At 39.0% G+C, this 72,089-nt stretch overlaps 5 protein-coding genes across 5 annotated transcripts; all 5 read right to left on the bottom strand.

Moving 5' to 3' along the window:
- Positions 1–11,194: 11,194 nt before the first annotated feature.
- Positions 11,195–12,407, bottom strand: LOC114649243 (olfactory receptor class A-like protein 1). The gene has a single exon (XM_028798747.2). The coding sequence runs from the start codon at positions 12,387–12,389 to the stop codon at positions 11,424–11,426; it is 966 nt and encodes a 321-aa protein (XP_028654580.1). The 5' UTR covers positions 12,390–12,407; the 3' UTR covers positions 11,195–11,423.
- A 13,473-nt stretch (positions 12,408–25,880) lies between these two features.
- LOC114649242 (olfactory receptor class A-like protein 1) lies at positions 25,881–37,088 on the bottom strand. The gene is made up of 2 exons (XM_028798746.2): positions 37,059–37,088; positions 25,881–26,896 (listed from the first exon to the last, which is right to left on the bottom strand). The coding sequence occupies exon 2, from the start codon at positions 26,882–26,884 to the stop codon at positions 25,931–25,933; it is 954 nt and encodes a 317-aa protein (XP_028654579.1). The 5' UTR covers positions 26,885–26,896; positions 37,059–37,088; the 3' UTR covers positions 25,881–25,930.
- Positions 37,089–47,670: 10,582 nt separating this feature from the next.
- Positions 47,671–48,989, bottom strand: LOC114649241 (olfactory receptor class A-like protein 1). Its single transcript, XM_028798745.2, has one exon. The coding sequence runs from the start codon at positions 48,984–48,986 to the stop codon at positions 48,030–48,032; it is 957 nt and encodes a 318-aa protein (XP_028654578.1). The 5' UTR covers positions 48,987–48,989; the 3' UTR covers positions 47,671–48,029.
- Positions 48,990–57,060: 8,071 nt separating this feature from the next.
- Positions 57,061–65,789, bottom strand: LOC114649240 (olfactory receptor class A-like protein 1). Its single transcript, XM_028798744.2, has 2 exons — positions 65,750–65,789; positions 57,061–58,024 (listed from the first exon to the last, which is right to left on the bottom strand). Exon 2 carries the CDS (start codon positions 58,015–58,017, stop codon positions 57,061–57,063), a length of 957 nt encoding a protein of 318 aa, XP_028654577.2. The 5' UTR covers positions 58,018–58,024; positions 65,750–65,789.
- Positions 65,790–70,591: 4,802 nt separating this feature from the next.
- Positions 70,592–71,868, bottom strand: LOC114649239 (olfactory receptor class A-like protein 1). The gene has a single exon (XM_028798743.2). It carries the CDS (start codon positions 71,854–71,856, stop codon positions 70,900–70,902), a length of 957 nt encoding a protein of 318 aa, XP_028654576.2. The 5' UTR covers positions 71,857–71,868; the 3' UTR covers positions 70,592–70,899.
- Between the last annotated feature and the right edge of the window lie 221 nt (positions 71,869–72,089).

Here is a 72,089-nt window from a genome sequence, read left to right as displayed (position 1 = left end):
CAATATAGGGGGTTGCGATGTGGCCCCAAACCTTTATCTTCTGTTTTTCCATTTTTACACCCCCAAAGCAGTGTTCACAATGTGGAAACTGTCAATGTTCATGTCATATCTGGCAGGCAGTGTGGCACAGAAGTTAAGGTTTTGGACTTCAGAGGTTGTGGGTTCAAATCCCACCAATGACACTGTGTATCCCTGAGCAAGTCACTTCACCTGCCTGTGCTCTAATTGGAAAAAGAAAAGAGATGTAACCAATTGTATCTCAAATGTTGTCAGCCAAATAAATAAATGTAAATGTCAAGGGAAATATAAAAGTCACTAAGCCTTGTGCTGTGGCAGCCTGCAATAATACAAGTGGACATTAATCATGTGGAAAAGGGAATGTCATTCTACCCTCATGAGTGCAAGAAACAGAAAAAAAAACTTAAGAAAAGTGTGAAAAGAAACACATTTCCACTGTCAGAAAGGCAACATCAGGCTCTCCAGTGGCGACTGTCTCAAAAACCCATCCCACAAACGATGTGTACTCAATCTGCAGCAATACAGCAGTGGACACATTGAGATACGTTTTTCTACTGTGTTTATGTTGACATTTTTATATTTACAGGTTTCTGTTACACATAATGACACTTTTTTCTTGTTGAAAACAATTCTAAATGTTTAACTTATTTTCCCGCCCTTAAAGACCCTTAAAGATCATTGGAAACACTCAAAAGCTCCTACATGCGCACAGTACAGTCTGCCATCGGCAGCATCAGCACCAGTGGCCCCTGCATACCATGAGGTTGGAGCACCGAAGTCAGCTCAGAAATACTGGAATACAAAAAATACAAGAAAAGCTACAAGATATATAAAAAATACAAGAAATACTAGAATACATAACTCAATAAATAACAAACACTATCTTATAATTAAAGAAAACAGCCATCCTGCACAGTCACTGCTCTTCATCATCCGTGAAGGACCATTAGCTCTTGCACCGCTAGTTCTATGGCCAGTTTTTAGCCTCAGTTCATAAGTGTACTCAACCGCCACACATACTGACAACCACATGAGCGGATCTGGTGTGTGTTCTTATATCTCCTAGTGTTGAGTGAAGCAGGAGAGTTTTGATTTGCATACGGTATTGAAAAACTGACACTAAAATTCAACTTCCACTCAATTTTGCAATTATAAACTCCAAACTCACTAAAAATGAGTTTTTTAGGATGGAAGTCAGACTTCTTCTCTAAAGCCTTGTACACACTTCAGTGTTTACCTGGGGTCTTTACTGCAGTGACATAATTGGTCACAGAGCGCTCAAATCAGTTCTGTTTATGCCTCTTATTTACATCACCAGGTGTAGAGCATTCTTTACAAATGTGACATGCTGCATATTTTTCACACACACACACACACGCATGCACGCACACACACGCACACACATACACACACACACACACACACACATCAAAACACACCAGAGTGCACAACAAAAAATCTCACAACATGGGAAGCCACTTAACCTCCAAATCTATTACACAGCAGCCATCCATTCTTGATGCATACCCCAAGCGCCATGAAGCTTTGAATTCCTTTTCTGCCTTAGATGCATTTTTAGAGTTGTGAATAACAAGACTGGCAAAGTGAGAATTATAGAGATATTTTTTTCACTACAGACATTTCTTTAAAAACTAAATGACAAGCAGGCACATGTTGAATTAATGAATGTGAATGTTTCCAGACAGAATGTCTTCCTTCTTGTGTCAATGGCATGAATTTTCCTGAAGATGAAACACCATTTGTTTTGTGAATTTTTTTGCAGAGCAAAAACTAACATCTGTATGTATATTACAATACATTAAATAGACAACAAAGCTTAACAAAAGGTGCCAGTTGTTTATGCTTATGTTGTACTTCTGTTTCCATGCTGCATTTGTAATTATTGTATAATGTGCTCACCTTATCAGTTCAAGTGCACATTGAATGGAATTGTATGGTGAAGCTGCTCAGGTCTTTAAAATAACAGATGGTGGGACGTTTTCTAATGGAAGTGTCAGGTGGCAAGCACTTCTGCTGAAGTCTTGGTGTCGATTTTCTAGAGTGAAAAAGATAGATAGATAGATAGATAGATAGATAGATAGATAGATAGATAGATAGATAGATAGATAGATAGATAGATAGATAGATAGATAGATAGATAGATAGATAGATAGATAGATAGATAGATAGATAGATAGATAGATAGATAGATAGACTGTGTTTATATAAAAACTAGTTTGGAAGTCTAATTCAGTTTTTTTGATACTACTGTCTGTCAGTTATTGTCCAACCCGCTATATCCTAACACAGGGTCAAGGGGGTCTACTGGAGCCAGTTTCAGCCAACACAGGGCACAAGGCAGGAACAAATCCCCAGGCAGGGTGCCAGCCCACCGCAGGACACACACACCCACACACCAAGCACAATTTAGGATCGCCAATGCACCTAACTTGCATGTCTTTGGACTGTGGGAGGAAACCCACACAGACACAGGGAGAACATGCAAACTCCACACAGGGAGGACCTGGGAAGCGAACCCGTGTCTCCTTACTGTGAGGCAGCAGCGCTACCACTGCGCCACCGTGCCGCCCTGATATTACTGTGTGTTGTTTATTTGTCCACTTTTAACTATAAGTGGTGGTAATTTTTATGGAAATGTTTTGTAAAATTGGTATAAGTAGACTATTGGTGTAATATTGGTGTAAAATTGGTGTAATAGTATCAGGGACCCTGGGTTCGCTTCCCGGGTCCTCCCTGCGTGGAGTTTGCATGTTCTCCCCGTGTCTGCGTGGGTTTCCTCCGGGTGCTCCGGTTTCCTCCCACAGTCCAAAGACATGCAGGTTAGGTGGATTGGCGATTCTACATTGGCCCTGGTGTGTGCTTGGTGTGTGGGTGTGTTTGTGTGTGTCCTGCGGTGGATTGGCACCCTGCCTGGGATTGGTTCCTGCCTTGTGCCCTGTGTTGGCTGGGATTGGCTCCAGCAGACCCCCGTGACCCTGTGTTCGGATTCAGCGGGTTGGAAAATGGATGGATGGATGGATGGAATAATTTCTTATATTTAATTTTCTAACATGCTTTGCAAATTACTTGATTTGATTATATTTTTTGGATTTTTTGGTCTAACTGATTCATAATGTTCTTTGAAGGTGGCTGAATGAACAGGATTTAGGTTAACTTTAAGTAGTACTAGGGTACTAGGGTTAACTTTAAGAAAATTTATTAAGCAATTTATTAAACAAACTGGTTTTCACAATAGATCCATCTTGTAGCCCTGAGGACCAGAAACATCCATCTTCATTGGAAAGGTAAATTAATCACAAACAAATCTGAGAAAACTTTGATGTTTAGCATTTATCTGTCAGAAACATCCATCTTACTTGTACTCTACACCAAATGCGCAATAGCACAGCTGGTAGTATGCTGAGGACATGTATTACACACTTTTACTTTTAAGGGTAAATAGTATTGTGAAAGACCTCCTCCATCCTGCACAATCGTTTTTCTTTTTCTTTTTTACCTTTTGGGAAATAGTACAGGGCCATTGACATTCAAACTAGTAGATTTATGAACTGTGTCTAAGCACAGGTCATATAGTTGCTGAACAGCCAATCTTAACAACAAATATTGTAACATAACAAACATATACTGTATATCCACTGTAGTTTACGTGTTCTCCCCGTGTCTGCGTGGGATTCCTCCCACAGTCCAAAGACATGCAGGTTAAGTGCATTGGCGATCCTAAATTGTCCCTAGCGTGTGCAAGGTGTGTGTGTGTGTGCCCTGTGGTGGGCTGGTGCCCTGCCTGGGATTGGTTCCTGCCTTGTGCCCTGTGTTGGCTGGGATTGGCTCCAGCAGACCCCTGTGACCCTGTTTTAGGATATAGTGGGTTAGACAATGACTGACTGACATGACTGACCTTAATAAAAGAATAAGTGCCTGTGTGTCTGTGTATCTGTGTGTCCACCCAGTTACTATGTCTCTGTCATTCTAACAAATGGCATATCACCAACATTTGTAGAAATAAAATGCATTGTATTTGTCATTCCAACCAGATGGTGCTTTAAAACCATTAGCATTGCTTTTACAAATCCTATACTAAATGGCATATAACAGAGACATATGTCAACATATGTCATCCCAACAGATGGCACATCACAGATATTTGTAGTAATGTATTTTATTATTGCAATTAATTTTGTGATATGCCATCTGTTCGATCGATAAGTGCAATGCATTGTATTACTGCATGCATTACAAAATCCCATACTAAATGGCATATAACAGCGACATATGTATTGCATTTGTCATCCCAACAGATGGCGCATCACAGACATCTGAAGTAATGCATTTTATTGCTATAATTATTTTTGTGATGTGCCATCTGTTGGACCGATAAGTGCAATGCATTGTATTACTGCATGCATTACAAAACACAATAGTAGTTTTACTAGTTCATAACATGTATAGCATTATGGGGCCAATCCTAGAATTCTAATATGTACTGTTTTGGTTATGTTAACAGAGACAAGTGTTCAGTGCTGAGATGCTTCTGACTTGGGATTGAAGAATCTAATGTCTGAAACATTAACATTTTCTCAGATAAGCAGTAGTGGTGACGTTTTTGTTTGTACATTTAATTTATAAATGTCACTACTTGCTATCCACAGTTGCTCCTGAATTTAATCGTACTTATTATCTGGAGAAGTTTTCACTGTCATCACTATAGATGGGCTGGGATGAAAATTTAACATCTTATTTATAGTGAACAAAACTATCTTGATTTTAGGTGTTTTCTTGGTTTTATTAAAATGTGCTGAAGATCTTTAAAAAGTACTAATAAACACTGACAATATTTACCACATGTTTTAAATTGAAACCGACATTTTCATTAAATCACAGAATATGTAAACAAATGTCACTCAAAAAATGTTTTAGCAGATTCCTTTATCATACTATAATGTGTAAAGCTGAATGTGAGTGTGTGTGTCGGTATGCAAGTCCCCACTATACTACACAGATGGCACAGGTTCCCCATTTGTACATGTAAAGTCTGTAGACTAGATTTTGTTCTGAATTTAGTCAGTGCCTCCAACTGAGGCTGTACCAGGGACCTCTCTTCATAAACAATAAAAAAGCCACAAACAGAAATATTTCAGCACTATATACTGTCTGCAATTTCAACTCTCTTTCCATTAACACTAAAATAACATAACATTATCTAGGCCTATAAAACACAGCGGATGTTAACTGTGACCGAACATCTCCACTACATGTTAACATTAAAAGGACACAAAATACACAAACAATGGATGTGAGCTGCAATATGTCCATTCTCTTGCTCATAAAGAAGTAAGGTACTGCTGGCCTAACATTTCATATGTCTGCCTCTTCCTTTACCTGAGTTTGAGATGTAGAAATGTCAGCGTCTTTGTCCAGATTCATTCGTGGCATCAGATGCTCTGTACCATATTCTGTACTACTGAACAGACTGCCTGCTGTTGGCTAAGAAAACCGCTGTGCCAGACCGTTGCAGGATTCATTCACATACTCAAACCCAAAAATTAATTTAATGTACACATCTTTGTGGATGTGGGTGGAAAATCCAAAGAAACATGGGAGAAGATGGACATAGACAAAGACTGGGTTTGAGATTTGAACGAAAAATGCTGTACTGTATCCACATGAAAGCAGTGCTAGCCATGGTGTCACCCAAAGAGAAGTCACGGTAACCAAAAATCCAAATAACAGAAGATTTGGTCACTTGATAACGGAGAATAGGACAATAAAAACTCTCATAAATTCATAGGGTCAATATTGTCACGTGTACAGAGAACTGTGAAATTCTTTTTTGCATGTGCTAATTAACATGCAACACATCACCCCTCTCCAGCGCCGTGATCAGTGCGTATTGCTACTTTACCTCAAAATGTCTGTCTTCCTCAACCTTGAAACATCTATCTTCCTTATCTGAAGTAACCACTTTACCTCAAAATTAGAATTATAACAGAACACGAAATACATGAATATGTAACAGCACTTCAGGAGCATTGGGAAAAAAGGCAAAGTAAGAGTTTGGGGGACCCAGACCAGCCCAAGACTATCTGAAATATCATAAGGGCATTCAAGCTGCACTGGATGGCAGCCATCACACCAATGTTCCACCCTTATTGTTTAGGATTTTGGTTGTTGGGGTGCATTTGTGCTTGTGTCCTTCCCTCCATAATTTATCTCCCTTTTTCTATTACGAGCCCAGAGTGAGCCAGAGCCTATCCCAGCAGCCAATAGCACAAGGTTGGAACGGATTTTGGACAGACGACTTCTCAGTGTGCCACACACCCACACTGGACCTGTTTAGACTTTACCAGAGAACTTGTCGGGTATGACTTGGACTGTAAGAGGAAGTTGGTCAAATTAGAGAAAATCCATGCCACAGTGTTTTCAAGACTGGGGCTACTCGGCAGCAATACTACGCATTAAGCCGTCCCTTGTATTACGATTTGTGCACAAAATAGAGTGGTGCCAGTCTCTTGTTTCTGCTGTTTCGTGCTCCACACCTAATTTGAATAATTACCTTCAAAATGTGGACTTTGTTAAGAAAAATGAACAGCAACTTGTTATGTCAATCTCAATCTCCATGATCTTATCTCCACAAGATGCCTACTGTTAATATTGCGCACCACACATTATACACATAAAGCTGCGCACTATAAGTCGCTCCTACGCTCCATAATTATCTTGGCCTCTTGATCGCCTGCCTGGTTTATTATCTTGCCATAATGTAGTTCCCTGCATTTACTGTATCCCTGATGTTCCTCTCCCACAAAGTACCCTTTACGCTCATAAAATAATTCCCTCCTAGGGTGAATCATTATCTTCATCCTCAATTACTAGTGTTTGGTTTGTAGCTGTGGATATAACCTCATATGCATGTGTCTTTTGTGATGAAAAACGTTTGGGGTAGTGGAATATGTTGTGATAAGAAGTCCCAGTTACTCATTTAAGCACAGCTCACCATGCAGCTTCATGACTCTGCTGGGTAAGTTAGATCAGTCCATGTGTCTGAGTGGAACACTTGACACCTAATCTATGGTCTTCAGGAAAAGGAGGAAGAAAGGAATGAAAGAAACTACTGCTGTGGTGCAGGCTTCATTGGAAAAAGTTGTGATGGATGTAGGGTGTCAGATTTTTGAGCTCTTTTGAGGCCCTCCCCAACACTGCTGCATGCCGAAACGCTATTCACGCGTTTGTCGAGGTTGCTTGTCTGTTATCGAGGTAACCACAGGTTTGCATCTCCACTGAGGCAACTGCAAGTTCACAGCCTCCCCACGTAACACATTTGTCACCCAGTGGGTGGTGCGGGAAATATTATAACCCGACCACAGACCTGGCCCCGTCCCTGCTCGTTTGCTGTGTCTGTGTGTATTGAAGTGGTAGCTCCCATTTGAATAAATACCCTGGCTGTTCAACAACCTTTATTTCTAGAGCACATTTTCATACAAATGATGTAGCACAAAGTGCTCTACAAGATGAAGCACTAAAATATAAAAACAAGATTAGGCAAAACTAAGTAACAAAGAATAAAGTAAGGTCCGATGGCCAGCGAGGACAGAAAAAAACAAACAAACAAAAAAACTCCAAAGGGCTGGAGAAGAAAAACAAAATCTGCAGGGGTTCTGAGGCCACAAGACCAGCCAGCTCCTACTGGGCATTCTACCTAACATCAATGATCTCAATCAGCCCCTCATGGTTTTCAGGCTTCAGGTAGAAGAATTAGATGATGGTGGTCATGTGGACCTCTGGCCATTAGAACATCCATGTAAGGACTGCATGGCGCCTTGATCAGGTGGTGGTGGCGCAGATCACCTGTTTTGACTAGAATAAAGTTGGTTTTCTTGAAGCCTTTGGTCTCAGCGTCTTCTCTGAGGTGCAAAACAGTTACTCCCACGTCACAAGTGATGGAGGGATGAATGGATGTTAAACAAAGAAACCACTGCTGTGGCATGTGTTTAATTTGGGAAAATGTTAATAAGTGGATTGATGGCTGATTGGATAGATGGAAAAAAGAGAAAGTACCACAGTGGGACATGTGTGTAGTTGAGAGAATTAAAATGCATGGATGGACTGATGAATTAGGAAAAAAGGAACCACTGCTTGCAAATCATTTAAACAGAAAGATGGATGGATGGATTGTGAAAAAGAAATTGTTGCTGTGATGTGTGCTTAATTTGGGAGAGCTGAAATCAAAGGATGGATCAAATGTGAACACAAATGTACAACCATGGAAGTGTGTTTGTCATAATATGGCTTATAAATTAACTTTTTCTAACTTTTCCTTGGCCTTTAAAAAATAAGTATAGTTTTTGGAGTTTCTGAGGCCAAGTGGTTATATTCATCTTTTACATTGTTGCTGTTGTTAAAAATGACTGAGGTTTTCCCATGATGCCATTCTTGTTTTCCTGATTGACACCACCATGTTGGAGACTGGTTGCTAGGATAACAGGATTCTTTGCTGGTAGAGAGTTCCCGGTAGTTGTGCATCATAATGTTTAAAAACATCTGGCACCATGCGTACCTAATCATCTAAGATAATCCATCCATTATCCAACCCGCTATATCCTAACTACAGGGTCACGGGGGTCTGCTGGAGCCAATCCCAGCCAACACAGGGCACAAGGCAGGAAACAAACCCTGGGCAGGGTGCCAGCCCACCACAGGGCACGTGCACACACACACACACACACTAGGGACAATTTAGAATACCCAATGCACCTAACTGGCATGTCTTTGGACTGTGGGAGGAAACCCACGCAGACACGGGGAGAACATGCAAACTCCACACAGGGAGGACCCTGGAAGCGAACCCATTTGTTATTTTTAGCATTTGAATTTACTGCTGTCTGATTATGGAGTGTGTTGTTTCTCGGCTCTGGTTACATGTTCCCTATTTTCGGCTGATGACTTACCACTCTGTCCATGATTATTGGTCAGACAAGTTTTGTTGTTTAATTACATTCATCCCTGTTATGACCTTTGCATTAATGCTGACTTGTCTGTAGCATCTCCTGATTCCAGTTTCTCTCCAGATTGCTGTCGTCTGCCTCAAGCAGTACAGTGTTTAATTGTGAGAGGTAAACTGAGTAGATGAACTATAGAAACAGTAAAAAAGAAAACTGCTGTGGAATATATTTATTATTATTATTTTCATTATATGAAGATGTCATTAAACAAGGCAAACAAATATGCATACTGTATAATTTAGTGATTTAATATAAAGATGTGTGAACAAAGGAGCTGCTGTGGTGTGTGTTTAATAAAGGACGATTAACATAAATGGGTGGGTGTATTGATGGTTACTTCTCAGGCATTATGATAGCAAGTCCCAGCTACACAGTAAGGCACTGTCCACATGTACCCGGGTATTTTTTAAAACGTAGTGTTTTTCGTCTTTCGTCCAAATGCAAACTGCGTTTTAGGTCCCTCAAAACGGACCTTTTGAAAAACTCATTCCAGGGTGAAGATGTTTAGAGACTCCAGTGTTTGGCTTGTAATGTCACAGTGTGCGCCGGATTGACGTCAGTGTATGTGCCATTATCTGTTTTGTTTACATGAGGCAACTTCGTGCAATTGTGGTCATAGCTAAAATAGTGCTGATGGGACTTTGTACATGTTTACCTTTAAATGTACAATTACTTTATCACTATATTGAGCAACAGAGGTGTCAGAATGCGCTACGGAGGTCACTGTTACTGTCTGACTACACAGACCTCTAGTTGGTGGGACAACTTTGAGTACAAATTGGTTGTTGCTGACGAGAATTTTCGTTTGTCAAGGACATCACTGTTGCCATTGGGTGAGCTGCTTTGCCCGCACATAGAAGGAAAGACAATTGTAATGAGATTGCATGTCAGTGTTGTCAAAAACGTTGCCTGCACACTTTACTATTTAACAGACGAGGGGTGATTACACAACACTGCAAACACCTTTGGGTCATCAAGACAGGCGGTTTCTAAAATAGAAAGGCAAGTGTGTGAAGCAACTACAGTCCACTTTGGCCCTGTGTATATGCAATTACTGAGTCCAAAATAGAGGAACTTGTAGCAGGGATTTACTGGGACTCGTGTAGAAATAAAGCGGCCACCACAAAGTTCATGGACTATTTGAACAGAAAGGGGAGGTTTTCTCTTAATATACATGCCACCTGTGATTACAAGTGCTTAATTATTGACATCGTAGTGAAATGGCCAGGTAGTGTTCATGACACCCATATTTTTAGACATGAGTGTCGGTAGGCTTTGTGCCCTAGGAACCAAGTTACCCGAACTATTCTATAACATTTCAGTAATTATTTACCGCTGTGATGCTGATCTTTCTCATCATAAAATAGGCCATTATGATAGCAATTGACAAGAAGAATTAATAATTAATTGCAGAATTACCGTATTTGAGGGTTACCCTAGAGTGACTCTTTCACTTGCACAATTTGGCTTAAAAACTAATCAGTACTTTCTTATCTCATAACAGGCTTAAGTTTCAAGTCTGGTATTTTTCCATCCAGCCATTTTAGCTCTAGACTGTCCTCAAGAAGCTGTGACACACAGACACACACCCATCATCAAGATATCAATGTTTTCAGTATCAGGGGACCCTAAAATGTCGAGATCTGTCGAAAACTGGAGATCGAAATTTTTGACGAGTATAAAGCTTTCGCTCCTCTCCCATAGACGATAGGTTATGGTGGGGGAAGTCACAAAGCTAAAAGGATGATAGACTTAATCTAAATGACATTCCCTTTGTTATCTATGCCTGTTTTGTGTTCTTGACAGCAAATTTTTTGTTTTCATGTGGATGGAGATTTATTTAAAAAACGGTGCATGTGTGCACACGATTTTTTTAAAAACAAAGGAGGAAAACTCATTTTAAAAAATACCCAATTACTTGTGGACGAGGTTTTAATCTACAAGAGTGAGTGTGTCCTGAGATGGACTAGCTTTACTTAGTCAGCGTCTACCTTGTGCCTGATGTTGCTAGAATAGATTCTGGCAGTCCAGAAACCTGAAGTGGTTAAAATTAGATCATAATATAGAATAATGGAGGTTTTAAAATAGATCCAGAAGGGTAAAAGAAGCATAATACTCAATACATAGTATGACAAGTAACTCAGTACTGGGAGAAACCAGGCACTTGGGTATTTCTGATTTTACACAATAATGATGAAAGCAGGAAAACAACAAGTTCACTTATTTAAGGATTTGAATTACTGGCAGGAATGACCCACATGATTAAGAAAGTGGGCAGTCGTGAGGGCTTCTGGAGAACCTTTGCCTTCCTTGAATAAGGGACAGTTGTCAATTTACAGTATGTAAGATTATACAAAAGCTCCTTCATATCAAAGGATGAAATACATTTTAAGACACTTCAGCCACAGTCCCTCGGTTTTGCTGTGTAGGCATGGCTTTCTCCATCTTGATGAGTTGCAGTTTCCCATGAACTTTGGGGTTAGTAATGATCACCACGATGGGGCAAACAGAAGCATAAAGGGTGGCAAAGAAGATCCTGATGTCAATAAGCAATGGAGCCACTCTTATAATTGTCTGAGAATAAAGCCAGATGACATTGTCCACTCCAAAGAAGATATCATATAAGATGACCAAGGTGACCACTGCCCGCGAGGCCTTGGTTTCAGCAGAGGTTTTTGATTTGCTGGAGTCTGAGCTTCGGATGCTTTTGACCTTTTTCCTGTGTTGGTGCAGAATTACCAGGATATAGACACTCATTATGCTCATTACCACTATGAAAACAAGATCAATGAGTAATTTGGACATCCCAACAGCAAGATAAGCAGTGAAATTAGCGGTAATGAAAAAGCAGTACTCCATATTGTAAGTGTATGGTGGAATGGTGTTGTTGAAAACTGAGGACACAATATTGTTGATGGCATCCGCACTGTTCACTGCATACACAACAAAAAGAATGAAGACAATCTGTGGAAGATACTTGGGGATTTTCATCTTGAGCTCGGCAAGCTTGGAAGTGGCAGGCGAAATGAGCACAGCCTGGTAGGTGCTCAGCAGGCTCGTCAGGCTAATCGAGAGGCCTCTGAAAATACGGAAGCAGTAGATGCTCAACTTGCAGCCAATGTCATCAAACAGGTTCTTGTAACCAAAAGCAGCCATGGTCTGTGGAATGCTGCGGGTGAATGCCACCATCAGATTGGCAAGGGCCAGGTTACACAAGATGACATCTGCGGTCATTAGCTTACCCTCGCACAGCAGAGTACGCATGAAGGCACAGATGACTGTCAGATTTGACGGAATGTTGACCACTGTTGTGATGAGGTACCCAAGAGCTTTGACAACCGCTCTTGTGTCCATGGTGCTGGCCAGTGACTTTCAGCTAGTGAATGAACAGGAAAAAAATTTAAATATTAGTGCAAAAATGGACACTTGTTACTTCTTCTGACTATGTTACATTGTTTTCTGACCATTCACTTAAGTAAGTTACAAGTTTCATTCATTCATTTTTGGTGCCCTCTTATTGCAGTGCAAGACTGTGTGGAGGCTAGAGCCTATCCTAGCAGCACAGACTACAAATCCATGGATCTGATCACAGAATCCTTATGCTGTGAGGCCGCAAGTCTGAACACTGTACACGTTTCATGTTTTACTGAGAACATAGACATTTAAATATTATTTTCCTCATAAGATCAAATTCAATTTTTGCAGTTTAAAAGAAGTTTAGTGCTCTGTCCCAAACAAATTATTAGTCAGTATGAGAAGGCATACAGTATGAGAGAAAACTTGGCTAACATATTTACTCAATTTCTGAATTCAAAGTGTTAATCCAAAATAGCATTGAGTGCCTAACATGGATTCAGCTATCAGTCAGTCAGTCTCTGTGTGGCACTTGCAATTCTCTCTCAAGTCTCCAAGGTTTTCATTAAAGCCATAAATGTGTGTGCTAGTTTAATTAGCAAGGGTGAATGTGTGCATGTGAATGTGTGGACCATCCAGAGTTATCACTGCCTTTACATCTCATGCAGCCTGAATATTATATCACACTTATCAACCCTGTGATGGTACACATAAATTCAGAAAATAGGTTAGAGGATAGGGTTTTTTTTATTCACATTAAGAAACATACATTTAACTAAATTACTAGGTAGTGTTGTGGAGACTTTAGGAACTTTCAGATCTCAACTTGATGTTATTTGAAGAATCTCACTGAATAGGAGTGGTCGACTGAATTGCCTATTTTTGTCACAGTTGTTTCAGTATTGTTCACCAATAGATCCTCACTCCTCAAATATACTACAAACACACCTTATTTTCTACTTTTAGTTTCTGCATTGCAACCAACACCACCTACAATAGCTCACCTCTCCCTGCAGCAACTGGATGACTCATATTCTGAAAAAGAAAGGTTGGAGGGGCTTTAAGATTATAGAAAATCTGTAACTACATGTATATGTAAATGTATATGTATATGTTGTGATGGAAACACAGCTGTCAGCAAGTCCAAACATGAACACAGAATCACAGTCACGGGTTCAAATAAAGGTTGTTTATTAACCAAAGATGCCTCAAGTACAGTACAAAAGGCACAACCCAAAGGTTTTTCTCTCCTCCCAATAACTCTCTCTCACCACCTCACTGCTCTCCTCCAGTCAAGTGTTGCCTATCCACCTCCCAGCTCTGACATGCCTGAATAAGGGAGTGTGGCCCCTTTTATAACAGACCCGGGAGTACTTCTGGTGCCAGGGCGACTGCCCGATGAAAGCAATTCCCGGTTGCACAGAAGTCCATAATAGGGAGCTTGTCTTCCTCCAGTGCTCTCTCGTGGCACCCAATAACCCCAACAGAGCTGCTTTGCCGGACTACATATCCCAGCCTGCAATGCTGGTTCCCTACTGTGTACTGAACTCTGGGGCTGCTGCCATCTAGCGTATTGGGGGAATAAAAAAATTCCAACGACATCTTCTCGTTTTAATGGGCTGCCCATCCAGCCCGTGTGGCATCTACAATATACAGTATATGTATATACTGTATATTCAGTGACCAGTTTAGGTCCAACTATCTATTACTGGCTAATTTTCACTTTTGACTTCAGAATGGCTTGAATTCTTTCACTCTTGAATTTGACAAAGTGGTAGAAATATTCCTTAGTAGGTCTGGTCAAATCTGACTCAACAGCATCATTTCTTTTTCTGCAGATTTTTCAGTCTTATATTTATACTGTTAATGTCCTGTCTCATCTCATCCCAAAGTTGTTCTATTCAATTGAGATGACTTGTGCAGTCCACTTGAGTAAAATGAAGACACTCTCAGGTTTGTAAAACCATCTTGAGATGATGTGTCGTTTGTAACATGTATCAAAGGTCAAATTGTCATAACTGTGACATGTACAGAGTATAGGGAAATGTTTACTTGCATCTTTATTAAATTCCCTCTTGGGACAAATAAAGTGCTATCTATCTATCTATCTATCTATCTATCTATCTATCTATCTATCTATCTATCTATCTATCTATCTATCTATCTATCTATCTATCTATCTATCTATCTATCTATCTATTGTCAGTAAAAGTAAAGTATTACACATAGGAAGTAAAAATGTTAGGTTTGAATACAGAATGGGATGTCTAAAAATTGAGAGTAGGAGTCATAGTGGACTCTACTCTATCAACTTCCCATCAGTGTTCAGAAGCCATTAAAAAGGCTAACAGAATGTCAGGCTATATAGCATCTTGATGTGTGGATGATAAGCCAAGGAGGTTCTGCTCAAGCTTTATAACACACTGTTGAGGCCTCATCTGGAGTTCTGGGTGCAGTTTTGGTCTCTGGGCTAGAAAAAGGACACAGCAGCACTAGAAAAGTTCCAGAGAAGAGCGACTAGGCTGATCACAGGACTACAGGGGATGAATTATGAGGAAAGTATTTCAGTTTAAGCCAAGGAAGATTAAGAGGAGACATGAGACATGATTGAAGTGTTTAAAATTACAAAGGGAATTAGTCCAGTGGATCGAGACGGTGTCTTTAAAATGAGTTCATCAAGAACACAGGGATGCAGTTGGAAACTTGTTAAGGGTAAATTTCACACAAATATTAGGATGTTTCTCTTCACACAGAGAATGACAGACACTTGGAATAAGCTACCAAGTAGTGTGGTAGACAGTAAGACTTTACGGACTTTCAAAACTCGACTTGATGTTTTTTTAGAAGAATTAATTGAATAGGACTGGCGAGTTTTGTTGGGCTGAATGGCCTGTTCTCGTCTAGAGTGTTCTAATGTTCTAATCCTACCTGATCAAAGTCACTTAGATCAACATCTTGCTAGCGCTGATATTTGGTTGAAGATCACCTAAACCCCTGGATGTTATACAGTATGTAGTAAGCTGCAGATACAGGATTAGCTATTTGGAGGGGTAGGCTATTAGTGTTAAAGACCAGGTGGACCTAATAAGGTGGCCAATTAGTATTTAATGTTTATTTTTGCAAGTGCATATTGTATAATTTTGTGCTTAAGGCACAGTTCTGTGTTTTCAGTAAATGCTATTTTTTGTTTCATTTTAATTACACATACAAGTAGTATATTTTTTTAGCAACTTATCCATTTCAAAATTTACAAATTGTGTTTTGCAATGAGAACCATTCCTTCACAGGACAACAGTTCATCACAGGGCAACCTCATGCTCATGCACTCACTCACTAATGGCATTCTGATTAAAACTTGCCACGTATGAAGGAGAATTTGGAGAGCACTTTCATAGCTTTCTACTTTTTCTCTTGTAAGAACAATAGATAAACCATAATATGTGGAAAGCAAAAATGACCGCTTCTTTGTATTTCTAACTTAATTGTGTATCATTCATTTTTTCATTTTCTAGCTTACCTTCTCAGGATCCAATATCATTCCCAGCAAAAAAATAAATAAATAACAGTCATGGACAAGGTACCAGTATTTTGCTGGGTGCTCTCACACACTCAGCCACAGTGGGCCAATTTAAATTTGAAAATAATGTGACATGCACATGTTTGGGACATATGAGGAATCCAATGTACCTAAAGAAGACACCTACACAGAGAAAAGTCAAACATGCACACATTACACAGACAGGGACTGGGCACAGGGTTCAACTTCATGGTGTGTCAGTGCTAAACGCTGAACAGGGTATGCATAACATGACCAAATTTATAAATGGGAATTTAAGAAAATGGAATTAGCACAGGTTAAATGAAAACTTCAGGTATTAGCTTTGGATGAATAAACACAACAAGAGCCGCAGGAGCAGTCAGGCTCCTCCAGGAGTGCAGTTCACGGGTGTAATTTAATTTCTTATTTTGCTGGATTTATAGTATGCAGAATATATCCGTGGGACTGTAAAAGTCAAGAGCAATAAATGGCCTACTTAGGAAAGCTAATAGTATCAATTTCAATTTTAGAGATTACATTTTGTCACTAAGGTAAAAAGAAATTCTTTGCTTTTGCTGAAAAATATTTAATCCAATGGCTGTACTTGCCATACCTATTCCCTTCAGCTGTAGTGACAAATTCCTTTCATTTCTCCTCATAGTCTTTGTGCGCTTTACTAAAATTAATTTGCTCTGCTAGTCCCTCTAGATAATTCAAGAAATCCTGAAGTCTTAAATGGGATGGAGCCTTAGTGCCCATTCCATGGTTCTTTATTATTTATATTTATAATGTGCAGAGAGCCATGCTTGGGCAGTTAGGTAAATTGGATGGATGGCTGAATAACTGAGTGAAAGTGAGATGTCTGACAGTTCCAGCTATGCTCTCCAAAAATCAGCATAAGTAGCATTTTATATCATCTTGTACCAGTGGCATAGCTAGGGGTGGGTGTAGCTAGGAACAGGCGGAGGGGGCGGTCTGCCCCGGGCGGCACATTTTTGGGGGCGGCATTATTGGACAAAAGGCTCAGTACAATTCGTGTGTAACCAGCAGAGTTCGGAAAAATATCACTCATGAATGAAAAAAGTAAAATTCTCTGATTTTTATCCACAAATGCTTCAAAAATAATTTTCAGACTGTCCTTCTGTGACGGCATCAGACACAGCAGTTGAAATTTATGAGGCAATAACAAAAATAAACACCGATAATAATTTTTAGGAAGATAAACAACTAATTTACAATTTATAATTTAGTTTTGTTATCAATCTGAATGCATTCTTGCTCTGTGCAGAAAGCATCCCCACCTATCACTTGTACACTACACTGGTTTTAGTTTTTGCAGCGTAATTATATTAAACTAATAATAAGAACACAGCTTATCAGTGCGTCTATACGATATTCTTGTCTAGTTGAGGCTTATAAATAATTATATGTGAAAAATTATTGCTGTTTCTCTATATATGAATAAATCTATGCAAAATGTATCTTAATTTTTCAGTATACGTCATTTTAATTTTCTATTTAAATAGGTTAACATATTCAGATATGTTGGAGGGTGGCAAATTGAAGCTCTGCCCTGCCCCAAGTGGCACGAACTTGAGCTACGCCACTGCCTTGTACTTTACCTCATATTTGGAAATCTAAAAATGTATGGCAGCAGTCCTGTTTGTGGGATTAGACACATTGGAACTTTTTTGTTGTGTGATTTGCACCTACTGCATTAGCCATGTCTGCCTCTCTGTCTGTCTGTCCACGTGAAAGAACTCGGCTCCTAGTAGACCAATTTTATTAAAATTTGGCAGATGTACGGTTTTCCTCAAGGAAATTTCTCCGGATGGTTCAGTTTTAATTGAGACGCCCTGAATACAGCATGCTGTACATGTTTTTAAAATTTTTAAATCTCCCATAGAAAAACAGTGGCAAATTTGCAAACTCATCTACCTGAAACTAAAGAAACATTCTGCACAACTTCAACTACAAATTAGTTTACTGTTCCAAAATTACCTTGAGAGTAGTTACTTCAACTTGTGTATTTTTTCTTTTTCTTTTACTTATTCAACAGCTGCTCCTGACAGCAAAGCTTGGAAACACCTTTTGTACTGAAACAAGTGCACATGGAACAGGTCACATGATGGGGCGGAATCAGGATTAGGAGGGATTGGATGTCCATATGTTACCATATAAGGAAGGAACGGCTTTAGATGTGTATGTATTTATTCAATTTGCTAATAATGATAATAACGTTAAGTAATTAAACTGTTTATTTATTCATCACCATTTCTTACTGTACCAGAAAGGAGATGTAGGTGTCATTACATATTAACAGTCTGATTCTGTCTCTGCCACGTCCTGCTCCTGTCACTGAAGCTGCACTGCATCTTACAAAGCCTTCACTCAGAGCAGCTCACTTGTTCTGCTCTTTAAAATCAAAGCAAGTAATTGTCATGGTGTTCATGTCCAACAAAAGTAAAAAAAAATGAGAGCAGCTTAACTCACGGAGAAGGTAAGGTGACACTTTATGCTGTGGGGACTACGCGTGTGCTCAGAATTTCTGTTACACTAAAAAACAACTTTTTCAATGTTTCTTTGACACTGTAATTTTATAATAATAATATTATAATATTATTCATCCTAGTGTTCTACTGTGGCCTTCCTACTCATAAACAATTAAAATTTAAAAACAAGTCATTGCATTTTCTTTTTTTGTTTCACAATGCAGACCCTTACATTTGTAATTTGCAATTGCTCAGTGATTGCTGTATCTTTAGCAAGCCCAGCTAATGATGTTGGTGATGATGATTATTATTATTATTATTGTAATATTTTTTACTTGGATTAAACCAAAACAGGGTTTTAGGAAGTCCAAAGCCTGAAGGGCACAATCAAAGAAACAGCCCTGTGCAGAGCACCAGTCCATTGCATGTCCCACTCACACACACACTCACGCTTGCACACAGCCAGTTGTAGTCGTCAGCTGCTAACCTCTTAGCACAGGTATGTGAGAAGAAAACTCACATGGTCAAAGGTAGAAAACTCAAACTCAACTCAGACATGACTGGGGACCCGGTGCTGGAATGCTGCAGTACTAACAAATATACTTCTGGGGTTTTTTTTGTGGAATAGAAGCCTACATTTTTTCAGTAGTAAGAACACAATTTGTAATTTTTACTGTGAACAGAGGCAGTATTTTTTCTTAACTCCTTACATTTCAAATAGCGCAAGTTAAATTCTGTTATATTAAAATATATTGTAGTCTATGAGTCAGCAGGGTATTTGGTGAGTACTAAATGGCTGCATAATAATAATAATAATAATAATAATAATAATAATAATAATAATGATGTTGGCACTTGTGGGGAATTGTTTTGTTTTTGTTGTAGCACAGCCCAAAAATCAGTCATTATTGTTGGTTTCCTTTTACTGTATTCCTCTTTCATTTTATCAATAAAAATGTGATCACAAAAAAATATATAATAGATTTCATGTCTGTAAAAAAGCATATATCTGTTGGCACTACATTTCAGTTACTAAAAAATAGACTAGTTGTCTTGCTAATCAAGCATATTTTACATTACCGTACATCATCAGGCTTAGATGTGCCTACAGATTAATAATTTGAAAAATAGTGCATTATTTCAGTATGAAATTACATTTATTTATATTTTAAAATAATGAAATCATTGAACTATAAAGGAAAAATCCATCCTTTCTCTTTTTTTTTGAGTTAAAGATATCCATTACAGGGTCCTAGGGATGCAGAGACAAACCCAACTCCTTACTTTTGGTGTAGGACATCATTCATGTAACATGATACATTCATCCATTCACATTTTCATCTCTCCAAGGATTTACTAGGCATCAAGTTCAAGGCAGGTGCACACTCAGACATTTTCATGCTCATTGCTCCATCCATCCATTTCTAAACCTGCTTATTTCTTTACAAGATCATGCAGATCCTGATAGTAATGTCTTCCAAACACTTAACCTTCCTGATGTGCGCACAACTACACTTCTCACACTGAAGTAATTACCACACAGTTTGCACATGTGTTTCTTTTTGAGGGCTTGCGACATGCCATTTGCTGCACATGCATGTTCAGGGCTGACAAGTTCATACAGACATAGAAATGTGAAGATGTTTGGGCAGCGCTAGAGAGAAGCCGGGCTGTCCAGATTTATGCCAAAATGACATTATTTTGTTTGTATACATGAGTGCAGCCTGAACAGGATGACCATAACCCATCCATCTTCATTATTAATGCTTTTGCTGAACCTTCTTATTGCAGTACAGGCTTCCAGGGATCTGGAATCTGTTCTAACATCATTGGGTACGAAGCAGGAGGTAATTCTCAGAGGTTACACCATAGGGAATGCACATTTTTACATCTGCACTTACTTTCACTCAGTCATTCAGCCATTCATCCAATTTACCTAAACCTACTTTTTCCATTAAAGGATTATGGGGGTCTGGAGCCAATGTGGGCATCATCAAGAGCAGCACAAGGCTCAAATATGGATGGACTGCACTCACTAACTGCTCATCCAATTTCTGATTCTGCTTATTTTAATATACAATTCCAGGGATCTGGAGTTTATTCTTACAGCATAGATTTCAGAGCAAAAGGTAACTCTGGGAGGTTTTCATAATAAGGCACACTCATGTTCACATCTGCACTTATATTCACTCAGTCTAAACCCACTGTTCCATTACAGTGGTCATGGGGCTCGGGAGCCTATCTGGACAGCATCAGGTATAAAACAGGACTTAAACATAGATGGACTCCACTCGCTATCTGCTCATCCAATTTCTGACCCTACTTATTCCAATAAATGTTTTCAGGGGTCTAGAGCAAATGCCAGCATCTTTATGTTCCAGGTGGGAGCCAACCCTGGATGGGACAACATTAACTCACAGGGCACAATCCCTCACACACTCATAAACAATTTAAATTTACCAATAAACTCAGCTCAGGAGAACATGCATATTAATATTTCTGGGAGACAAATCCTGAATTCTGGACTTGTGTGGAAGCTGCGTTAAACACATCACCCCAGGATAACATTGCCTAGATTAATGAAGAATGAAGCCTCAAGCGTCTTTTATCTTTCTACTGTATACTAACACATGAAAACTGGAAGAATATCCAAACCCTACAAAGATGATCATCCATGTGGAAAATAATACAAGCTACTCACTCTGTCCCATTCCATTGAAACTAGTGTGGTGCTGAGGTGTCACCCATTGAACGGCTGCACTCGGGACCTAATTTGGGATCCTGAAGTGGTTTGTCATATCGTGGGTGCAGCAACGCGCTCTACCAACCTTCCATTGAGTTAAAACAACAGATTTTCAAAATGAATTGGTTAGGGTATGGTTAGCTACAGCTATTTAACATACATTACATTTTTATAATCAGCCCAAAAATTTTGAATATAAAAAAGATGATTTTGAGCAGTGAATAAAAATAGAAAATCAAGTTAATTGCAGTGCCATGCATCAATGGTTCATCATAGCAAGTTGTTCCTCAGAAAGAGGAGGCCGTTGTTTTTATAGTCAACAGTAGATTTCAAAACGCATTGCCACATAGTGCTGATGCCAGATTCACACTTGGGTTTGTCTGGTGAAGTCACCATCTGTGAGCTGGTTGTGTTATGAATTTAGAATGAAAAGGTTTGGTGACTGGCACTGTTACATTTAGCACTATTCATTATTAAACGCTCTGCACCACTGACTAATGTGTTCAGGTAAAGAACAGATTTCAGAAAGTAAAAAACATTTCATTCTTACCTGCAGGGGTGTCAATGGTCTCCTTCACCCTGCTCGTGCAGCTCTTGGCTGCTCCCCCTTATATAGTCAATTAGACCCTCCATATCCGAGGGGAGTTGTTTGAGCCCATACCCACAGGACTGCAAGCTGGCAGTGGTGGAAACAAACACAGAGGAAAAATATGAAAAAAACCCAGAGGGACGTGTGCCATCACTTTGTATCTCTGATGCGAAATAGCAGCATGTTAGACCACGCACATTCATGAACATTGCTTATCATTCTTGTTGCTGTTTTTTATGCTTAACAGCAGTTGGCTACAGTAGATTGTTTATGACATTTGCACCCTGTTTGAAGCTAAAGCAAAATGTGACATAGGAATAAGCATTGCTCATTACAGAACTAGCACTGAGGTCACCATTTTTGACTACATAAAACATCATCAAGGTTTTCTTCAGTTTTTTTCACAATTACATTAACTTTATTGTAGGCCTCAGTGCCGTGAGATTGATCCATTAATAAGAGGCCCTTTCACTTTCTGCACACTTTAGATAGATAGATAGATAGATAGATAGATAGATAGATAGATAGATAGATAGATAGATAGATAGATAGATAGATAGATAGATAGATAGATAGATAGTGTGAGGGACGGCCAGCATTCCAGTCCGGTCAGGACGTCCCTCAACTGAAAGAAGCAGACTTGGCAGGACACTACATCCCCCAGAACACTAGATGGCAGCTCCCATGGATAGAAATGGCTCCTCGGATGCCCGCAGGGCAGCATGGGACATGGAGTCCATATCCTCAGCCCTGTTGGGTGCCGCCAGGGGGAGCTCACCAAGAACCAGGGGAATTATTACCAGGACGTCAACCCGGAAGTGCTTCAGGGTCACGAGGATGGAAACCCGCAGTACTTCCAGAATAAGTAATAAAAGAAGATTGGTTGACCCGGAGAAGAAATACTTCTGGGTCAGAGACTTTAAAAGGACTCTGGGAAACCCCAGCAGATTGAGCCGGAGTTGGATGGGAGTAAGACGGAGCTGCTGGTAGTTGGAGGATTGGATTGCTATTATTATTGATTATTTTTGATATATATGGTATTAAAATTGATTAGAATTGTGGAAGGTGCGGTGCTTTGGGCACTTTATTGAAGAAATATTAAAGATTATTCTTCTGTGCTTTTACAAGTGTGTCAAGGACGTCTGTCTGGTGGGTTCAATGGGGCAACAGCGACCCCTATCTATCACAATAGAGTGGCAAAAGTATGTGAACCTCTAGGATTCGCAGTTAGTTTGAAGGTGAAATTAGAGTCAGGTGTTTGCAATCAATGGGATGACAATCAGGTGTGAGTGGGCACCCTGTGTTATTTAAAGAACAGGGATCTATCAAAGTCTGCTCTTCACAACACATGTTTGTGGAAGTGTATCACGACACGAACAAAGGAGATTTCTGAGGACCTCAGAAAATGAGTTGTTGATGCTCATCAGGCTGGAAAAGGTTACAAAACCATCTCTAAAGAGTTTGGACTCCACCAATCCACAGTCAGACAGCTTGTGTACAAATGGAGGAAATTCAAGACCATTGTTGCCCTCCCCAGCAGTGGTAGACCAACAAATATCACTCCAAGAGCAAGGCGTATAATAGCCGGCAAGGTCACAAAGGACCCCAGGGTAACTTCTAAGCAACTGAAGGCCTCTCTCACATTGGCTAATGTTCATGTTCATGAGTCCATCATCAGGAGAACACTGAACAAAAATGGTGTGCATGGCAGGGTTGCAAGGAGAAAGCCACTGCTCTCCAAAAAAAACATTGCTGCTCGTCTGCAGATTGCTAAAATTCAAGAGGACAACCCAGAAGGCTATTAGAAGAATGTTTTGTGGACGGATGAGACCAAAATAGAACTTTTTGGTTTAAATGAAAAACATTATGTTTGGAGAAAGGAAAACTCAACATTCACTCCTTGAATAGTAACCAGACATGGAGGCTCTTTGGTGCGGTGAAAGTCAATAACCAGTTCCTTGTTTTTGCTGATGTTAAGGTGCAGACAATTCTCAAAGTTCTCCCTCTGGCACCTCTACACCATCTCATCCCCCTTTATCAATACACCCCAAAAGTGCAGAATCATCTGATAATTTCTGAAAGTGGCATGGGCTGGTGTTATATTTATAGTGGGAGGTGTACATAGTATAGAGAAAAGGAGACAGGACTGTTCCTTGTGTTGCTCATAGTGCTGCTGCCTCGCAGTTAGGAGACCCGGGTTCACTTCCCGGGTCCTCCCTGCGTGGAGTTTGCATGTTCTCCCCGTGTCTGCATGTGTTTCCTCTGGGTGCTCTGGTTTCCTCCCACAGTCCAAAGACATGTAAGTTAGGTGGATTGGTGATTCTAAATTGTCCATAGTGTGTGCTTGGTGTGTGTGTGTGCGTGCCCTGCAGTGGGCTGGCACCCTGCCCAGGGTTTGTTTCCTGCCTTACGCCCTGTGTTGGCTGGGATTGGCTCCAGCAGACCCCCGTGACCCTGTAGTTAGAATATAGCGGGTTGGATAATGGATGGATGGATATTACAGTTTAAGTTTAGTTTTTTTGAGAGGTCTTCTTTTTGGAGGAGTGAAGGACTATTTTAATCATTGTGTGGGGGTTCCATTAATCCAGCCATATTAAGCTGTAGTTTGTGTAATGAACTACCAGTTTTCTGCACTTTTTTCTATCTTGGTTAACACTACAATATGGCACTTACTAGGGTTACATCTTGTCCCAAAAGGTTATGGAATTGGAAGTTTTTAAAATACTTTTCAAGTATAAATAACTGCCTGACATGGGCCTTACTCAGAGTGCGTTTCCATTTTCCCCACTGTATCCAGCAGAGTGTTAACTCCATGGGAATGAGTTGTTTTGTAATTGCGGTATGTTACATAACCTGAATCTATATAGATATGATACGGCGGTAAAAAAAGTCACATAGGAGAAATAACTTAGCTTTGTTTAATGACAGCTTACGCTGCAGCATAACTGATGAAGGAAGCCAAAGGCAAAAACCCAGTTCAGGAGTGGGGGCCCGATGTGTAGAGTCTGCCATTTTCACCGTGCAGTGGAAGGATTTTCAGGATCAGATGAAATTATCTTCCATCCGTCCGTCGGCTTCAAAGGTGTGCCGGGCAATATATCAAGGCTTTATACTCTTTCTTCATGTGCAGGCCCTCACTTAGGTGAATCATGCCATTCCAAACAAGGCCAAAGACGATACGGTTTCATGCTGACTCTGATACACACAAATAGTATACAATGGTCCTCAGTCTGACTGCCCGTTTCGTAGTTGCATCTGTCTGTCTTGTCTTATAATGCTTGCCTAGCATTTCTAAATGGTGAACCCCTGTGCTAAATCTGTCTCTTTGTCAACTGTGCATGTGCGTAGAAAAAGGTAGATTTATAAAATATATTTGCACAGAGCACAGTGACATATTAAACTTAAACACGTATTACACCCACATCCTTGTGTGTCTTTTTTTCCCAGTTCTTCTCCTTCATCCCTCAGCCATGCCAGTTAGACTGTTCAGGGATTCTAACCTGGCCCTGTATGAATAAGGTTCCTTGTAATGTAGTGGCCTCCCACCCAGGTTTGGCCTTGATTTCAGTGCTGTCTGGGTAGGCTGCAGTTCTCTTTAATGTTGGTATTGAAAAGAAAAATGTAACTGAGAAAAGGAAAAGTGAAGGATGTCTGATATTCCAAAAGGTTCAAATTACTAAAAAAGGCTGCAGTTTAACTTGACTTATACTGTACCCATACTGCAGTTATTGAGAACAAAGCAAATGAATATCACTGGTCACGTGATGGTGGGTACATTCTGACAGGATTTTCAAATCAAGATGTCATCCTGAGCTGGGTGTTTGTATATGAACAGAGGTCAAATGAATGTCCAAAGACATTAACCTTTTATTTTCATTAAATTTTCATTGTGTAGACAAATGACCCTTTTGGGTGGGTAGTCACAGTGCCCAGCTGTATCCAAAACCCTGTTTAAAATGCTTAGATAAGCCAGTGAACCACCACCATAAGGATGTCTCCAGTGGAATTTCAAAATGATTAAAGAATGAGTTTATTTCATCAACTCAATTTCACTTTGACATGTTGGTTAAGAATTTTATCATTTGAAAAATATTTAACTTGCCTAGTGTTGAATTTAATTATTTACTTAGTTTGGCCTACCATTTTATAGCGTCACCAATAGTTTGTCTTCTCCTATACCTATATTGCTTGAAGGCTGCTCTCCGCTGTATGAACTGGTCTCTCTGGTCTGACCACTTTTAGTTTGTTTCTAACCTTAGGATTGGTGACAGTGACCACAATGGGGCACACTGACGTGTAGAGGGTTGCAAAAAAGATTCGAATGTCAGATAAAAGTGGCACCACTCTCACAACAGTCAGAGAATAAACCCAAATGGCATTGTCGATCCCATAGAAGATATCGTAGAGGATGACCAAGGTGACCACAGCTCGGGAGGCTTTAGTTTCCGGTGTCTGTCCTGATTTGCGATCTGAGCTCCGAATGCTCTTGACTTTTTTGCTGTGGTAATAAAGAAGAAGCAGGATATACACACTCATTACGGTCATTAGCAGTATAAACACAAGGTCACTAAAGAGACTGATTAGTCCTTCAATGTACAAAATGACATAATCTGGGTAGATGACAAAGCAGTACTCTAAATTAAAAGTGTAAGGAGGAACTGTATTGTTCATAAGGGAGGACACTGAATACAAGACCACGTCAACATTGAGAGCATACCAGAGCACATACAGAAAAGCTATGGTGTGCATGAGGTATTGGGGGATCTGAAGCTTTAGCAGGGCAAGCTTGGAGGACGCTGGGGAGACTACTATAGCCTGGTAAGCACTGAGAAGACAAGTGAGGCTGATGGAGAGACCTCGAAAAATACGAAAGCACACGAGACTCAGTTTGCACCCAATGTCATCAAACAGGTTTCTATAACCAAAGGCAGTCAATGTCTGTGGGATGCCTCGTGTGAACGTCACCATCAGGTTTGCAAAGGCTAGGTTGCACAAGATGATGTCAGTGGTCAGCAGTTTGCCTTCCGTCAGTAAGGAGTGCAAGAAGGCGCTACAGACGAGCAGATTGGCAGGAATGCTGATGACCGCCAAGATGAGGAAGCCAGCTGCTTTGAAGACTTGCTTGGAATCCATTTTGTGTTCAGCCTGTGACAATCAAAATACAGCAAATTAATAAGAGAATGAGGGAGGAAGAAAGAGAGGATGAGGGAGCAGCTATCCTGAGCCTACGCTGGTAGTGTTTAGGCCACACAGATCAACCTCAGACAGGACTGCAGAACTCTGTGTCCAGTTAATGCCATAGTTAATTAGTGTTCCCTAATTTTAATTCTTATTTATTTTGTCTTTTTTTCTCTTTCTTCATCATGTAAAGCACTTTGAGCTACATTGTTTGTATGAAAATGTGCTATAGAAGTAAATGTTGTTGTTGTAGACAAGCTTTCAAGAATGAATTTAAAATATAATGCATTTTTACACAATGCAGAGGTTTGTGGAATTCATTTCATAACATGACATTCTCAGACCCACTTAATCCAATTCAGAGTCATTGGGGACTGGGGTCTATCCTAGCAACACTTGGTGCAAGGCAAAAAAAAACGAACACAGTCCATGTCAGGGCTTACTCACAAGTACACCTACACTCACACCTAGCCAATTTGAAACTGCCTGTAGCTTGACACGCATCTTTCATAATTTGGGGGGAAAACGGGAATAAATAGAGGAAAACCCAGGGAGAAATCCTAAAAAAAAGCTCACCTGTCTAGTTTATAGAAATAAAAATTGTGTTAAGATTAACCTAACATATTGTTCACAAATAAGCTGACTCCAATCCAGGGTCACAGGAGTCCAGAATTAATCTTTGCAGCATCAGGAACAAAACAGGACTCAAATCTGGACTGGGGGGTCCAGTCATTTACAGGGTCCAAGTGCCTGATGAAGCGTCACCATTGTCAAACATAGAATCATCTCTTATCTGAACCATCCTTTAATTTCACTTTTTCTGAGTGCACTGGGGATGAGGAATATTCATGGAGTTTCTATCTCCCCCTTTAGAATGAATGAACATCCCCAGAAGAAGACTTGCATCACTTCCACTGCACGTCTTAATTTGTCCCTCCTGGCCCAGGGTACTGAAATGATCAATTTAGGTTTTGATGTCAGCTTCATTAAACTTCATCATTCTACAAACTTTTGTTTCTTTATAAATTTGTATCATTTTGTTGGACATTGACCTTTTAAACGATTATATCATTGGTCCAGGGTTGTTTCTTGGCTTTTGGTCAGTGCTACCAGGAAAAGCTCTGGTCCCCTGCTTGAAGAGGATAAAGCAGGTCGGAGAGCAGGGTGTGTTATTTTAGTGGACTTTTGACTTGTTTTTACCTATTTTGCCAGTTTTCTTATTCATTCTTGAAAAGGCTGTTGGTGGAAACAAAGAATGCAGAGAAAATTATTTAAGAATCTCCCCATCCAGGGTCATTGTCACTTCCATTTTTAAATGTAGTTATTGCTAATGCATGAGTGTCGAGGCAAAAATAGGGGAGTGGGAGCCGTAGAGCCTTTAGCTGAAGGTGTGCTGCACTTTGAAAGGATACGACAAAAATAGAAAGATACCCCTTATGTGACATCAATAAAATGGGGATTGAGAACCACTATTCCACCATCATCTGCTCTTGGCAGAGCTCCTGGCTAATAGGATATGCATGAAACTTTATTTTTAGTAACAGTGAACATAAAGGAATTACAATTTGAAATGTGGGGTTTTATTTGGTAATTGGGTGATCTTTTTGTATTTTCATATAAAACTAATTTTACTTTTAGAATGTTTTAAATGCTGTATGTTCACTGTTGAAGGTTTAATCTCTAAGAAAATAAAAACAAGTAAATAAGTTAGTGGAGGCAGACCTTTCAACTAAGCAATTATTTTATATGTATGGTTTGTCTGATCACCTTCTCTGATTTAGGTTAAGTTGACTTTATTATCCTACAGAGAAATTTATTTACGCCTGTCACACACGCGTGTTTAGGAGGCAACTAAAGGGCTTGAGTACATGTAATTCCATGCCGGACCAGGGGGTGGCGAAGTGTACTGATTCTCTCTCTCGATCTCTTCCAGACCATTCTAGGGAAATCCCGCCCGGCTCTGGGGCAGCTAACGATGTCACTTCCAATTTCCGATGATATCACTTCCCCTAATGACTTTTAAAGCCGCCATCTTGTTGATACTAAGACAGTTCTGTTTTGTACTCAGTTGTGTGAACATATCTATGATTTTGAATCAATTTTGCAGCTGGGAAAAATTATATGGGTGGCTGCCCCAAACCTTCGCAATGTCTGAGGGTCATTTTTGCTACACACCATATAACTACAAAAACACAGTACATTGTTACACAGATGAGATACAACAAACTGCATGACAGTAATTGTTACAGTCAGCACACACATCCATAAAGCCTGTTCAAATAATTAAAATTCCCTTCAACGATACACAATAATAATTCACAATTCAGCAGGATCCATGCAACAACTGGAATTCACAATGCTTACGGTATATCTCAGGGAATGAAACATTTCTTAAACCTACTGGTCTTTACCCATGGGAGCCTAAATCTACAGCCTGATGGCTAAAAGTGAAGCTTATAAAAAACATAATAGAGGCTTGTGTCTTACAAAATCAAGTCAGCTGTCTTTTCAAACATGTATGTGATACAGCTCGGTGACAGCAGGCTGCTGTAAAATAATAATTTCACTGCTAAAATGGGACAATGTCCCATTTTAGTTTATGTTCTTAATGCTAAGGTTGCTAAACGAACAAATTAAAGCAAATATGTGATATATTATAGCCTTCTTTCTAAAACACACTTAACCATTATTCTTTTCATATTTTGTCACACCCTTTTAAGCAGTTCTGTGTGCCATCTGTACCACAGTAAAAATGTGCCAAGCAACATCACTGAGTCACTGACACCAATGGAACAAGAAGCTAGTACTTAAGCAGTGAAGGGACAAACTCATTTATATGTTAGTAAAATGATTGCCTTGGATTATAATTTGTTTAATTTATACATGTTCTTATGGTGTGAGACATATAAAGCAGCATCTACTGACATGCATTTATGGTCAAATAACACTGAGCCTGCACAGAAAAGAGAGTGGAGCGAGTACAGTAAGAGCAACAGATTCTTACATTTTGGAAGCCAGGGACCTAATGTATAAGTGGTACATACGCACAAAAATGTTGCATACACCCATTTCCACACTCACATTGTGATGTATAAAAACTAAACTTAGCATAAAGTCACGCACATTTTCACGCCAGCTCAATCCCTGGCGTACGCAAGTTCTCTGCTCAGTTTTGCAAACTGGCGGCACCCAGAGAAAAAGCAGTGCTACTGTTCCTGTGTGGTTTCCCTTTATTTTTTAGATTCACATCCCTGACGCGGCTTTATCAAATTAACTGAAATTAACCACATATCATTTATTAGTTTAAGGCATCTCATTGTAAACAACCCATAACCATATAATGGTACACAGAATGGCCAAACTATTCCAAATACTGTAGCTGCTTTAGCATTGGTTACTCTCACTGCACCACTGAGTATTTATCTGAGTGTGGAATCACAGCTGTACAGCAGGTGATCGGATTATCAGGATACAGCATCAAGCACACGTTGTCTCAGCCATGCGCACAGTCTATTAATTAGAACCTTTTCCATAAAGTATGGCAAACACTTCAGAGCCTTTCCTGTAGGAACCTCGCAGTTCAGAAACAGTTTCATCCCAAGAGCTCTAAACGCACTCAGTCAGTCCATCAAGTGTTCCTGGTAGAACTGTTTGTACTTATAAGTACAATCATCTCACTGTAAACTTGCACTACAGTTATAATATTGCACAACTTAAGTCACTTTATAAAGCGCGTATTTACATATGATGACGACTGGCTTCTAAGTCGATTTAGATTTAAAAGTGATATATTCTTGGAGCTCTTGATATCACTTTTAAAATAAGTTTTAAACTTCATTAAAATAATGTACAGTATATTGTTAATAATTAAACATGTGAGGATATGGTGGACAGTGGCAACGACGAGCTGGCATCCTGTTCAGGAATTGTTCCTGTCTCGTGCTGCATGCTTGCTGGGATTGGCACGACCCTGGGTGGATAGATGGATGGAATAATTAAACATATACTATGAAGATATTTCAATATTTCATAAAAGTTTTGAAGAATCTGCGTTCTAAGCTTACAGATTGCTTGGCATCTATTACAGAGTTGATCGTGTGGCGATTGGTTACTTGGAGAAAGAAAAGGAAGGACAGGAATTGATTGGTTAGTATGTTTGAAAGAGACAGTACTGCTACAATAACTTATTTCATCAAAGGTCACGCACAGCACAGCAAGCATCTTGTGGAAGGCAGGAACAATCTGTGGACAGGGCGCCAGCTCATCACTAATACTGTGCCACTGTGTCCACATATTTAATAAATGTTTTAATTCCTATTCCATTTAAGAAGCATATAATGATTCACACACATAGAACACATAAAAGAACACAGAAAGAAGCATTTAACGTGCTACTTTAGTTACAATGGGATCTGAGAAACTAGTAAATTAAACGATTTTAAGATGAAATTTATAATGTGCTGCTTTAATGAACAAATAAACTACATGATTAAAGTGAAAATTTCTAGATTAAATTTGACATTTGGAGATTTTTTTCAATTGTGTCCCTATTTTGTTTTTTTTTCTTTTTACCCTTTTTACACTACCATTTGACACTCAGACGGTGGGCTACGACTCGCCTTTTCACGGTGACTTTGATATCTGACCGCTTCTTATTTATTTTGGGCACTTTGCAAATTTCTGAACTTGAACTTTCGAGTTTCATTGCCACTTTGTTACTCGATCAATTTCCTTTTGTTGTTTATATCACTGCTTAAACCAACAAATAGTATGTTTTTCCTTGCCTCCACTTGGTATTCGCTGAAATTCTTCTGGGAGGGGCGACAGGCGCATGCATCAGCGTTACATTTCACGCAGATAGGGATTCATGTAGTGAAAGAATGTGGAAGTTGGTGTACGCACAGATTTAGGCATCTGGAGTTTTATGTGCGTGCGCACATTTCCTCTTTTGTCTGTATGCCATGTTTTAATGTGAATTCTATGCACGCCGTTATACATGAGCCCCCAGGACACAAATAAATTGCTATCTATCTATCTATCTATCTATCTATTATATATAATGCCTGCCTTGCAGGAACAATACATAAGAAATTCAATGAAGGAATGTCAATAAATAAATCATTATGAATAAAAAATAAATTAATCAAAGGTAATAAATTAACAGAAAGACACAACCACCCTATGATCCTTAACTGGATAAGCAGGTTAAACAAAATGCATCAATGAAATAAAACAGAGCTACACCCTTACTCGAGGATGCTGCAATTAGAGACAAACAAGTTTTAAATCCTGACTTGAAAAATGCCATGAATAGCAGCAGCTGAAGAATCTACCCAACCTCTTAGACCTGGCACAGATGAGACAGCGCTTCTGAGCAGCTGATTCCAGTGTGAGGGTCACCTTCATTTGTATAAATTGGTAGTCAGGTAGTTTTTTTTTTTTTTATGGGAAATGGATACCAGTCTATAAAATCTGCAGATTAGTCAAGAAATCATCAGTGTAAAGGTGTTTGTATAACTCTGGTGTACAGTACTTGGGTTTGAAGTCCACCTGTGGTTTTCATCAATTGTCTTCATGTGTTTTTGCACTTTGGCTTTTCCTCAGTTTGTTGTACTGTGCGTTTATCTGCTGCTGCTTCTTCTTTGCCTCAAGTGTGGTGAGTGTTATCAGTTTAGTAAGTGACATATTGATAATGCTTAGCTTCTAATTTTCCTTGTCACATTTCACCGGTCACTACATTATGTGTTATTAAAAATTGTGGTATTTAGTTCTTGATCTATATTCTTACTTTTAAAGTTATTCTTGCAATGATTATGTTATATTAATGTGTAAGCAACCAACAAATTATTATTTTTTTATTTGTAAACATTCCTTACTAATAATGTGATTCCATTCCATTCCAAGGATTCTAATAATTCTGGCTGCGCTGTATTTACCACACTTAATCAAGTCTCATTTTCTGAGCCTGCCTGGGAGACTAGTTTTCAAGTTTGAATAGACAGTGTAAAATACTCACTTTGATAATTTTTGAATCTTAAAGTTTGACTTTTAAATGTGTGAGGAAAGATTAATATAGTAATAAGATATCAAACTTCATAGGCAAGTCATTGACACCTGGCATCCAGTGCTTCAGAGGCAAGAGTGCCGTTCATCTGAGGCCATAAGTCCGGATGGAAAATGTTATTCCTTTTACGCCATTGAGGAAGCTTTTCACAGTTTTAAAAAGAAAATAATTTAACATTTTATTTTTATGATGGATCACAAGGACCTGCAGTAAAAGAAATGTTCACACAAATTCTACATTACTAATATTTGAAAATATGAGAAAGTGATCTGGGAATTTTACTACTTATTTAATTTTAGTCACTTATCAGAAGATACTGCTTGTGCAGTTTTGAGAGCAAAATCAAAATTGGAGATAAAGAATGCCACAGAATGAACACAAGAAAGAATATGTACATAAATTAGTTCACAGACTTAGCTGCTTTCAACGTTGGGACAATTTTAAATGTTCTGGTTACTTCATCAATGAGTTTGGCCTTTCTTCTTCACCTCTGTTGTGGTTTAAACCAATATTCTGGTGCATTCATAGACTTGGTTAGCTGGGTTGAAAGTTAGAACATTTGTACATTTTCTATTTACTTCATTAAAGTGTTTTATTATTACATTTATTTTTTGTTTATTGTGTATTTTGTGATAGTGAGTCAAATTCAAAGATAACAGTGATAATAGCATTTAATTTCATGTATCTGTAGTGTACATAAAACATCTTTTAATGCCATTTTACAATATCAATTGGGTGAAGTTGTTTTCACAGACAGCAGAGTTCAACTCAAGTGACGTAAAGACTCCTGTGCTTTTCTTAGATGTTGCATGTGGATGCTCAGTGGCTAATTGGAGTTCAAATTTCTTAAATGTAACATTCTTCAAAGAAGTAACCCATGGAAGTTTCAAATTTGTGCTCTAGTCTCAAGCTGAAGTTGTTGGCTGCTACTGACATGACAGATAGCACATCATTATGGTGTTTTGCTTATAAATTAAACTGTCTGATGAATACTGAATCATTGAAATCTTTAGATAATGCAGCAATGAGTTACACAATTAATAATTGTAGCAGAAAATGTCATCAAGCCATCTTTCTTACAATTTTTACTTTTCTATGTAAGTTGTTTTTTATTTTTTACTTTTACAGACACAAACATTTTGTCACTGACCTGCATCACCTTCAAGGCACAGGACAAGTGAGCTGCTATGACTATGACCAAGGTTTATGTAGGATGTTGCATAGCCACAGAGACAAGTGCAGGGTGAGATGCAAGCAGAAACAGATGAATAACAAAAGCATAATTAAAGTCTTTGGCCACTATAATTTTATGAATGTTCACTTTAAGATTGGAAGGAATATGTTTTGGATGACGTCTCTATCATCCCCATTGAGTAAGTAGATATTTATCAAAATCTCTTTACAAATCTCTTTAAATAAATTACCCATAACATTCATATATCACCCTTTAGAATCAGATACTACATCTGATACTACAAATGAAATTGTTCTAAGTATTAAGATTCCCACACCTTTCTTTATATAGCTGGAGTGGAATATTTGGTCAGTCCAATCTCTTTGCAATCAAAACTGATCCTTACTTGTTAAGCGAATGTCCTGTAAAAATACTATCTTGATGTTTAGACCTGTTAGGTGAGAGAATACTTGCTTCCTCTTTAATTCGTGATTGAGACCTTTGACATTCCAGCTTACAAGGTTCACAGTTTGGTCATAGAGACATTGCTTCTGAACTTTTATTGTCATTTTATAGTCTTAAATTAAGGTAGTACATTATTACATATGATAGCTTTAACTTTGATTTCCAATATCGCGAGGAGTTATGGCTATGAAGTGTGTTGGCACTTAGAATTGTAGGAATAAAAAGGATAGATCAAAACTAGCTTCCTCTCTTCCAGACCCCAAGACCTTCTATTTTGCCTCCCCCAAATGAAGCTAGTCCACAATTCACAAAGTTGCAGTTCTCTGACATACCTGTGTTTTAAATCCAGACCTGGATAGGTCTTCATTTGATATAGTTGAATGGGATTACCCGTTCAACACTTTGCACTTTGCATGTGCATGGATCAAACTACTGTATACCAGTCCAGAAGCTTCAGTTTGTATTAACAACATTATTTCAGACTTCTTCAAATTAGAATGCAATACTAGACAAGGATGCCCCTTGTCACCATTGCTACTTGCAATCGCAATTGAGCCATTGGCTTTTTATTTTTGAAAGGCATCAGAGATAAAGGGGATTTTCGGAGAAGGACTTGAACAGAAAATATCACTATATACAGATGATATAGTACTGTATATATCAGACCCATAAAATTCTGTGCCTACAGCCCCAACAGCACTAGCAGAATTGCAAAAGATATCTAGACATAAAATTAATTTGAACAAAAGTGTGCTCTTTCCAGTGAATTCTCTAGCAAACAACATTAGATTGGACACCTTCCCTTTTATCATTGCAGATCAGTTTAAATACTTAGGGGTCAACATCACAATTTCCTCACCTTACACCTTTTTCTATTCCAGAAGAAATATTGATCAGTCTTGACAACTCAGACAGCATTTCTAGAATATATATAAAAAATTTAAAGTCCCTTCCTTTCAAAGATCCCAGAGTACAGTGGGAAAGGATCACTTACTCAACATTTCAGAAAAGGAGTGGAAGGCAGCCACACACAGAATTCACTTGAGCTCTATACTGTAAGTGCAAAATATTAAATTATTCAACTTAAAATCTTTTATCAAGCACATCTATCTCATTTGAAATTGTCCAAAATGTTTCAGTTGCAACATCCAAATGCAACATCCAACCTGCAAACATTGCAATCAAGCTCCAGCCTCACTGGGCCACGTTTTGGGTGTGTGCCAAATTAACATCATTCTGGACAAACATTTTTAAATGATTATCAGACAGCCTTGATGTCACAATCCCACCTAATCTACTAACAGCTGTGTTTGGTGAACTCCCAGATGGTTTTAAAGTGAAGAACAAACAAACTGTAATTGCCTTTACTTCACTATCTGTATTGGCAAGTAGACTTATCTTGCTCAACAGGAAGGATCCTAAACTACCTCTTTTTAATTCAGTGGGATCTGTGCAAAACTTTTTTAAAACCTGGCAGGATCTAATCAATAGCATTATAGAATAAGCATTTATATATATATATATATATATATATATATATATATATATATATATATATATATATATATATATATATATGTCTTACATAAATGTTTAATATGTAAAGATCGCTATTTCATGTCTTTTTCACTACAAACTACCTATATAGTGTATTCAGATTTGGCCTGATATGATTTTTACTGGTGCTCAAAGCTGGATTCAAATTGTGGTCTGCTATCTAAAAATCATGAAATAAGGAAGTCAGATTTCAGGTCCTATGTCTGCCCGAGCAGTTGTATATAGAAAGTACTGTACATGCTCATGAACTAGGTACTACAGAATGGTACTGTCCATTAACACAAATTCAAAATTATATTGATCAGGGATATATAATCAAAATGAAGTGTGTCTGATAGATGGATTGCTTATTTTCAGAAATACCCTTGCAATGGCAGACATTTGGTTAGTTCAAATTTGGACTTTTTCAGTCTTTTACATTTTCTCACCATATTGCAAAAATTGTCTTGCCCAGCTTTCTTCCACAAAACAAAGATATCTTCTTATGACTTGTTTGTGTGTGTGTGTGTATGTGAGAGCCATGGATTCAACTAGAATCCCACCCTGGATCTCATTCAAAAGTTTCTGTACACAATAAATATTATTGCTTAAATTCCTATTTTAGGCAATTAGGAATGGTTGGTGAATGTTCTGGAGTTGAACTTCGTAAGGTTTTAGCTCCCTGACTTCTTGCTTCAGATTGCTTTTTCTCTTGGGCTAATAGTGTGAGAGTAGCAGTGAAAAAGGAAAGACAAATCCCTTACATGTTGTGGCAATTCTTATTAGGTTTTGATCTAGTTTAATGCCTGCTGCCATCTCATCCTGACATGTCTGAGACTTTTTGACCAGACCCAACTTAATCTCAACCTTCTGTCCCAAATAGCTCTTACCTTTGTGTGAACACGATCCAAGCTTAGAAACATTCCTTCTCCCCTTCTGAGTGTTTGTGTACCTTCATTTATACTCTCCAGCACCAAGGGGAGCTGCCTGAGATAGTGACGTAACTGTTTAAACATGGCTCACAGCACAAAGAAGTGAATGCTGTGTGACAATGAGACAGGCGAGGAGAATCAAAGACAGGTGGGTCCGCTTGAAAACCACACACCTGGTTAGGGCACTGGAGACTTGTTTTTTTTTCACTTGACAGTGGCACGGTGGAAGAAAGGAAGGGCTAAGAGTAGAGAAGAGTGGAAAAAGATTAGAGGTGGTTATAAAATTCAGGATAGTACATTAACTATTGCATTCTGAGATTGACATTGGCTTGTTTTTGACTTGATATGCTGTTTTCTTGTCTTGCTGCATAATATGCAAGCTGTCAGAAAGGTAACAATGTTACCTCACACACATTCACTTATCTAAATTCCAAATGAGGGAAGACAAGATGGGCTCAGGATACAGACACTTCAAAATCTGATAGACATAATAGCCTTTTGATAAAGAAGAAGGGAATGAAAGATGACTTGAAGGCAAAGATCTCTTCACCCTGTACAGCAAAGACTGTAAAAGCAATTAATCCTGTAATGCGTGATGAACACAGATGAACCTCATTTGTTAGTGAAGAGGAACTGAGCTGACGTTACTGTTTCAAGTCTCAGCTGAATCATGTTGATTTTAGTTATATTAATAAATGCTTTCTTTGCAAAGAGCCTTATAATGATACTTTTTAAAAAAGGTGCTATATGTTGATAATAAATACTTCTGTAACTGTAATAACTGGAATGTGTTATATATATTTGTTGAACAAACAAAAGCCATGCTGGCTGACACTGTTGGGGTAAATAGTAATATAAATAAATAATCAGCTAAGTTGAACCTAGATAATGCCTGTGTATATATATATATATATATATAATATACTATATATATACAGAATATACAGTATATATCAATATCTATCTATCTATATTGTCACACATGTGCGATTGTGAGGCAGCTAAAAGGCCCAAATAATGGTAATTTCATGCTAGACCAGGGGGTGACAAGGTGCACTGACATTCGCTCTCAATCCCTTTCAGAGCATCCATGGGAAATCCTGCATGGTTCTGGCACCTCTAATGACATCCTTTCTGGTTCTGTGCCTTCTGATGACATCACTTTCAGTTCCAGCCCCTCTAATGATGTCACTTTTTGTCTCAGCAAATAAAGTCGCCATCTTTCACAACCTACCTCAGTTCTGTTTTGGACTCAAACCTGTAAACAACTCCTAAGAATTACCATTTGCAGCCAGGGAATAATATACGGGTGGCTGCCCCAAACTTTTATTGATGTTTTTGGCATATTCTTTGTGACAAGATATATATATATATATATATATATATATATATATATATATATATATATATATATATATATATATATATATATATATATATATATATATATAATCACACATGCATATCCAAGAACCACCTTGCTGGCCTTTTTCAGGTATGCAGTACCACCCTGAAGTGAGAGAGGGCCTTGATGCTAATTGTCTTGTCTCTCTCCTCCACAGTTCCAGTTCACAGAGCCCCATGAAACCAACTAACTATGCCCCATCGCCTCCGCAATCCCTACCCCTTTCTGGTCCAGAGCATATAAAATTACTGTCTGCTCACTTGTGACAAAAGTCTCTGTGCACAAGGGAACTCTGAGTTAGATGCTTCACTTTTGCTATAAGCACTATTTGTGTTTTGGCACCCCTGTGCACCCATTTATTTCTTTGACATTTAAACTTCCAGTAATCTTGCAATTAAATGGGGTGGCCCAGCTGGCAACCGAGCTATTTTTGAGTTTTTACTAATTACTCTGTTCCACTATATATATATATATATATATATATATATATATATATATATATATATATATATATATATATATATATATATACGAGGGGGGACCCAAAAATAACCGGAAATATTTTTAAAACGTGTTTAATTTAATTTTCTCTACAAACTACAATTAGTCTCCTTCAAAGTACTCTCCATTGGCGGAAATACACTTATCTAACCGTTTGTTCCATTGTTCAAAACATTTTTTAAATTCGTCTGAAGTAATGCCCATTAATGCTCTGGTCGTTTCTTGTTTTACCTCTTCGACGTCAGCAAAACGCCTTCCTTTCAAGTCTTTTTTCATCCGAGGGAACAAAAAGAAATCACACGGAGCTAAATCTGGTGAGTAGGGTGGGTGGTTCAGGGTTGTCATACCGTTTCTTGCCAAAAATTGGCGAATGCTGAGAGCAGTGTGAGATGGAGCGTTGTCATGATGAAAGAACCAATCGCTCGACTCCCACAAATCAGGGCGTTTCCTTCTCACACTGTTGCGCAACCTACTTTTACAAAAAAATTCACTGACTTGTGAGGGGTGTAACTAGATCGCCCTAGCGGCCCAACCACATACTACAAGTACCAACCTAACAACAACAAAATTCCGGTTATTTTTGGGTCCCCCCTCGTATATATATATATATATATACAGTATATATATATATATATATATATATATATATATATATATATATATACAGTATATATATATATATATATATTTAGTAGCAGTCCCCCGTGGCTCCACCTGCGTAGTGGTGAAACAGGACAAACAGGTATCGCTAGCTAAGCAGAGGCAAGCTACACTCCAAAACATGGCCAGAGGTAGACTGATTCACACGGAGGCTGGCACGTGAGTGAGGAAGGGCCTGCACGGCTCCCCACTCCTGATGTCATGCTTCCCCCTCCCTTCAGCCCGCAGCCTCTGTCTCGGATTAGCGTGAATATATCGCTCCTGCAAGTGAAGTATGATACTTAGTGCAATGAGAGAAGTCGCAAAATCAACCAAAATATTCAAGCAAATTATTGAAAAAGCCCTATCTAAATCCGTTAAGTAGTTCTATCCTTTGCTAACTAAGTGGAGGTAAAGGTACACTCCGAGGCTGGCACGTGAGTGAGGAGGGGCCTGCCCGGCTCCCCACTCCTGATGTCATGCTTCCCCCTCCCTTCAGCCCGCAGCCTCTGTCTCAGATGAGCGTGAATAAATTGCTCCTACAGGCGAACTATGATAATTAGTGTGATGACAGAAGTTGCAAAATCAACTGGAATGTTCAAGAAAATTATATAAAAATATATAATTTTTATATAAATATAATACATGCTCAAACTTTAATTTTTTTACATTTTTTTTCAATGTAATAAAAATAAATAACTTGTGTAATTATTCAGTACTTTGTTGAAGCATCTTTGGTAGTGATTACAGCCTTTAGTCTTCTTGGGTTTGACAATCTCCGCACACCCAGATTTGGGGATTTTCTGCCATTCTTCTCTGCAGATCCTTTCAGGCTTTGTCAGATTAGATGGTGACCATCAGTGATCAACTATTTTCAGAGATATTTGATTGGACTTAAGTCTGGACTCTTACTGGGTCACTCAAGGACATTCCCAGAGTTGCCCCTATGTCACTCCTGGATTGTTATAAACATTTTAATAACAAGTTAAATAGCTGAGTGACACTTTTTATTTTGCACAACATCTGGCGTGGCTGAGCCCCACTGATCCTTAATACAGAAATCCCATTACCTATACAGTATCTTTAATGTTTCTGACTAAACACTTTATAAAACAAAAATGGCTTGATTCCTTGCCACTAGCATATCCAAGAGTACAATTTATGTTCAATCTATGCCACCTGAAAAACATTTACATTTTTTTCCATGGAAAGAAATTGTCTGAAGAAGAGTTTGGACTGCTAAATGCTAGATAAACTGCTCTTGTAGGCAAACATCCTTATAGTGAAAAGTGAAAAGAGGCATATTGCACTAGAAAGACTCTATAAATGGCTTGTGTACTTCCGGCCTTGTTGTTGTTAATTATTCCTATAAATTTGTATTTGGGCCTAAGATAAAATTTTCCCATTAATATTTGTTAATAGGCTTAAATTGAATAATTCCCTACTGTTGTCTGCTTGTGTTTTAGGTGAATTTGTTTTGCTAATGGAACCAAGAGGGGTGGGGCCTCTTAATCCTGCAGGTGAGCTGCTGCTGTCTGTACAGCCCCCTGGGTGACTATTTAAGGCCTTCTTAATCTCCAAGCTTATCGTTTTGGGCGTGTCTTTTGAGACACCACCAATAATTAGATTTCCTTTGACTTTAGGGTGGAGTGGAGTGGAGTGGAGTGGAGTGGAAGGGAGTTATCATGGGGCTGCTGACATCACCTTGCTGCATAACCAAAGCCCCTTACACTTCCTCCATTACATAAGCCACATGCTACCAACCTTTACTGTCATTCAAGACCAGGAATCTGAGTGAGACAGAAACAAACATGAGAACCTCTTAGCTTAAGAAGAACCTGAAGATGTCCGTTTTGATCTGTTTTCACCCAGACATTAAATGGGGTCACCTCTAGTTTCCCAAAATGTTTTTATTGTTTGTCATATGTATGGCTGTTATATCACAGACTGTGATTGTTTCCTGGCTTGCATTTATTTCCTTTATTGGTTTTGTTAACTTTTGAATCATTATTTTTATGTATCTGTGTTATTAGTTTGATTTTTTTTTTATTATTCATTAATTATGTACTGTCCCTTTAAAGTAGTTTATTATTTACTTTCTATTGGTAATGAAGTGTTCTGCTGTATTCCTTGAGCTTTATGTGTGGAGCCTTCAAGAGGCAGTGTGACTGTTATGTTACTTCTGAAGGACCACCTCAGCCTTTATCTGTTCTGCCCAAAATCTGTAGGAGGACCAAGAAGTGAAATGTAGTCAAAACCAAAAAGAAGTTGAAGCCAAGAAGATGAAACCTGTTGCACCAAAGCCTAAATGCTACTCAGAAATCAATGTTAGAGGGAAAACTGAAAGTTCAGATACCAGATATTCAGCAGAGAAGCTCACACTATGTTTGTTTTGAGTTTTAATCCTAATCATGTATTTGAATGAATTATTTCACCGGTATTTAATGTGTCACGCTTATGACATAAGATGAGCCACTTGAAAACCATGTTCCTTGGCGCTGAATCAGTGTACTGGTAGCAGGAATAATGACATGGTGGTGCCCATATGCCAAAACAAAGTAAAGTTGCAGTACTGTGAAACGAATAATCATTAGGATTAGGAGACATTAAACTACAAAAGTAACTTCACAGGAATGTTCTAAATAGTGCTGGGTAACGATTAAAATTTTTAGTCACGATTAATCACATGATTGTCTACGATTAATCGCAACAATCACATTGTTATGCGCAAAATTCAATAATGAACTCAAAAGTAGTGTATTGCGTGTATTTGGTTTACAAACACTTTAAACAAATAAGGTGCTTTTTAACAGCAGTATTCCTTTTACATAGTAGCAGTTAAAATACTTCTTGTAAATTGCATCTTAAACATCAATGTAATGTAATCAAATATTAAAACAAAGCTTTTTGCCACTGCCAGAGCATTAACATTTTATCTAGTTTGTTATAGAAAAGCAAGTTACCCTCAGAGTCCAGAGCCACTATCACAGCATTATAACAGGCACCTTCCAAGCAACAGCAAGTTAACATTTCTAAGTCTGTTTTCTTTTTTATCTGAACAGATACCAGCAGAAACATTTTCTAGACTTTCTTGTATACTCAGATATGGGAATGGATATTTGAGGAGTAAACCAGAAGACAATGATTATATTTTTATATTATGTACATTAAAGAGCCATCAACAACAAATCAAATTAAATTAATAATATATTGAACAATTTTTATAAAAGTAGATTTGAATAAATTGGGTTCTGCAGCTGCATGAATAAAAAAGTACCACTTCCGGTTAGCTTAAATAGCTCATAAATTGATAGAAATCTAAGTTTTGTACCTAATAATTGTATGCAGAATTTGGTTGACCTAACTGAAAGCGTACTCAAGTTATCGTGTTTACATGCGCACACACACACAGACAGACACACAGAAGTAATTCCAAAAATGGTATTTTCAGACTCAGAGAGGTCTAAAATGTCGAAATTCATCAAAATCTCGAGGTACAATTTTTAGACAATTACAATACTTTCCCTACGAGAAAGTAAATTAGACACAGGGAGGTCTAAGAAGTGGAGATTCATCTTGCCACAACATCCATCCTTAAAGTGCAATTTTATTTTAAACAGGCCAGTATTCTAGGATATCTTTTAAAAAAAACTTGTATTAGTTGTTAAGCCCGAAAGTTTAATAAAATCAGTGATCCTGCAGTCTAAATTAAGATCACTCAGTTCCATTAAATTAGTTATCTGAGGACCCCGGAATATTCTGGTCCTTTTATGTCCCTCTCCACCCTAAAGACGAAGGACAAGTCCCCACACATCCATCATTTCTCATTAAACAGTTAAGGGGCATCATCTGCAGTGTGATTACTACATACTGTACTTCAGTTAGTCAGTTATAGCCTCCATCACAACATACACTAGCAAATTCATCACAATGTGAATGTGGACAAATTGAAAATAATGTAGCTGAACACCAATAACAAAATGGCGCAATAACTTTTCAAAAAAATGCCACAAGAATTTGGAAAAAACAGTACAAAATAGTCATGAACTGCTCGAGTCCCAAAAGTACAGCTGCCAAAATCACTTCCTAAATTGTCCACTAGAGGGGAAAACACCGTCAAAATACCCCATCTAGAAACACAAAGGGCCAAGAAAAAGCTTGATAAAATTAAAAGGTTTATTTTGACAAAACTTGTGCAGGTATAAAGCTCCGAAGAGCACAAAGAACTACCTGAAAGGCAGGGGTAAATACAGAAAACAGTCCCGATACAGTATCCAAAAACCATAGTCAAGGCAGAGCAGAGGATCAAAAAAGCAGCAACACAGTCCCAATACAGAATCCAAAAATCATAGTTGGATAACAAAGCACAGGTTCAAAATTCAGAAATTCAATAGGCAATAGCAAAAACGCCAATACTGTACACACAAGAACTCTCCCCTCACTAGCACATTCAATGAACCGTGAGGAATTATGGGGAGGCCCTCCCTTAAATAGTGTGGATGGCCATTCCTAGCAGTGATGGGCAGGTGACCCCGCCCTCATTACCTGCATCTTGATTTATAAATACCACAGATGTCAGGCCCTGCAGGGACTTTGACACACTCTGTCTTAGCACTGGGAAGTGTTGATGATGGTGATGACAGAAGGAAAATCCTGAGGTAAAATTTGATTTGTTATTTCTTATTTAACAGATATGATCATGAAGATTTTAAATCTTTGATAAGCAACCAGGATGGCACAATGGCTGGCAAAGAGTGCCCAAGTTCTGGTTCGTGGTCTGTAATATGTAACCTAACATTCTGTTAGCTTCTATGCACTGTCTGGATGTACAGGAGATGGTGATTAGTCCATCACAACTCCTGGGCCCTTCTTATAAGGTCTGATTTCAAGTTCCGTACCTCCCATTTTTACGTATTAGCTTATTATCTGAAGGAAAGGGTCTGACTGGGGAGGAGGTGCATTGTGGAACTGTATGGAGAAGGCTGAGCAAGCACATCGACCCCACGTAGAAGTGGGAAAAGATGAAGAAGAAGATTTTTACTTATTAGCGATTTCATCTGCTGTAGTCTGGTATCATCTGTAAACTTACCCAGTTTGTTTTTCATTGTCTTAATATTGAAAAGACCAGTGACCCCATCACAGATGGAACCTTGAGGGACACCATTTTTAACATCATCATAGTCCTTTTTTTGCAGTGTTTAATCCAATTTTTCATCCATCTGTACACCAGACCATTAATTACCACTTCCTTTACTTTGATGCACACCTTTTCATGTGGCACCCTATCAAATGCCTTCTAAAAATTCAGAAACATAATGTCATATGCACCACTCTGGTCATATTCTTTTGTTGCTTCCTTACAGAATTCCAGCACATTAGTAAAACACGACCTCCATGTTGACTCTTCCCTAACATGTCAGCTCTTGTCATGTGCTGCTCAATCTTGTCGTCAGTAATTGCTTCCATTAATTTACTCGTGATGCATGTTAAGCTTACTGGCCTGTAGTGACTTGGGTCAGACAAGTTACCTTTTGTATATAATGAGATAATATTTGCTAGCGTCCATTCTTTAGTAATCTCTCTACTGTGCAAATGTTCAGCGGTCCCAGCAGTTTGTTAGATTTCTACCTTTTTAATCTAAGTAGAGCTTCTCCCTCCAAACCTCCCTTCACAGTCCCTCTATCTGCAGGGAGATTATTGACTTCTTCACATATCATTTATAGGATATACATTATGTCCATTATTAAATTGTTTTTTCATGTTTAATAAAAAGTGATGACAAAAAATAGGCAGAAACTAATTTATTTTCATATGTCTTCAATGTCTCTTTCATAGTCCCTCTGACTACAGGGAGGTTATCGACTTCTTCACATAGGATATACCGTTCATTTCTTCCCAGTTATTATATTTAATAAAAACTGATGACAAAAGATAAGCAGAAAATAATTTGTTTTCAAATTTATTTACAACAAAATATTCTGTATGATCAAAGAATGTCAACGAGCATCAGTGATCCTCAACATTATCAAGTTTATCAATGATTTCATGTCATCTCATGTCATTTTCTAACCCGCTTAATCCAGACCAGGGTCATGGGGTTTAGAAAGCAAATTGTCTCATAGTGATTATCTTTAGGAAAAATATCACCCAGTCTTTTCAATATTTCAGCTCTGACAGCACTGGTTCACGTTTAATTATTTGAGGGAACTGGAAGAACAGCCTTGAATTTTGCAGTTCAATACCTTGGCCATCCATCCATTTTGTAAATCCTTTAGGCTCAATGGTGGGGTTACAGGGAGCTAAAGTCTGTCTCAGCAGCAATAGATATTAGGCTGGATCCAACAAACACAAACAGCAGGATACTTTATTTGGGCTGCACATCTTTTAAGATACGTAAAATAACATACTAGTTTAAAAAACGGCCTTCAGGAATCAATCAGGCATCACAGGGTGCAAGGAAGAATCCAACCTTGGACAGCGAAACAGTTCATTGCAAGACCACGTCCTTTGGATGTAAAACTGTACAAATTCAGGGAACAACCAGCATGGACATGGGTAGAATTTTCAAATTCCACACTGGAAATGAGAGTTCCGGGAATCAATCCTAAGGACCTGTAAGACAGCAATACTGTTCACTGAGACACGTAGACAGTTCATTTGAATGAACGTCTGCTTTTTGTTATTTTAAGTTTTCTACTTAGGTAGAATGCCCAGTCGGGTCAGGGCGGACTTTTGGCCTTTGAACCCCTGCAGATTTTTTTTCTTCAGCCTAACTGGAGTTTTTTTTCTTTTTGTTTTTGCTGACCTCCTGGCCCTCTGACCTTACCTTGCTTTGTTGTTATTCATTTCTTTAATATTATTGCTTAATCTTTATTGTTTTCCTCTTCTTGTAACTTTTTTTGGTCATTTTGTAGAGAAAAGCCAAGAAAAATGACACATTTTATTGGCTAACTAAAAAGAATACAATATGCAAGCTTTTGAGGCAACTCAGGCCCCTTCTTCAGGCAAGATATAATACAGGGACTGGAGTTCCCTATGTTTATATACACACTCTAGGACAAGAAACAACCTTGGTAAATCTTTAAATGAGAAATTTTAAATGTAAAAAATTAATAGATTCATTCAGGCTAGAGTTAATTTAACAAGAGAGAAAAGAACAATGTATGGTCAAGATCTTTGGATAAGATAACTGTCCAACAAAGTCTTTTGGAGTTTGTAATGAGTTTTGTAAAGCACTTTGAACTACATTGTTGTGTGAAAATGTGCTATATAAGTAATTGTTTTTGTTGTTGATTTTAAAAGGTCAATCAAATCATGAAAGCCTCAAGAATAGTTTGTGCATTTACTTAAATTGTGAGTTATTATAACATTTTTAAAAATAATAACAATTTCCTTTAGTGACTTCAGTGGGATATTTTGGCTTTATTGTCAGCCTACTCTCTAAAATCTTGCCATACTCGGATACATTCCACCATTTTTTGTACATTTTATTGTATGGTACTTTTCAGGACTAATGTCTTTACTCAATAGTCAGGTTCACTGTATTCCCTGATAAAGCTTATTGCATTGTGTCATCCCTGGGTTTTTCTTCCATTACGTTTTCCTTATTTCTGACTCAGTGGTGACCTACCTGCAGGCCTAAGAGGATCCCTTGTCTATAACACATTATGGGAATGCCACATGCGACCACCTAAAACACAAGGTTAGACATTGGACTCTTAAGGCTACAACCAATTATTGGCCAACTGTGATGGTCTTTAGTGGAGATAACACCGCGGTACATCCACATTCTCTTCAGGGACATCTGTGCCCAGATGTATCCCAGCTCGTCATGTTTATGAGAATGTTAGCATGCATTAAATAAATTATTATAATTTTTTTATTTTCATTTGATACCTTTAGTCATGGGGATCAAGATTAACTATAATTATTAAGATATATGCAGTATTTTAAAAAATGGATCTCACAAAGGGTGTGTCACAAAGTAAGTGGAAGCTGTATGATTTACCCAGTACACCACCTCATCTTTATAATGTCATTCCATTTGCTGCTAGTTTATTACATTCAAATTTGGCTTGGGCTGTGACTGCCTGCTCTTAAAACTTGGGCCTTCATAAGAACATAGGACATTTGACCAAGAAGAGAAGAGCACTCAGTCCATCAAGCCAGGCCTGTAATGGCCAGCAGTCCTGGGCTGTGATCCTTGTCTCAATCTGCTGGGCAGTTCTGTTGTGAGATGTTGGCCATCTACAGGACAGGCTTTTAAGTCTTGCCTCCTACGCCATTTCTCATTTCATTTAGTTTATCATTGAGTATGTAACAGCCACAAAATAAAGATATAGTAGGCATCTCATTTAGTCATTCATCTTATATGAGCCTTGCCCTTATACAGTAGGATTAATGGTCTTCACTGAATTAGGGAGTCTCTTCAAGTAGAACCTCTTCAGCTTTGCTTTGACCTTTGGATTGGTAGCAATGACAACAACTGGACACACCGAAGTGTAAAGGGTGGCAAAGAAGACCCGGATGTCATTAATGAGTGTTGCCAACCTAAACACAGATAGTGAGTACAGCCAGATGATATTGTCAACTCCAAAGAAAATGACATAGAGGATGACCAAGATGACCACCGCTTGGGATGCTTTGGTTTCTGGTCTTGCATCTGACTGACCTCGACGGGAGCTCCTGATGCTTTTGACTTTTTTGCCATGTTGGTAGAGAAGTATCAGAATATAAACACTCATCATGGTCATCACTAAGATGAACACAAAATCTCTAAAGAAATTTATGAGGCCTGCTGAGACATAGGAGGCTGCATCAGGATATGGAACAAAGCAAAATTCCAAATTCAATGTATAAGGTGGCACAGTGTTATTTATCAGTTTAGAGACAGCAAAAAGAATTGTGGGCACACTTGTAGCACTGCAAAAGGCATAAAGAAATATGATTAAGGGCAGCAGACACCTTGACAATCCAGTTTTCAGCCCTGCTAGCTTGGTGATGGCAGGGGTAATGATGACAGCTTGGTATACACTCAGTAGACAGGTGAGGCTTATGGAAAGGCCACGGTAAAGGCGAAAGCAGAAGACGATAACTTTGCAACCTAAATCATCAAATAAACTAGTGCACCCAAATGCAGTCAGCGTCTGAGGAACACTACGAGACAACGCCACCATCAGGTTGGCTAAGGCTAGGTGGAAGAGGATGACATCGGTGGCCATGAGTTTGCCATCGGTTAGCAGCATATCTAGGAAAGCACAGCAGATGGCGAGGTTGGATGGAGTGCTGATCAGCGTCAAGATGAGGAATGCTGAAGCTTTGATGATCGATCTGGTGTCCATAGTGCTTCTATCAAAGTAAAAGAATATGAGAAAAACAAGTTTAACTAGGAATTACGTATTTTTTTTTTTGGTAAATTGCCTGAACACAGTTATCTCTGATCTAGTCACAGTGGACTGTCACTTAATAGAGCTAATATGGTGGTGAATGAGGTCAGAAAATCTGGAACCTGGGTAAAAAAATATTTAACAACTCTCATTAGAATGTTCACTTCCATCATGAGCAACCCACATCCCAGAAATTGGATTAAGGGAGTTTCACTGAAAAGTTGCATCAAAAGTTGTATCTGCAAAATAAAATGGAAGTTACATACACACAGTTGATATAGGCCACTCAGCTGACCCTTTGTGTCTCTGACCTTCATTTCTGTTTTTCAGCACAGCAATAACGCATACTGTATCTCTTCTTCTCATGGATTTTTCTAATACCTTCCATGAAATAATTAAGATAGATAGCAGCAAGTCATGAAAACTAAAATGCATTGTGTTATAAGTGAATGGACCAGCCTATGTATGATATGCTGTACATTATTCAAAGTTTTGAAGTTTTACTAACCTTTTTGGGGCTTCATGTATAGGGCTGGACATCAGTACTGATGTCCCAATTCGATTCACAATGTCCTGATTCAATTCAATATTAATTTTATCTTGACTGAATTAGCATACAGTGATATATTTAAAGTAGTGACTTTTTTTTAGAAATTATATAAATTTGCATAGAGAACATCAATATAATGTGACATATTCCAGTAACACTTTATTTAAAGGGTATCTAAATAGTGATTTCAAAACGTATGCATGAGGATGGAATGACATTTAAAAAGATATAGTTCATTAGTAATGAACAGTTAACATCAGTCTTTGGAAGATGTGGAACAAAAGTCATTGCTCTTTTAAAAACATCACTGCACTCATTCAAAATTCACCATAATTTAACTAACATATGTATCGCCACATCATAGTAAACACATATTATTGGGGGCTCCTTGTTTTAATACAATGCAATGGCATCTACTTTATAAAACAACTATATCATCTTGCAAATAACATTGTAAGAGCCAATCTTAGAAAGTTAATGCTTTAAGTTAAACTCATTCTAATGTTTGTTTAATCTGAATAGAATATAATTTTCTTTCATAGCTATAGATTATGATATAGCCTTATCCTTATCCATTATCCATTATCCAACCCACTATATCCTAACTACAGGGTCACAGGAGTCTGCTGGAGCCAATCCCAGCCAACACAGGGCGCAAGGCAGGAAGCAAACCCTGGGCAGGGTGCCAGCCCACCGCAGGATATAGCCTTTCGCCCTCTGTAAGTTAATATGAGATAGAACCTTCTTATCTATATCTGTAATACAGTGTGCTAATTAAGTCAGCTTGGAACAGGCTCATTGCTAGCATGATTTGATAGACCCACTTGCAGTTTGTAAATGGGATAGGCGTACAGTTTTCTGACCGTTTAGAAATGGTTCCACTTTGTGAGCAAACTTAACGAATGGAACAAGATATATAAGCTTTGAATTGAACTTTTCTTAAACAAGAACTTTTCTTTTCTATATCAAATTTTTCTCTATTTTTGTGTGAACTATTTTACCTTGAATTTTTACTAAAGCTTTTAAAAACGAAGATATTTTGTCTGTGGAATCATTTCAACGTGTCAAGCTATTACCAGAATCCCATGAAGCAAACTATAGCTGCAGAACTTTGGTAATTTTGGGTAAACACAGCTACAAATATTATTATACAATAATTAAATATTGCTTCTTTAATAATAAATGTTATTCAATATCCTATTCGTGTGTTAAGAATCTCCATGTAGACACCCTTCAACTAAACTTTTAGCCAAATCTAGTCCCCTATTGGACATTTAAAATAATAATGAATTAGTTGAAATTAAAGATACAGCGGGAAGACTCATGTCTTTCTATAATTCTCTAGGCTTAAATATATCTTCAGTTGCTCACTTGTAACAGTCTCGTTACTCAGTCTCGAAAATATGTCCTGGCAGTCCACAGAAAAAGGAAGAACTTTCAAATGAGGATTTAGAGCTGATGCTTGTTGACAGCAACATCGAATGAATGGAACATAAAAGAAAAATAACGCTGCTATTATAGAGCTACTTCAAGTTGTCTGATTTGAGCACACGCTCACTTTTGTATCGCAGGCTACTCTGAAAACTGGTATAAGCTTCTGTTATTTTTTGGGCATGAGGTGAATTAAATGGACAGCTTGGAGCTACCCACCATTTCCAGTGCAGATTGCTTTGACTCCACTCATTTGGATGTTGACTGAGACAATGTTTATGGGTGACGTCAGGATGCGTGATTTCTCAAATTTGTTGTGTTGTAGCAATAATTAACTTCTGAGCTTCACAGCTTACATATGGCGTTGCTTTTATCAAGTTGTTCTTTACAAATTCACTGTCTGAATCCGTGGTAAGTCCACACATCTGATTTAACTGTCTGTTTTTTTCTGTATTAGGCTTTAAAAGGCACATTAGCGCCATCTACTGGGTTGGACATCAAAAACAAAGATAAGCAAAAATCTACATATATTAATTGAGCAGGTTAGACATTCACGAGATTGATCTGGAGACTTTAAGAATCGATATTGAATCATTTGCACAAAATATAATGAGTAATGGAAAAAATTGATTATTTTTACCTAGGCCTATTCATGTATTTACTAAACCCATTAAATCCAGTAAAGCCTTTCCTTCAGAATGAGAAGAAAGGCAGGAAGCAATGGAGGATGTGGCATTATTTCAGGTGAAGGTACACAGAAGTACACAACAACACTTGACATATCAGAGCTGACGATAAACCAAGACAAAAACATTTGGAATGAAAATCAAAGTATCTGGAGAAATCTCACATAGAGAATGAGAGCACATTTGAACTCTACATTTTAACCCAGAGTTGTCAGACCACCAAGATAAATATAACAGTTTTAAAGGTGAAATGTTTTGTATAATTTTTGCTATCAAATATTGCATTTGCACACCTTAAACACAACATCTCAGTCTTGTCTGTTGTTGCTTATCTTTGTGGTGATGCCTGTACTTGCTTTTACCGGATCAGCTTATCCCCCTTGCAGCTCTGAATGTGTGCCCTTAGTCTTGCGCTGCCCATAATTTTCTTGGGATTCACAATTTTTCGCTATACCTGCTCATCATCTCGGAAATGCAAAGCTCAGATAATAAGAATGATGCTTCAGATAAGAAAACCAAATGAAACATAAGAAATAGCTGAAGAGTGCCACTCTCAGGATGCCCACAGTGGCTCAGGTTGCCCCCTCAAAACTGCTCACTAAAGTCAGCACTGCCAGTCACAGCGTGCCAGCCAAATGACCAAAGACATGGCTGTAGCACAAACACCTCTAGTCATCAGTGAAACGTGTCTTCATCAAATCACATATCCAAGAGATGTACATTTTATGTTACAATAAAACAGTGTAATAATATGGCATGCACAACCAGGGCAAAATACTCAGTGGCATTAAATCTTGTCAGCTGCCAGCCCAGTTTATTACGGGGTGGGTCTGATTTCAGTCTGACAGCTCACACATTTCAAAACCCAGAAAAGTAAGCCCTTTTAAATTCCTCATACTGATAGGAATCTTTCCGAATAAAAGAAAATTACATACTTCACTTAGCACTTAAGGATTAAACACACAACAAACAAAATATAGCTCTAATTAGTGTAAATCAACCATTACAACCAAATCATCACTCCCACAAGCATGAATTAAAAATAATAATTAAAAAAAGAACATCAGCTTTTTAGACACCCCAGGCCACTTGCATTTAATTAACCCCTCTTAATGAATTTCTTATGTGAATTTCCCCTTGGGATTAATAAAGTATCTATCTATCTATCTATCTATCTATCTATCTATCTATCTATCTATCTATCTATCTATCTATCTATCTATCTATCTATCTATCTATCTATCTATCTATCTATCTATCTAGTCTATCTATCTATCTATCTATCTATCTATCTATCTATCTATCTATCTATCTATCTATCTATCTATCTATCTATCTATCTATCTATCTATCTATCTATCTATCTATCTATCTATCTATTATAAAAAACACACACACACACTCACAAAATTATAAATTAAACTTCTCATTTTCAGTGACCACCGAGACCCCTATGTGGAGTCAGACCACAACATCTATCCTTAACTCTCCCCTTCACTTTAAAAATGCTGGTGTCCACGTGGTGTCTTTAACCATTAGTTATATTAGTCATTTGGCCCCAAAGTTTAATAAAACCGATGATTCCACAGTCTAAATTCAATTTAGACTAAATTCAATTCGTTCAGTTCCAGATATTAAATTGGTCATCTGAGGGTCGCATACTGTTCAGGTGATTTTATACTCCTATTAGCCCTAAAGCCAAAGGACAAGTCCCCACACCCCCTTCACACCTGCAGCTTCCCCCTTAAACATGTGGGGTGTCATCTGGTGTATGATAACTGTAATTGTCTCCATCACGACATGCACTGCATATTCAAAACAATAAGAATCTGGATGAGTTGAAAAGGATCTAGCAATAGAAAGATGGAAAAATGTCTTCTTAAAACATGCTACGACAAACAGTGCAAAATGGTGAGATTAAAACCACAGGAGTTTGGAGAGACCCCTGTCTATTTACCCAATAGCTGTTACTGTGATGGAGTTCTGGTAGACCCTTACCTGATATCAAGCGCACTGCAGCAGTGAAACGAAACTTTCAGTCACTTCAGTCTGCTGCTCCTCATTATCTGCATCCTGATTTATTAGCACCAAAAATGTCAGGCCCTGCAGGGACTTTGGCACACTCTGCCACATCTGTGTTGGCACTGGGGAGCACCAGTGATGAAGATGGTGACAGTTTTCATCTCATGTATATCCAAAGAAGAAAAGTTAAGGAGAAGGGACATCCTTATGTAAAATATTATTTGTTACTGTTTTTTTTTATTAAGGAATAGAGTTGGTGAAGGTGGATGAGTTTAAATACTTGGGATCAACAGTATAGAGTAATTGGGATTGTGGAAGAGAGGTGAACAAGAGAGTGCAGGCAGGGTGGAATGGGTGGAGAAGAGTGTCAGGAGTAATTTGTGACAGACAGGTGTCAGCAAGAGTAAAAGGGAAGGTCTACAGGACAGTAGTGAGACCGGCTATGTTATATGGGTTGGAGACGGTGGCACTGACCACAAAGCGGGAGACAGAGCTGGAGGTGGCAGAGCTAAAGGTGCAGATGTGCATTGGGTGTAATGAGGACGGACAGGATTAGAAATGAGGACATCAGAGGGTCAGCTCAAGTTGGACAGTTGGGAGACAAAGTCAGAGAGGCGAGATTGCATATATTGGGATTGTATATTGGGAGAAGGATGCTAAGGATAGAGTTCCTATGCAAGAGAAAAAGAGGAAGGCCTATGAGAAGGTTTATGGATGTGGTAAGAGAGGACATGCAGGTGATAAGTGTAACAGAACAAGATACAGAGGACAGAAAGATATGGAAGAAGATGATCCGCTGTGGCAACCCCTAATGGGAGCAGCCGAAAGAAGAAGAAGAAGAAGAACAGACATGATCAGTTTGCAACCATGGTGGTACAATGGCTGGCACAGCTGGCTAAGAGTGCCTGAGTCCCGGGTCACAGGGTCTGCTTGTTGTCTTCGTGTCTTGAACTCTTTTGGTTTCCTCCCATAACACTCAGTTGTCTCCGTGTAAGAGTAACTGATGGATGGATGGATGGATCCTGAAGTAGGGCAATGAACCCATTATTCATGTTCCTTAGAAACTGAAAGGAACAAGATTTTATTATTTATTTATTTTTATTTATTTATTTATTTATTTATTTTTTCAGGATTCTCCAGGATGTGTATCAGGGAGTAAGGACTCTGGTTAAAAGCAGTGTTGGGATAACAGACAAGATGCCAGTTCGAAGGGGTCTGCACCAGAGATCTTCTTTAAGTTGTTATCTCTTTGATTTGGTTATGGATGTGCTGACCAGTCCCCCTGGTGCAGGCTTTTTGCTGATGATTTTGTGTTGTGTAGCACCAGACAAGAGGACATGGAGAGGAAGTTGAAACAATAGAGATGGGCTTTGGAAGATATATAGGAAGAAGACAGAATATATGAGGTTTGATGATGATCTAAATTCAAAAGTTAGCTTGCAGGGAGAGCTATTGAAAAGATACATTTAAATATGTAGGATCAGTTTTAGTCGAGATGGAGAATTAGATGCAGAGATCAATCAAAGACTGCAGTGTGGATGGACCAAATGGATGAAGGTATCAGCAGTATTGTGTGATTGAAGAGTTAAGGTGAAGGGTAAAGGTGAGGCTTTTAAAACAGTGGTAAGACCAGCCATGATGTATGGAGCTGAGATGTGGGCAGTAAAGGGAGTGAATGAGAAGAAGTTAGATGTGGTAGAATGTGGAGATGAATGTGTGGGAGATACACAAAAAGAGAGAATAAGAATTGAGACAATCAGAGGTACAACCAAAGTGGGAAAGTAGGGTGAAATGGTTTGGACATGTGAAGAAGAGAGGCAAAGAATATGTGGGCAAAAGAGTGATGGGAATTGAAGTACAGGAGAAGAGAAAGTGAGGTAGGCCAAAGCAAAGATGAATGGGTAAAGTAAAGGAAAATCTGAAGGAAAACGGCCTGACTGGTGAGGGGATGCTGGACAGCGCTGTATGGGGAAGGTTGATCAGGTTCCAGTAGTTTGTTCCATTCCCATTACTCTTTTGCCCACATATCCATTGTCTCTCCTCATCAACATGTCCGTACTACTTCAAACTACATGCATCTCCTTTCTTAGATATCTCTCCCACTTTTGTTGTACCTCTCATTTCTTATTCTGTCCTTGTCTCAGCCCTGTACATCATTGCTGGTCTTACCACTGTCTTAAAAACCTGACCTTTAACCTTCACCTTAATTCTTATTGTAAATTAAAAGGCTTAAAATGATCAATTAAAGAAAAATCAAAGCATTTAAATGAGGAAAGCCTCAAGCAGGAGATCAGGGGACTGAGCATACTCACAGATTAAATGTAAAAATCTGTACATTTACTTAAATTGTGGAATTTTGCAAGATTTTTAAAACTAAGAAATTGCAGATTTTTCTTTGGCAACTTTTTTAGAGGTATTTTGGTTTCACTGGCAGCCTTCTCTCTGAAACTTTGTCACACACTGATATGCCCCATCAGTTTTTAGGAATTCAATCTATTTGTCACTTGTATGGAACCTTTTTCAGACTGCTATTTTTACTTAGTCACCAGGTTTATTACATTTCCTGGTGGAGTTTCTTATATTTTTCCTTTCCATGTAATCTCTTGGTTTTACCTTCATTGGGTTTTCCATAAGTTTGATTTGGTGGCAAGTCACATAGGGGCCAATAACAAACTTTAGTCATTCAAGGTTTAGGCATTCACATTCTGTTTTGGGACACCTGTCCCCACATGAACCCCAGTTGTACATCTTATGAAAATGATTCTCTGCATTCAGTTTGCTATTATCATTATTAATATGTCTGATACATGTATGCAATGTGATCAGGATGAGTTAAAATTATTAAAATACATTTTTAAAAGATGGACCTGAGGGAGATTAAGTGTCATCTTCAGCATCACTTGGGACTGAACTGCCAGTCTTGCAGTTTTTTAAAGCTCTATGGCTTACCCACTACACCACACCATCGTCATCCTGTGGTTCCATTGAAGATGTTCTAACTTTCATTAAAGTTCAGCATGGTCTGCTACATTGAGTTCAAACAACTCAGAGTTTCATAAAAACATAAGACGCCTGGCAAACAAAGTGAATAACATTCAGTCCATCAAGCCAGGCCTGAAATGACCAGCACTTGTTCGGTGTGATGCACCTCTCATTCTTCTGACCGGGTCTGTTGTGTTGTATTGTCTCTATCTACAGGACAGGTTTCAATTCATTACCAATCTTACAGTTCTTATTTCATATTCATTAAGGTGGTCATTGAGAACATAATAGCGACAGGATAAAGATACCTTAGGTATCTCATTTACTTATTTATTTATTCATGTTGTAAGCCTCTGCTTTACATAGCAGGATTAATGGTCTTCATCAATTGAGGGAGTCTCTTCAAGCTGTACCTTTTCAGCTTCATTTTAACCTTTGGATTGGTGGCAATGACAACAACTGGGCACACAGAAGTGTAAAGTGTGGCAAAAAAGACTCGAATATCATTAATAAGTGTTGCCACCCTCAAGACAGACAATGAGTACAGCCAGATGATATTGTCAACTCCAAAGAAAATGACATAGAGGATGACCAAAGTGACCACAGCTCGAGATGCTTTGGTTTCTGGTCTTGCTTCTGAATGACCCCGATCGGAGCTCCTGATGCTTTTAACTTTTTTGCCATGTTGGTAGAGAAGTATCAGAATATAAATGCTCATGATGGCCATCAGTAAGATGAACACAAAATCTCTAAAGAAATTTATGAGGCCTGCTGAGACATAGGAGGCTGCATCTGGGTAAGGAATAAAGCAGTATTCCAAGTTATACGTATAAGGTGGCACAGTGTTGTTTATCAGTTTAGACACAGCGAAAAGAATTGGGTAGACACATGTAGCACTGCAAAAGGCATAGAGAAATATGATTAAGGGCACCAAACCCTTTGACAGTCCAGTTTTCAGCACTGCTAGCTTGGTGATGGCAGGGGAGATGATGACAGCTTGGTATACACTCAGCAGACAGGTGAGGCTTATGGAAAGGCCACGGAAAAGGCGAAAGCAGAAGAAAATAACTTTACAGCCCAAATCATCAAATAAATTAGTGCACCCAAATGCAGTTAGCGTCTGTGGGACACTGCGGGACAGCGCCACCATCAGGTTAACCAGTGCCAGGTGAAGGAGGATGACATCGGTGGCCATGAGTTTGCCATCAGTTAGCAGCATTTCCAGGAAAGCACAGCAGATGGCGATATTGGATGGAGTGCTGATCAGGGTCAAGATGAGGAACGCTGAAGCTTTTATGATAGACCTGGTGTCCATTGTTCTTCTGTCAATGTAAAGGAATATAAGAAAACCAAGTTTAACTAGGAGTTTGTTTTATTGGTAAAAAAGCTTTAACACAGCTACATGAGGTCTAGTTACAGTGAACTCTTAATTAAAAGGGCTAATATGATGGTAAAGAAGGTCAGAATATCTGGAATCATAAGTGTAGTGACAGGACAGGCAAGGCAGGCAATTGCCTGGAGGAATCCATTTACATAGGTGCTTATTACCATGACAATCCTGAAGGATCCCTCCCTTGAAGCATACCATCATCAACACACTACAACAATACACCCAAGGGGGACCCCACTCTCTATTGTAAGTGTGTCTGTGATGAACGTTACTTTTTTAGTAACATTAATAAAGTGTCTTTAACATATCTATCTATCTATCTATCTATCTAACTATCTATCTATCTATCTATCTATCTATCTATCTATCTATCTATCTATCTATCTATCTATCTATCTATCTATCTATCTATCTATCATATAGTGCCTTTCCTATCTATCTATCTATCTATCTATCTATCTATCTATCTATCTATCTATCTATCTATCTATCTATCTATCTATCTATCTATCTATCTATCTATCATATAGTGCCTTTCCTATCTATCTATCTTCCTATCTATCTATCTATCTATCTATCTATCTATCTATCTATCTATCTATCTATCTATCTATCTATCTATCTATCTATCTATCTATCTATCTATCTAAATGTAATCAGTGCCATTTTCAAAATTCTTTAAAGGATGGTGGTCAGTAGTAGAGAATCTGTAATGTTAATTCTATTAAGCAGAGGCATAACTAATTAGGGTTAGAACTTAACTGTGGACCTGGAAGGAGTGTCTCATACACTCTGAATGAATAGTTAATAAACAAATCCATAAGTAAAACAAAAATTAAAGTTGGAATAAAAGCCCCATGCAACATTTAACTAGGAGAAGAAACAAATGACCTGAAATTGATTGTCCAGTCAGTGATGGATGCTTAAATGTGAGGGTCTCACAACAAACCAGATAAGCTCTGCAGGAATAGAGGCAGCTGATTATGTCCAGGTAAAGATAACTCAGCACTAAACTCAAGATCAGCTTGTTCCCTGCCTGTTGTGGACACATTTATATGTGGTAAGTCCTGATTGCTGCAGCAGGCACACCTCCTGGAGGTCGTAGCAAAGGAGAGAATGAAGACAAAACTGAGTGGCATTATAAACAATGCAGCACATCCTCTCTCTGACACACGGACACTGAGGACTTTCAGTCAAATTAATTATTCAGCAGAAGTGTGCTCCTTTATACCAACAGCAATACTGTATGTCTGCTTAATGCCTCGCTGGGACTGGGACTGCCAAGTCAGAAGTTTTCTTTCTTTTGAATTCTTGCTTTATAGTCATCCAGTGTGTATTCAGACCAAAGTATTTGTGTATATTTATTTATTTATTGAGCTTCTGTAAAAAGCCAAATTTCCCCTTTGGGACAAATAAAGTTCTAAGTTTTAGGCCTGCAAGCAGAGATTATGAAAAGTTCAGTAATGCCATTCCAAGCCATTTTTTTTTGTTTTGTAAATTTCCTTTATATGTATTGCATTTATTTTTTTAAATAGTATGATCTGCAATTTATGTTTATTTGTATTACCATGTACATCTTACATTAAATTTGTATGAGTTTTGTTTTTACTTATTTAGAATGTTTTAATTTGCTTTATTTTATTGTTATTGTTTTCCTATTTTCTATACAAATGCTGATTTTACTGTGCTGTTTTATTTATATAAAAAGTTATTCACAAAGTAGGGTGGCACAGTGGTTGTGCTGCTGCTTCAAAGTAAGGACACTATGGTTTGTGTCCCAGGTCCTCCCTTCATGGAGTTTGCATGTTCTCCCTGTGTCTGCATGGGTTTCCTCCCATCGTCCAAAGACGTTCAGATTAGGTGAATTGGTGACACTAAACTGGCTGTTGGGTCTGTTTGTTTGTGTGTGTTTGTGTGTTTGCCCTGCGACGGACTGGCATCCTGTGTCCAAGGTTTGTTTCTTCCTTGTTCCCTGTGCTGGCCGGGATAGGCTCCAGTATGATCTGGGTCTGAATTAAGTGGGCCTTATTAAATTCTACTTGTTGGTTTTAGTATTTAAGACTCTTGGGGAAGAGTGAGTAGGAGTTCCCCATGGAGATTTTAGCATAGGTCCCCCAGAGTCTATAGAATTGCCTCTGTTCAAACGTATTTAGCAACCCTTATTATAACGTATGCATCCATAATGAGCCACCCACTCTCTAGATTTTATTAAGTGAGTTTGACAATGTTATTTGCATTTCCAGAATTAAATTATATACAGTACATTCATCAGTAATATGTTGTCATTTTCTAACCCTCTCAATTCAGACCAGGGTCACAGGGGGTTCTGAAGCTATCCTAGCTTGCAAAGAGCGCATGGCAGGAACAAACCTAGTCCATCACAGGGTAACTACGTACACACGATACATACTAGGTCCAATTTAGTGTTGCCAATTCACCTAATCTGAACGTCTTTGGACTTTGGGAAGTTACCCATGCAGACACAGGGAGTACATGCAGATTTCATGCAGGGAGGACCCAAGACACAAACCCTGGTCTCCTTACTGCAAAGCAGCAGTGCTACCACTGGACCACCATGCCGCCCTATCATTCATCGCTAATTATGTTTTACTAGTCACGTTACTTGTCAAACACAGGTAATAGAATAATTAAAAAATTTATGTACTTTCAGCACCTTTTTTCAGCATTCTGCATGTGTGTGAACGTTTACTCACTGAGTCTCCCTCTCTCGAACATATATATCTGTAAAGCCTGCTTCTCAGACTGTCATTGTTTTCAAGGTACCTTTCTTGCCTATGTTTTGTTTTTATATTTTATGTCTTTGAAGGTGAGTCTGAGTGTCTGGGCTTGCAAGTGTCCTGGATAAAAACCAACATCCAGGCCTTTAATGACCTTTTAAGCACATCCTTCAGCACTGTGTCTGTCTGCGGAGAAAATGTCGACCTCCCTAAGAGGTTTACTTACCTCTGCAGTGACATTCATGGATCTGGTGACTCTTCATATGAAGTCAGTAGACGGATTGGGAGAGCATGGGGAGTCATGAAGTTGCTGGAAAGGGGTGTGTGGTGCTCCTGATATCTATGCAAAAGGACAAAGGTCCAAGTCTTTAGAGTCCTGGTGCTTCCTGTCTTGCTATATGGTTGTGAGACATGGACGTTATCCAGTGACCTGAGATGAAGACTGGACTTCTTGTGTCTCTTCAGAGAATCCTTGGGTACCACTGGTTTGACTTTGTGTTGAATGAGCAGTTGCTCATGGAGTCCTGAATGACGCACATTACCTGCATTGTGAGGGAGTGTCAGTTACGGCATTACAGCCATGTGGTGCAATTCCCCGAAGGTGATCTGGCTCTCTGGATCCTCATTGTTGAGCACCCGAGTGGCTGGACCATCTGGCTGCGGCACATAGAGGGTCATTTATGGAGGGTGGGACTGGACCTTGTGGGTTGCCAACCAGGTCGTGTGGTGGGTGCAGCAATGCGCTATAACACTGCACGCTCCGTAACTTAACCTGACCTGACCTGACCTGAAGGCGACTCTTTCCACCTGCACCTATACTCTTCCTCAGACATCTGCATTTCCTCTTTCATTGCGTCACCAAAGCCAAACTGACCAATCAGATTGCTCAGAGCGACTTGACATACACATTTTAGTGTTGTAATATATGCCAGATTGCAAGGTTGTATTAATGTGTATCTACAAGTAAATACATGAATATAAATTGAAATAAAAAGTAAAGGCTATTTGCACTCTAAAAAAGTACAAATGAAAATTACATACACACCGCTGATAGAGGCTACTCAGCTAACACATTGTTACTCTAACCTTCATTTCTATTATTTCAGCATGGCAACAATGCATGTTGTACTGTATCTCTTTTTCTCATGGAAATGTCTAATACTGGCCATTCAGAAATCTTTTAGGAAATGTAATGGGCATCCACTGGTCAAAAAATGAAAATATATTGTTAAAAACCAATGGATCAACTGCACCTGTTGATATGCAATGCATACTTGTACACTGTATTGTTTAAACTTGTGAAGTTTTAATTACCCTTTGAGACTTCATGAATGTAAAATGTTCAGCAGAATCAGATGAAAGACAGACATTAATGGAAGATGCAGCAGCAGTTCATCTAAGGGTACACTTAACTTTACAAGGACAGTGGGCATCTCAGAGTTGACGATTGACAATGACAAATATCTTTGGAATTAACATCTATCTATCTTTAGGAATCCCACATGGACAAAGAGAGCACATTTAAACTCCACATGATGTAACAATGCTGGAATTTTAACAGTTCTGAGACCACCAATATAAATACTGCAGTTTTAGGGGGTGTCAAATATGCACATGTTTAGCCTTTCCCTTTGTTCCTGTTTTTAACCCTCCTGCAACTCTTTTTTTATTGTTTTTGTGCTGTGAACTTTTTTTATTGTTTTTGTGCCGTGAACATGTTGTCAGTCTCACTCCAGCATATACTTTTTAAATTCGAGAATGGATTTTCACAGACTGCGGTGGGTTGGCACCCTGCCCAGGATTGTTTCCTGCCTGGCGCCCTGTGTTGGCTGGGATTGGCTCCAGAAGACCCCCGTGACCCTGTGTTCGGATTCAGCTGGTTGGAAAATGGATGGATGGATGGATGGATTTTCACAGGGTTCCAAATTTTTCACTATACCTACTCAACTTCTCGGAAACCCAAAGGCCAGATTTAAGAACAAGTTGAGAAATAGAAAAAGCGGAAGAGTGCCATTCTCACCACTGTGGGTCAGTCAGACACCTGCCACCCCTCGATAAAAACTGAACACAACCAGCCAGAAATGGCTGGCATATGAAGATAACTAGCAGAAGGTTTCTACATCTAAAAAAATCTCAAGAGATTTTATTACTTTTTATTTTTGACTGGTATCCAAACTCATAACAGGGGTAAAATACTCACTGGCACAAAATCCCCGTCAGCTGTCATCTCCTGTATATTACTCATTGGGTTTGATTTGTGGCAGACAACTCATGCATTTTAAAACCCCAAAAAATAGGCCCTTTAAAACATTCCTTACAGACAGGATTCTTTCTGAATAAAAGAAAATAACATATTGTACTAAATAATGAATGATTTAACATATAACAATCTCAAATATAACATTAAATTAAAATACATTTTCTGCTACAATCAAATTGTCACTCCCACTGTCAAGAACTCGGGTTCATTTTAAATTTTTCCTTCATAAAAGAAGGCTTCTGTCCTGTGTTTATTAACATGGAGAATCTTTTGATGTGTTAAAAGTTCATTCAAGTGGCCTTTTTCAGAATATTTACACATACATTATTAATGTCATTAGTTACGTTTACTGCAATGCCATGGATTAGGTTTCTAAATGCATCGGAGTTGGCTAGGGGTGGACCACTGGAGGTCACGGCTTCACCATTTTCATCTTCCCACCATCCAACTTGGCAGATACCTAAAGATTTTATTTTTTGTACATTTTCTCCCAAATTAATCTTGGCTTCAACCTCGCTTTGTTCTCTGACTTTGTTACTGATTTCCCCTTTTTGGTTTTGTTTTACTAGAGATCTTTTCAGTTAAGAGTTTTTAACAGGTGAGCCTCTCCATTCCCACACATACAATCTCTGCACATCCTTGCGGTGTCAGAACATTACAAAAATATACAAATTTCAACAGAAGACCAGCTGTGGTATAGCGGGTCCACAGCTCTCAGCAAAGGCCAGTTTTAAATAAATAATCACCGCGCTCGCGGCTTAGCGAGGGGGCGTGGTGGTTGTGTGGCTGAAGTAGTTCTCAGGGCGAATTGCGGTGTGGGTGTTTCTCACCTAAGTGCACAGGTGAGAGACTGCCCGCATCCGTGATTGTTCCTGGGGCTGCTAATTTGCTACAGCTGCCATGCCCTCTTAATAAAATAGAAGCACGAGTCGGTTAGGGAGAAGAAAAAAGAAAAGGAAACAAAGAAGAGAACGGGAGGTTGCAAGAGAAGGAAGGAAGCAGGTGGAGAGAGCCGGTGTGAGGAAGAAGGAGAGCAAGTGAGCGAGCAAGAGCAGGCTCGAATGAGAGAAAGCAGGCAGCTGGGAGGTGAGCCCAAGAGGGGAGTGTTTGGCCGACACTCGGTGGGGCTGAAGGAAGCGGTCGCTCCAGCTGAGCGATTTAGGAGCTGGAGTGCCCAGTTGAGGAGACGACTGACCGTCGAAAGGAGCAGGAGTCAGGGAGGCTTTGGGCTGGTTTAGCCCCAGCATGAGCGCCTTGGCCGCTGGGGAAATAACCCAAGTCTCGGTCCGCTTTGGAGCCCGGTGTAGCCAGGGATTGGAGGGCTACCGGACCAGAGTGAAAGGCAGCTATTCCTGCATGTAGGCGACTCTCCTGTTGAGTAGCCCAGATGGGAGTAGCAGGGGAGCCGCCATGGTAAAAAGAAGACACCGGGCTTTGTGTTTTTAAAGGATTGCTTCCTGTTCAATTTTAACCTCATTGTTTTTAGAAGATTTTTCTATTTGTTTTTTTAACCTGCATGTTTCACAATTGTTTTTATGGATTATTCGTTTGAAGACGTTTTTGAATGCACTGCACTTTATTTTGAACACCTTGTTTTTGTCGATTGTTTTAATAAAAGCACTTTGCACTTTTGCACCATCCCCTTGCTACGTTGTGCCTCACCGCTGATCGGTAACATTATCGACGGTGACGGGTCCAAGGGCTCCCGGACAGACGATGGGAGCATGCAATGAACCCGCATCGTCACACCAGCTCCTTACACACCCTGGGCTTCACTTAAAACCAACCTCTCCTTCCTTTAATTAACCCTTCTCATAAAAAGACAAACACAAAATCAAAAACCAAGTATGTCTTCTTTGGTGAAATTCTGAGACCCCTCTGTGGAGTTTTGACACAAAGGCCATCCTTAAAGTTTCACTCCGGTGTCCGTTGGGTGTCTGTAACCAGTAATTGATTTAGCTGACTAAATCACTGACCCTGCAGTCTAAATTAAAACCACTCAGATATATCAGATATCAAGTTGATCGTCTGAAGGCCCTGACCTATGCAGGTCTTTTTATGCCCTTAATCCTAAAGCCAAAAAACAAATCCTGACGCCCCTGTCATGCTTACAACATCACCCTTAAATATTTCTCTTTATACAGTTAGGAGACATCATCTGCAGTATGATAACATTAGTTAGTCAGTTACAGTCTCCATCACAACATGCACTAGCAAATTCATTACAATATGAATGTTGGCAAATTGAAAATGATCTAACTGAACACCAACAGCAAGATGGCAGAATGTGCTCTTAAAACTAGGACAAACTGATCAAAATAGTGAGACTGAAACAAAAAGGGTCACATTCGTTTAGCGAGGCTTTTGTCCCACAGTTTATTTTCACTATAAAGAGTGTTACTGAAGTCATGGTCGGTATTACAACCTGCACTAGTAAATGGATTACAAAAAGAATCTTGACAATTGAAATGATCTAACTGAACACCAATAACAAGATGGCACAATGGCTTCTAAAAACTGATTACCAATAAACCAGAAAATCAGTGAAAAATTGTGAGATTGAGAAACAAATACTACATCTAGAGAGACCTTTGTCAGTCTGTATACACTATATGACTATGATGATGATGATGATAATGAAGTGCTAGCAGACCCTTACCTGATGTCATGTGCCCTACAGCAGTGAAACAGAACGTGTAGTCACTTCAGCCTGCTGCTCCTCATTACCTGCATCCTGATTTATAAACACCAAAAATATCAAGCCCTACAGGGACTTTGGCACACTCTTCAGTACCTGTGTTGGCACTGGGGAACGCCACAAATGATTATGCCAGTTTTTTTACTACAAGAAGTAAGTGTAAAGAAAACAAAAATCCTTTTGTAAAATATTATTTGATGCATATTTTGATTCTTCAACTTGCAATCAGGGTGGTACAGTGATTGGCACAGCTAAGTCCTGGGTCACAGTTTCTGAGGGGTCTGTTGATGTCTCCATGTCTGTTCTAGTTTCCTTCTGGCATTTCAAACAAATGCAGGTCAGGGTGACTGGTGCTACCTCATTGTCCTCATGCAAGTTGTAAAAGATGACACGTATTGGCAGCCGTCCCTGCTGGGGATTGGTTCCAATCCTTTATCCAGCAAGTAGGCCAATACAATGGAGATGATTGGGGGGGGATCTGTATCTAGGCTGTATGTTTCCCCAATATGCTAGTTGGCAGAATCCCTGGGCTTTGGTACCCATTCAGATACCCGCAAGGAATGCAGGGAACTGTATTCCAGCAGGGCAGCACTGCAGGGCTCCATGGGTGCCACCAGACGGTGCTGCAGGGAGTTATTCTCCCCAATTTTTGGGACTTCCATATGACCCAGAAGTGCTTCTGAAAGATGATGCCCTGGCACCAGAAGTACTCTTCAATAAAAAGAAGCACACTACCTTCTCCAGGTGAGTCACAGTCAGGAGGGGAGCTGGACAACACTCATCTGAGAGGAGTGGAAGAAATAAAAGAGAGAAAGAGAGAGAAGAATATAGCATTTGTAAGATTCCTAAGGTAGAGCAATGCTCTCATTATTAGTGCTGCTTATGAAAGGTTTTGATTAAGTGGGGAACTGATAAATGAAATTCAGTTCACTAGAAGGACTTACAAGGAGGACACAAAATAACCAAGCAAGATCTCAAGGTGTACATTGCAACCTGCAGGGGGCACACCAGCTCCCTAAACCTGACATAGACAGATGCAGACACAAGTTCAGCAACACGCACAGATTTTATTCAGTTGTGGGAAACGCTTCCTGATAGTTTCCCACTAGCCAGCATACAGTACAAAGAACACTAATAATAATGCACACAGCAATTTCTCTACTTTGGCTTCTCTTCTCTCTCTCTCTCTCTCTCTCAGTCCACCTCCACTCCTCTTTAAGCAAGCTTTGACTTCTCCCTCCCAATTCTGGCTCCTGGAGCAGTGGCAGAGGACTTCTTTTATCTTACACCTGGAAGTATTTATGATGGCCCAATAGCAGAAGCACTTCCAGGTTAATATAAAGCCCGACAGAGAAGGGCTCCACAGTCTCTGCAACACCCCCTTTGGTCACCCAAGGAACCCAACAGTGCTGTACCAAACACCAACTCCCATGAAGCCCTGTGGGAATCCAAGACACCACTGCATCCAAGGGGGGCTGCCATCTAGCATTCTGGGGGAGATAATGTGTCTTTTCTTAAAACAGGTGTCCCAGCCAGGTAAGGGCTCTGGCTGTCCACGACAATGTTTAGTTAATGAGTAGGAGGAGGAAATAAAATGTATTTAGTTAAAAACCTGCACACAATGGAAGAGAGTGGCATGATGGTTATCACCACTGCTTCATAGCTTGTCCGTTCTCATTGTGTTTGCATGCGCACTCTGAGCTTCTCTCACAGCCACTGAAAGCTCTACACCTACCTATGTGTTTGGATGGGACCTGTAATGGATTCATGTTCTATCTGCAGTTTTCCAGCCTTAAGCTCAGTGCTGAAGGGATACACTCCAGCTCCATCCAACCCTGAACTGGATTAGGCAGGTTGGAAAATGGTAGGTTTTGCCTAAACTGGCATCATATGAGTAAGTTGGGCAGTGTCCATGAATGTGCCCTTCAATTACCTCCCTAGCTATTCGAATGAGAAAGTTCATTGATGGATGGATCAGCAGGATACAAGTGTTTCTAGTATGGAGTTGAACAGTTTGACAGGATTGGCTTGTTGCTTGCAGCTTCACAGAACCAGGGGACTTGGTTCAGATTCAAGCCTGATGCCCTTTCTGCCTGTTTAGCTGCCTGCTTCAGTTTCACCCACTAAGTAAGTACAATACAATACAATACAATACAATTATTTTTGTATAGCCCAAAATCACACAAGGAATACTGCAATGGGCTTTAACGGGCCCTGCCTTTTGACAGCCCCCCAGCCTTGACTCTCTAAGAAGACAAGGACAAATTTCCTTGTGGGAAAAAAATGAAAGAAACCTTTGAAAAGGCAGTTTAAAGAAAGACCCCTTTCCAGGTAGGTTGGGCATGCAGTAGGTGTCAAAAAAAAGGGAGGTAAATACAATAAAATACTCCGAACAGAGCACAAGTAATTCTCAATACAATATAATAGTGCAATAGAAATATTACAAGTACAGAGAAGAATTCAACAGTAGATGATATTACATAATAGGATTTGGATTTGTTCAGAGTCCTGGAGACCTCGGCCACCTGGGAGTCTTAAGTTATGAGCAAATTCCATTCCTGTGGACTCCTTGAATGTGATTTTGTTTGTAAGTCGGAACTTGTACTGGAGAGATTTTATTATTAGTTTTACAGAAAAAACATTTCAAACTTACATATTAATAAAACACCAATGGTGCCATATTACTGTGCGTGAAGTCAAAAAACACAAAAATTGAAAATTAAAATGAATTACAGCTACATACAGTAAGTCGACATTATGGTTTAACATTCTAGTTTTTGATAATGGCACTGTACCTCATGCAGCTGGAAAAGACATAATGATGGCAAGAAAACCCAACACTAACTGATTGTTGATCCCTCAGCAGAGATCAACAATTTCTTACATTTACATTTTGAAAACTAATAAATGAAGTGTTTTTCTTTTACTTCTTTAGGGACATTAATTTATATTGTTGGCATTCCTTAATAAACCTTAGCATGTAAGGATGTACCTTGTTAGTTTTGGCACATTTCATTCTATGCGTCACTTGCATGTACAGTACCTCTTGACAAAGTCACACTGAGGACAACTTGCATTTAACTTATCATATTAAGTGATGTTTATACTCGTAAACTTGGATTACTAAGAGATTTGTTTTTTCATTCCAGTCCTGCATTTTACCACCATTAAGATTCCCTTAATTATGATTCATTGGTGAGTCACACAAACACCTAAGAGAAGCCCACACTTATAATATCCATGAGGAATATCCTTATGTCTTATCATGGAAGGGTCCAAAGGTGACCCAATTCTCACTTTCAGGATCTTTATTATGTAAACCTGAATGGAGGGTCTCAATTCTTCACCATAGCCCTCATATGTTTTCATTCACCCTGTCACAAAGATGTACCTGCAATCTGTAGCTTTGCCTGTGGTGACTGTTATCGCTGACTGTTACTTTGGCTAAATATGTCCCCTGTTCTTTTATATCTATGACACAGGTGTCCACATACAACACCAGGACAAGCAGAGAGAAGGTTTTAGTTGTTACTCCTGCAATATAGATTAAAATTCTCTAACCTAAGGTTCCTAATCTGCCTAAAGCAGAAGCAAAGTAAAATGAGTGTGACAAATCATTCCAGTACAGCCTGGATGGACAACAGCTGTTCTTGCTAGGAGTCTAAGCATCCAATGTGCCTAGATGGCCTGGTTGTTTTTTGACTTTCTATATGTTATGAGCTGGATGGTCTCTAATCTTGCATGTTCTTTGGATGGAATGGATGGAATGATTGTGGGATTCTTGTTCATGAGTGTTGGAAAAAAGAACAATGGCAGCTATTCAGCAGGTGCTTTACAAGATTGTTCATTTACTGGTCGACCTCCAACTCTGTCCTCATTTACAAACATGAGCTGTGGATCATGACAGAAAGAATGACAAAGTGAATACAAGAGCCAGAAATGAGGCTTCTTCACAGGGTGGCTGGGCTGACACTACATGGTAGGGAGCGCAGCTTTGAGTGATTCTCAGAGTCGCTGCTCCTCAAGATCAAGAGGAACCAGTTGAAGGCGTTTAGGGCATTTCATAACGATAGACATTTTCTTATTTTGTACCATTTCTCATTGACAAAAGAAAGGTGTAAATTTTTGTATTTTATTTCTAGCTCAGGAATAATGGGACATTGCATTGTGGTGGCTGACTCCATTCTTATTTTAAACTCACTTTTCACAACACTGGTCTTGTTGTTTTTTCCTTGCAAACTCAAAGCAGGCCCCTAGTTTGTAGTTTATACTGTAGTACAGGAATGCAAGATCTATTATGATCTATTTTGTTGTCTGGAACAATGGAAGGTTACAAGAAAAAATTCCTTTGACTATAAAATTTTTCCTAATTACATGCTTTATCACTATAAAGCTGCATGTCTTTTTATCATATACAAAATATAAAAGCAAACCGCACACTGAATATTCAGAGTCCATCCTCATATCACTCCAGTGACCACCTATAACACACATAGCATGGAGACTGGATTCTTACATATACTATCTCAAACAAATCAACTTACCCCAGCGCTCTCACAAGTTTCTTTAGATGCTTCCCAGTACAACATCTTCATAAGAATTGCAGCGTGCATACACTAAATTATTATTACGGTTTGTTTGGCAGAAACCTTTACTCGGGGTTTCTTACAAGACAAGGATGAATTTCAACTGTTAACATACACTTTTAAAAGCAAGCTATGCAACACATTCAGGGTTTGAAATGCCAGCCTTATACCGTTAAAGAATCATGGTCTACCCACTGCACCATCCCACCTTCTTCCATTTGCAGTTGATCTAACTGTTGCAAAAATTGGACTTTTGCCCATGCAACTTGGGCTATCATAATAACATAAAAAGTTTGATAAGCGAGGGAAGACCATTCAATCCATCAAGCCAGATCTGCATTGACTAGCACTCAGTCTACTGTCCATTTCTATTATGATGTGCTCTCTCTACAGAGCTGCTATAAAGTCATTGCTCCATGCCATTTTCATATCTTTTTATCAGGTTTTAGAGTGTGTAACAGCCACAGGATAAAGATATAGTATGTTATGCATTTCATTTATTGATTCATGTTCTGAGCCTTGCCCTTATACAGTAGGATTAATGGTCTTTACTGAATTAGGGAGTCTCTTCAAGCTGAACTCCTTCAGCTTTGCTTTGACCTTTGGATTGGTGGCAATGACAACAACTGGGCACACCGAAGTGTAAAGGGTGGCAAAGAACACCCGGATGTCATTAATAAGTGTTGCCACTCTAAAGACAGAGAGTGAGTACAACCAGATAACATTGTCAACTCCAAAGAAGATGACATAGAGGATGACCAAGGTGACCACGGCTCGGGATGCCTTGGTTTCTGGTCTTGCTTCTGAATGACCCCGATCGGAGCTCCTAATGCTTTTGACTTTTTTGCCATGTTGGTAGAGAAGTATCAGAATATAAACACTCATGATGGCCATCAGTAAGATGAACAAAAAATCTCTAAAGAAATTAATGAGTCCGGCCGAAACATAGGAGGCTCCATCAGGGTATGGAATAAAGCAGAATTCCAGGTTGAATGTATAAGGTGGCACAGTGTTGTTTATCAGTTTAGACACAGCATACAGAATTGGGTACACGTTAGTACTACCACAAAAGACATAGAGAAATATGATTAAGGGTACCAGACTCCTTGACAGTCCATTTTTCAGCATTGCTAGCTTTGTGATGGCAGGAGAGATGATGACAGCTTGGTATACACTCAGCAGACAGGTGAGGCTTATGGAAAGGCCACGATAAAGGCGAAAGCAGAAGACGATAACTTTACAGCCCAAATCATCAAATAAATTGGTGCACCCAAATGCAGTCAGTGTCTGAGGGACACTGCGGGATAGTGCCACCATCAGGTTGGATAAGGCTAGGTGGAAAAGGATGATATCGGTGGCCATGAGTTTGCCATCAGTTAGCAGCATGTCCAGGAAAGCACAGCAGATGGCAAGGTTGGATGGAGTGCTGATCAGCGTCAAGATGAGGAATGCTGAAGCTTTTATGATCGATCTGGTGTCCATTGTGATTCTGTAAGGCCTTTATAAATATAAAGGAATAAGAGAAAAACAAGTTTAACTAGAGGTTAGTTTTATGAAAATAATCCATGATCTCAGTTATCTAAGGTTTTAGTTACAGTGAAGCGTCTATTAACAGAGCTAAAATGGGGTGAAGGAGGTAAGAATATACATAATTTGGGTGTAACATTTTTTAAAACACTCACTATAATGTGTACTTAAATAATGAGCTACTTACA

This window comes from Erpetoichthys calabaricus, chromosome 3, assembly GCF_900747795.2.
Source record: "Erpetoichthys calabaricus chromosome 3, fErpCal1.3, whole genome shotgun sequence".
In the NCBI taxonomy this organism is placed as follows: domain Eukaryota; kingdom Metazoa; phylum Chordata; class Cladistia; order Polypteriformes; family Polypteridae; genus Erpetoichthys; species Erpetoichthys calabaricus.
This window is presented reverse-complemented; position numbering and strand designations above follow the sequence as displayed.

Coding starts and splice junctions, on each gene's coding strand:
- LOC114649243 (XM_028798747.2), bottom strand. CDS start 12,389: ATGGACACAAGAGCGGTTGTCAAAGCTCTTGGGTACCTCATCACAACA.
- LOC114649242 (XM_028798746.2), bottom strand. CDS start 26,884: ATGGATTCCAAGCAAGTCTTCAAAGCAGCTGGCTTCCTCATCTTGGCG.
- LOC114649241 (XM_028798745.2), bottom strand. CDS start 48,986: ATGGACACCAGATCGATCATCAAAGCTTCAGCATTCCTCATCTTGACG.
- LOC114649240 (XM_028798744.2), bottom strand. CDS start 58,017: ATGGACACCAGGTCTATCATAAAAGCTTCAGCGTTCCTCATCTTGACC.
- LOC114649239 (XM_028798743.2), bottom strand. CDS start 71,856: ATGGACACCAGATCGATCATAAAAGCTTCAGCATTCCTCATCTTGACG.